Source organism: Mya arenaria, chromosome 4, assembly GCF_026914265.1.
Source record: "Mya arenaria isolate MELC-2E11 chromosome 4, ASM2691426v1".
NCBI classification, from domain to species: Eukaryota; Metazoa; Mollusca; class Bivalvia; order Myida; family Myidae; genus Mya; species Mya arenaria.
In genome coordinates, this window is record NC_069125.1 from 23,362,687 (window position 1) to 23,434,775 (window position 72,089).

General features: G+C 35.6%; 2 protein-coding genes across 2 annotated transcripts in view; both read left to right on the forward strand.

The window, feature by feature from the left end:
* LOC128232993 (ras-related and estrogen-regulated growth inhibitor-like) overlaps positions 1-2,732 on the forward strand; it is a 7,325-nt gene extending 4,593 nt beyond the window's left edge. The window contains exons 3-4 of the mRNA XM_052946837.1: positions 378-451; positions 1,769-2,732. Coding sequence (XP_052802797.1) covers positions 378-451; positions 1,769-2,191 — 497 coding nt within the window. The 3' untranslated portion in view covers positions 2,192-2,732. The remainder of the gene's footprint in view (positions 1-377; positions 452-1,768) is intronic.
* Positions 2,733-40,130: 37,398 nt separating this feature from the next.
* Positions 40,131-52,301, forward strand: LOC128232994 (ras-related and estrogen-regulated growth inhibitor-like). Its single transcript, XM_052946839.1, has 5 exons — positions 40,131-40,411; positions 41,329-42,341; positions 46,872-46,928; positions 49,539-49,612; positions 51,470-52,301. The coding sequence occupies exons 2-5, from the start codon at positions 42,245-42,247 to the stop codon at positions 51,890-51,892; spliced, it is 651 nt and encodes a 216-aa protein (XP_052802799.1). The 5' UTR covers positions 40,131-40,411; positions 41,329-42,244; the 3' UTR covers positions 51,893-52,301.
* The last annotated feature ends 19,788 nt before the right edge of the window (positions 52,302-72,089 follow it).

A 72,089-nucleotide genomic window follows, 5' to 3' on the forward strand; every position in this document is an offset into this window, starting at 1 on the left:
TATGTTAAGTCTATTTCTTATGTGTATGCCAAAACTTAAAACCGTGTACATTGTAATCCATGCCGATTAACACATATGTATCCTCAATGTAATTCCCATTGCAAGCAAGAAACAGTGGACGAGCGTTGTAATCTACTTTCCTTATATAAATATTCAATGATAAATTAAAACAATTAATTTAGACAAGAATATGCAAGTGGACGTCAAAACTGCTTCTTTCAGATATTATATACTGGGTTTTAATTATGGCCAAGGTTTAAGTTTTTTGCATGTTGAGAACGCCACGAGGGCTTTGACAATTCACCGACTTTGCTATTTGAGAACAGACGAGACTAAAACGGATATCATTTAACCATCTGTCTTTCTTTTTTTTTAAGAATCTACATACAAGCATAACACGACGATAGACGACGAATCTGTTGTCATGGAGATCCTTGATACTGCAGGACAGGTAAACACATCTTTATTTTTTTTGTGGTGATATATAATGGCATCAGTGTAGGCTTTAATGTTCAGGTTTTGAATATGATTATCTACTAAGCATGTCCCTGGAGTCAGAAATCACTCATTCTCGCCCAAAAATAAAATGGAAAAACTTGCTTTGAAGTTTAGTATTTCAATTAAAAAAATGAGGTGGTATTAAGCCAATTTAGTACTGATTGCGCAATGATCTTACCGAATCATTGACAAAGAAATTATTTGTAGATGATGTAAAAAGAGTTATTTTTAACACAAAAACATGTCATAATAATACAATATTTAGCTTAACAATTTACCTAAGATAAACTATTGTATTCATATTAATTAATCTCAGAACTTTCAACTTTATGATACACATCGATGATGGATATGGCAAATGGTACTTGGCATTCATTTTCGGGAACATGCACGAGCCATTGATAGATCAGGGATTTTAATTACAGAACGGGGTCTGCAAATCCAATCATAAAATACTCAGGAGTTAACAGGCTATGAATGAACACATTCGTGTTTCTTGTTAATCTGTATCCAGTGTTCTCGCCTTTGCCATCCGTTAACGATACACTCATGTGACATTGAAATTGAACATACGTATGAAAACCATCTGATTTTTTTTTAAATACTTTTGGGTCTCATCTTACAATATAACACCACAACATTCCACATGATCGGCACATTTAGAAATGTTAAATCTAGCGATTTAACCTTATTTTGCTAGTATGTGCAAGAAGTTTATTTTGCCGCGAATTGTCTGATTCTCATTGTTTTGTGAACTTCAGACTTGAGTCAAGCCTATAAAAGAGGTAGAAGGGTACTACGATTTGTAGAACTCGGCAAAAAGGAGAATTTGAAGCAAACTAATGTTTACTTCCTGTTGTGTTGCACTAAAATGCACAGAAAATAGAGCTTTGTACAGGCACTCTACAATAAATTTATGCTTGGTTCATTGCGAAATGGTATACTAGACAAATAGCTAAATATTTAGATGTTTTAGATATCAAATATTTGTTTGCATAGCATATGCTATTTTTTTGAGATTTCACCACTTGTTTTGTATTTCATTAACATAAAATATTGAATGATACATATTTACTCAGTTCGAGCTACACCAGAACTGATTTCTATCCAGAGAGTGATTATAAATGTTAGCATCTTATGGAGTAAAAACAAAACTCAAACCCATGCGTTCGTGAATAAGGGCATAAAACAGAAATTCTGAGATAACAGAACATAAAGCTGTTTGCTACATATGTTTTCACATTACAGAGGTGTTCATTTTCTATTTCAGGAATGGAGTATACACAGAGAGGGTCACGTCCGATGGGCGGATGGATTCGTTCTTGTATATGCAATCAACGACAGACACAGCTTTGAAGAAGTATCAAGTATCAAACAGTGTCTTGATGAAGTTAAAAAGACAAACGTACAGTGTGTACTTGTTGGGAATAAAATTGACTTACTTCACGAAGTAAACGTTCCAACAAGTGAGGGTGAAAGGTTAGCGTCGGACTGGGCATGCGCATTTTTCGAAACTTCCGCTTCCGATGGTGGGGAAGATATTTCCGAATTATTCCATGAACTTCATAGGGAAATTCGTCGCAGGAAAATGATAGAATGTAAACCCAGACGACGAAGTTCTGCGCATCAGATGCGACAGGTTTTCACGAAAATGTTTAAAACTCAAACAAGTAAGGTGACAAGTCCTAGCTGAAGAATTTAACTTAACTTCTCACTAAGCTTTATTGTGATAACGTCAGCTAGTGACAAAAATATGCTGGATTCCTATATACATAATTCAGATTACATCATCATATGCTTTGGATTGTGTATAGAATTAATTTGAGAATCAGTTTAAACAGTTGTCATTTGTTACTAGAAAATGTTTCAAGGCGTTTGTTCTCCTCTATGATCTTCATTACCAACGCAGACTCTTGACATCTGCAGGTGTTGTGCGTTTCCTTTAAATTAAACCAGAAATAAACGGATTTACTTTGAATAGCAATTTGAATATGCGCTTTATTACATGTTTACTTTTGTACTTTGTTACTGTTTAAGATACTTATGTTATCGTTGAACACAATAAAATATTTCTTAAACAATTTCTTTTATAGCCTGAAATAATTTATACCGAGAAAATATAAACGGTATTACAATCACTTTAATCACGCGTTTGGTGTTAGGGCTGTATAAGGTGCATCGCCCTTTTGTATTGTTACTATTTAAGTTAATCCTAGTATAAGCTTTGAACAATTCGTACTTTCATTTATTTTCACTCATCATAAATTCACGCGAAACCCTTTGAACTGAACGAGACCCTTTATGGTATGTTGGTATAAAACCGACAAATTACAAAAAATCGATTGGCGTATTCGCTTCATCGTGTCCAGCTTTATGTTAAAATCACTTACTTTAATACACCTAATAGAACGGAAGAAAATAAAATATCTAGCTGACACATATGGTAAACTCCCAGTTCACGGAAGAAAAGGGCAGCTTGATCTGAATGACCAAAGTGCTAGTCAATGTTAGCCCCTCGCTAACAAAGACGCCATCGCTCAAATATCTAACTTCATTTAGCCTTCAAAATACTGCAACAAGAATGGTGCAACAATATTGACAAGATTGTTTCAATTAAATATTCACGGGCAACGTGTCAAACGATTCCGAAACTGTCAGTTTTGTATGGCAGCTTCTCAGATCAAGAAATAGCATAACTGGTTTTGCCGATCATGATTTATTCCCTATGCTATTTCCATGGCTGTCAGATACATTAAACGTTCGCAATGCTTTTCCCTATTGCTTTTAGTTTTTTTTTATTATAGAGAAGAGTGTTTCTTCGCCGGGAGAACTGTTTAGGAACTCCACTTATCTATGTAATAAACTTTAACGCATTGATTAATATGAAGGGCTGCACTTATATCAGGCGGAAATTGAGTGAGAGGAGAAGCAAGTGAAGGAGATGAATATTCTTGCAACGACCTTAATCAAAACACTATACAAGGCATCGTTTTCTGTTTGTATTAATAGATATGGAAAAGAAACCTTTTCTGTTTGGATCGCAATTAAATGAAGGATTCATGAATCATGACAACTTGAAAACCGAATTTGCTGTTACCATTTACTGGCATGATAATCTGCATATTGAAAACGGAAATGTATCTGTGATTTGGCGTTTCCCCTCACATTATAATGGTACATATCATAACCAGGAACAGCGTCAAACAGATATGCGTTTTATATAGAAAATATGCCGTAAGCAAACATAGGTGACGCCATAATTTATTGCTCTTGGAAAAGAACGTTGGTTCCCAGTTTGTGATGGGTTGAATGAATGATCATCGGTTTTTATATGTGAATAAAATGACTTTTTCAGTAAAAAAATATTGACACGATGCCACCAACTAATCAATCATTCAAAAAATATCTGCTTGTTGCGGTTCAGTCTAATAGACCAGGTTACATATCACTTTTTCAATTTCCTTATACATTTAGATGAAAATAGGCAAACTTCATAACGGAAAATGCCATTTCTAGCGTTTTACGTATATGACAATGATACATTTCCTCAATATTCAGTTAAAATCCAATTGATTTAAGCAATTAAAAGGGCACGTCATGTTTGCTCACTCACTTAGAGGTTAAGCACCGTTGATTGTTCCTGTTATTCATTAATCTTTGAGATATTGATGTACTTTTCTATCTGATTGCTATCTGATTGATTATAATAACACATGACTGAGTTCAGAATATAACAACTATTTATGATATGCATTACTCAAACTTAAACAAAATATTAACCTTAAAACTTAATATTCTCAACATTATGTATATAGAGAGTACATCCGGGACAACACCCGGGCACTTGGCATTTAGTTATAACGTACCTGAAGACTTGTCCTGATTGTTGCGGTTCAGTCAGATTAATGCTTGATGCTGTTAGTATTGCTTATGTTGACGAAAGTTTAATAGCTATGCGTTTTTAAGTACCAGTCTCGGTAAAATACCTTCTCAGAACGTAACATAAATACATGAAATTAGTTAGATTTGTAAGATTAATTGTGAGATTTAAACCATTAATGTAACAAACATATCCATATGGTTATTATTAATACTTGATTATACTTCATAAACTCATGTGTATAATGTTGTGTAAATGTATGATAGGTCGTGGAACTTACAAATATATTATTCCGCATATTTGATCAATATTTGAATACTCGACATCCTATTAAATGCTAAAATGGTGTAAGCTATGACCCGGTGCGGTAAGCCTTCGACCGGCTTAAACCCTACTGTCCACCTTTGGCGTCTGTTCTAGCTGATGTATTGTTATAGAATAGGTGTCAACCGCCGCAACACCTCAATGGTAGAGGTGGCTTTGGGTGCGGAAACGCCACTTAACCAGAAACACAAATAAACAAACACCACAAACAGACAACACGCGCCCCCACATAGCTTTACCAAGCAATTATGAAGTCAAAAGTCGCAATTATACCTTTATAACAAATAAGAGAAACAAAACAAAACCAAATAAACAACAACTACAGCAACAGCATTGTAGCCATTCGTCATCGTCAACGGAGGGATGAAAAAATAGCGTTCGACAAGAACAAGGAACATTTCATGTTTACATATCAAACTTTGTGTACATTTTACTACGACAAAACACATACAAATGTTAATAAGGTCTCGCTACTCTATTGAGTAATATGACCTTGGACAAGAAAGAGAAATAGAGCGAGAAAATTTACGTACGAAGTTCTATATAAATAGGTTTATATAATTTAATATGTAACACAAGTTCGCTTCTGTAAAATGTAAAAATGGTGTAAACCGTTCAGAATGGTGCGATTAGTCATTCGTCGGTTTAGACAGTACCAGTATCCAACGTTATGCTTCTGTTGCCAAAGCACGTCTATTTTTCTACATCTACAATATTGCCAGCTATTGCAATAAATGGATTTGATTTACGTCGATACAAACCAGATTATTTTGTTCAATAATGATGAATTATACAAATTTTCCGTTTTTTAGACTTATCAAATTGTTTTGCCAACATGTCATAATACGTGCAACGTTCAAAGCACATTAGAACTGATTTGACACAAGCATAAAAACAAAACAGTATACGAAACAATGAATTTTTATCGTAAAAAGAAATACTGTTAACTTATTTTGATTACACAAATTAAAACAGAATTAAGCAATGAAATGGTATTAACAAGAGTGCATTGTTCTTGTCGGGTTATTGGCAAAGAAAATATTAATTACAGGTGTTTTGGAACTTGGAACGATCTGGGGGGGGGGGGGGGTTGGAAGCGGAAATGGTATAAAAACTTACTGTTTAGCACAACAATTTACCTAAGATGCTGCACATGTAATAATTAATATAAAAACATTGAACTTCCTGATACAGAACAACAATGGATATGGCGAAGGTATGCTTCATGGCATTCATTTTTTTAACATGCACAGCTATTGATGGATCAGATCTATATTTTAATAATAGAACGGGGTCTGCAAATCTAATCATAAAACACTCAGGAGTTAACAGGCTATGAATGAACACATTTATGTTTCTTGTCAATCCGTATCCAATATCCCTGCTTTAGTCATCCGCTAAGCCAAGATTTCAGTAAACCCAAAAAACATTTTTTTTCATCACATTTTAATAAAATTGTTGTAATCCATTAGATTTTGCTATACTAAACATAAACCCTGAAGGCAATTTCAGTGACAAGAGGACAAGCGCATCTACAGGTCTGGTGTATGTCTACTTTGGCTTGTTATAACTTTTTGTAGCTGATGCTCTGCTGGGACAGTTGCAATTGGTTTTGATAATGACAATAGCAGTATTGCAGTCAGTAATTCAGACGTTCGTAAACATAGACAAAGATATATATATATATATATATATATATATATATTATAATATTATATATATATATATACCAACGATCCCCAAAATAACCTTCATTCAGCTTTTTTCAAACTAACGTTGATACATAGGCGCCTTTTACATATATCACTGGAAGTTACTGTCGCATAGGCAAAAATCATAATGCTTCAGGCTAAATATTTACACCAGCGATGAAAGGGAACACATTGTGTACATATATAGGGTGATACAATTATGGTTTGAGACTGGAATTCACGTAAAAAGTATGGTTCAAATTAATTAGTTTTTTACTAGATATACAATATAAGCGTTTTCTTTTCTAATGGAAAACATAAAGTGTTGTTCGTAACGACTCGCGTGGTTCTTAACGTCCATAATAATGCCAACATACACAACGTTATGTCGTACTTTCGGCTCTCCCATTCTACACAACGCTAATAACACCCTCTGTCAGATTTATTCTTCGTTATTTGAATATTCTGCCATAAGTTCTGCCAAGCTAATCTTGGATATTTTGTTCGGGTTTTGCACAGTTCTACTGAATGAAGAAAATAGAACAAGAAAAAATTGACGCCATTCTAGTTTAAACAGTTGACTAAAACGTAAACTATTTGTCTCTCACAAGAGGTTCTCGGGAGTCGGTTTTTATTGCTTCTTAAAAATAAAACCATTACTGGTTTTACCTAAACCGACTCGAGAGTGATTTGTTAAAGCTATCGTAATTCTCGAGTATCAGTATAAACTTAACAAAAAATGTTAGAAAAGATCATTAGATTATTTCCTTCTTTTGTTAACACAACACAGACTTTTTGTGAAATCGAATCCATAAATGCATAATATTGAGTGGCGTATACACAAAGAGGGTCAGGTCAGATGGTGTACTGTTTCGTTTCTCACGTACATGCATCATAGTGGAACTCGTCGAATGTATGCCAAGACGTCGGAGTGACAGATGCGACAGGTTTTCACAAATAAGGTGGCCTCTCCTTGTTAAATGATTTTTACTTTGCTCTATCCTGGATGCCTATTAAAGATAATTATCCAGTGAGCTGCACAGCGGCAATCTTTTTGCACTTTTAATATCTTTAATGGCTGGAGAAACATAAAATACAGATGTCAGTTATTTAAAAAAAAAACACAACTGTATTAAAGCGTTAACTCTCCTCTATGATCTCCATTATCAACGCAGAATCTTGACATCTGCAGATGTTGTGAGTTTCCTTTGAGTGGAAGAAGAAATGTACGATTATACATTTGAAGTGCAATTGGTTTTGCTTTTGTATCAACTGTTTATTTCCTTCGTTAATTTCGGGATGTGTATGCTATCGTTGTACACAATATAATCTTTCTACACAATTGCTTTGTTACTTTGAAGTTAACAGCTTGCAAAACTGAATGTTAATTGTTTTACATCGACGCAAGGAACAATAAAATAAGGTTTCGGTGCTGTGTTAAATAATCTTTACAGCTTCAAATAACCCCAAAATGACATAGGCTAAATTGTGGTGATGTTAGGTTAACACAGATAAAAAAGCATCGAATTATTTTAACCTGTATCTAATTGTTATAGATGGCCTAGCGTAACACAACGTTTATTTAAAGCATCATTGATCAAGGGAGAATTACAACATAATTTCGAGAGTTTGAGAAGCCAATTATATTGTAACATTAAAGTGATATAAAAATACATTAACCATAAAGTATTAAATAGACTTTGGCCCAAAACAGAAAAACAACCACAACAAGAAAAACAAGAACAACAACAATAACAACAGTTAATTGACAAAAACCTGAACCTTATCAGATATGTAGCAAACTGTTAGCGTGCCAGTTTAGGTTTTAAGTACCAGTAACAACAATAATTGAATAATAAATTTCACTAATTATGCGTGTTCGTATTGATATGGAAATGTAGGCATTTGTTTAAACTCCTGTGTATGTATTGGCATGTAAATGTAAGCATTTGTTTAATTATGCGTTTCTTATCATATTAAGGATAAAAGCAGGGTAGGTGTTGCAAGGGCTGATTAAACAGAAGTTTTACAAGTTAGTTTTCGGTTAAACACATAAAAGAAAGATAATTTGAAAACATTTTAGTTATAAAAATGATAAGCTTGATTAAAGCCGTTAATAATAAATGCATCACTATTAACAATCCTCGAGACATCGTAAGCGGAATTCTATATAAGCCCGGAAGCAAGCCCGGTACATGCCATCTATGATATTGATATATTTATGCAGTTAGAGCAAAAAATGACATATTTCAGTCAATTTGGTAAACTTTTTATTACAAGTGATACAAATAGTAGAGTAGGTCATAAAAGGGATTACATTGAGTATGATCGTAGCCTTGACAGCGATGACGTAGACGAGATAGATTTTCCCACGCCTCGGCAATCGCGTGATTTTACCTCCAATCGTTTTGGAGATTGTATGCTTGATTTGTGTAAGGCTACAAATATACGTATTGTGAATGGTCGTCTGTTCAATGACCCCGGCAAGTTCACGTGCATGACACATAACGGTCAGAGCTTAGTGGATTATTTACTTACATAATTGGATAATTTTGATTCATTGTCGAGTTTTGAGGTTGGCGATTTTAATGTATTCTCAAATCATGCACTCGTGAAGTTCGCAGTGAATATTAATACTTTAATACACACAAAGTCGGAGTATAGAAATACCTATTATAAATGGGATCCAAATTTCCAGACTGTTTTTGTGATGATTTGTCAACTGATATACATTGCCTCGTGCGGGATATAAACGTAGAAATCAATGGGACCTGCAATATTGATACATTGACGTCTACTTTTACAAATTATATTTGCAGTAAGGGTGATAAATATTTTTCTAAGAGGTCAAAGAGGCCCGCCCGTACTTATTTCATTGATGGTGATAAGAATAAAAAAGATTGGTATGATGAGAATTGCAAACAAAAGTTATTAGTATATAAAGAATACTTGACAAATTTCAATAAGGCATCAGGTAATGAAGGGAGAGAGAGAGTTTTACAGGCCAAAAAAGATTATAAATACCAGTGTAGAAAGTCCAAATAATCATTTCACGCAGAGCGTAGTAAAAAAATGAATGACATGCGTAGAAAATCACCTAGGGAGTTTTGGAAGATTTTTAGAGTAAAGGCTACATGTCAAAAAAATTACGATATTCCAAATGAAGATTTTAAGGTATACTTCGAAGGGTTGATGTCTGGTGTTCAGGACCTTGATGATGATTTAAGCTCTGAGTTTTAGTAGATTTTGATAGGAACAATAATGGTAGTTCACCTACGTTTGATTGTCTTGATAGATTAATCAGTGAAGAAGAAATTTTAAAGGCGATTAGTAAACTTGGTAATAATAAGGCATGTTCCATAGATGATATAGAGTTACATATGCAACAAGGAACTTATGCCGGGATCTCTCTGGATGAAATAAATATCTTGCTGTTGCTGTTTGCAGACGATGCTGTGTTAATGTCAGAGTCGAAAGAAGGCCTTTAGACGTCATTAGATAACTTACAAACATACTGTGATCGCTGGAATCTCACAGTAAATGTTGAAAAAACTAAAATTGTTGTATTTAGAAAAGGCGGTAGATTGTCACAAAATGTTGAATGGAAATATAAAGGTGTTGTTGTAGAAATCGTTCATTCCTTCAATTATCTTGGTGTTGTTTTCTCATCTGGTGGCTCATTTGCTCAAGCAGCTAAAACTTTAGCTGGCAAAGCTATAAGGTCTATGAATAGTTTATTTGCGGTTATAAAAGATACACTCGCCCCTGTCCGTATTCTTTTTAATCTGTTTGATGCATATGTTATGTCTATACTTAATTATTGATCTGAGGTATGGGGATTCGGTAAGTATGAATGTTTGGAAAGAGTGCCAAAAAATGAGTGAAGTAGAACTAAATCCTGTTGTCATAAATTGGGCCTCGAATGTTCGAGATGTATTACAACGCTCAGGTTTTAATGATGTTTGGTTATTCCCCGAATCAGTGAATATGTCTGCATTTGTTCCTCTGCTTAGAAATAGATTACGAGATATTTATTTCAGAATGGAGAGTGGGTATGGATAGCTGTAGTTCATTAAATATATATAAAGAATTTAAATGCAATTACCAAGTTTCTAGTTATATTTCTTTATTAGACAATATCAAATACAGACAAGTGCTTGCACAATTACGGCTATCCCATAGGTTAAATATTGAAGTTGGCCGACATAATGGTATTGCAAGACATGATAGAAAATGTACCTATTGCAACCTTAACGATATAGAAGACGAGTACCATTTCGTTTTAAAATGTCCACTATATGCTGATATTCGTAGAAGGTATTTGCCAAATTATTGTGGAAAAAATTATTACTCTACTGCAAACAGATGATAAATCTCTTCTGGTTAAACTAGCTATGTATTGTTTAAAAGCTTTCAAAGAAAGAAATGATTATGTTTGAATACATATATGCTTTTTCGAGAAATATTTATATCCTTGTACTGGATGTTATTCCACGTGTTTTGTATATGTCTTAAGATTAGTTGTATTTGTACTGTTATCTTTGCACTTACAACTATTTAGCACCGTGATCAAACCACTGTATTCATTTAAAGTACCCTTGCCTAACATTTGCCTAAACGTTCCACTATGGAGAGTAGAGAGTGAACACTCTCACAGGTATCTATAGGCGAGATGAAAACTGTTGTTGTTGTTTTTTTGTGTTTTTTTCTCTATCACTATATATATAGAACTTGAATAATGATTCATGCATTTATTCATCTATTTATTGTTTATTTGTATGTGTATGCGTATTGTGTATGTTGTGTAATGTGACGGTGAGCTGTTTATATGCTTAAGTCAAAATAAATTTTCTGTTCTGTTCTATATTCACGAATCATTAAGTCCAATAAACCCAAGCGACTACATACGCGGTATTTTATTTAAAAAAATCACTAAGTCCAATGAACCCCAGCGACGACATAAGCGGAAATCTATTTACAAGAATCATAAACGTATTCGCGGTATTCTATTTTCAAACATCTTTTAGTCCAATGAAACTCAGCGACGACAACTGTGGTATTCTATTTTCTAACATCTTTTAGTCCAATGAAACTCAGCCACAACATTCGCGGTATTCTATTTTCAAACATCTTTAAGTCCAATGAAACTCAGCGACAACATTCGCGGTATTCTATTTTCAAACATCGTTTAGTCCAATGAAACTCAGTGACAACATTCGCGGTATTCTATTTTCAAACATCTTTTAGTCCAATGAAACTCAGCGACGACAAATGTGGTATTCTATTTTCTAACATCTTTTAGTCCAACGAAACTCAGCCACAACATTCGCGGTATTCTATTTTCAAACATCTTTAAGTCCAATGAAACTCAGCCACAACATTCGCGGTATTCTATTTTCAAACATCGTTTAGTCCAATGAAACTCAGTGACAACATTCGCGGTATTCTATTTTCAAACATCTTTTAGTCCAATGAAACTCAGCGACGACAAATGTGGTATTCTATTTTCTAACATCTTTTAGTCCAACGAAACTCAGCGACAACATTCGCGGTATTCTATTTTCAAACATCTTTTAGTCCAATGAAACTCAGCGACAACATTCGCGGTATTATATTTTCAAACATCTTTTAGTCCAATGAAACTCAGCGACAACATTCGCGGTATTCTATTTTCAAACATCGTTTAGTCCAATGAAACTCAGCGACAACATTCGCGGTAATCTATTTTCAAACATCCATCAGTCCTATGAAACTCAGCGACGACATTCGCGGTATTCTATTTTCAAACATCTTTTAGTCCAATGAAACTCAGCGACGACAAATGTGGTATTCTATTTTCTAACATCTTTTAGTCCAATGAAACTCAGCGACAACATTCGCGGTAATCTATTTTCAAACATCCATTAGTCCTATGAAACTCAGCGACGACATATGTAGTATTCGTTTTTTTTTAGAAACATTAAATCCAATGAAACTCAGCGACGGCATCTTTAAGTGATGTTCCATATTTTTTAGAATTATTAAGTCATATGACTCGAAAGGACCAGGACATAAAAATAACTTATGACGAACCTCAAATGCAAATTTATGATCGTGCTATTTGATCCCAAATGGCATCGACTAAATCAAATACCTCCATCCATCAACTGTTATGAATTTCAAGATGCATTTAGATTTTAACTGCTTGTTTTGTTTAAAAAATGAAAATGATGGTTTAAATACCTTACTTTGTGCATTTCTATTTCATAGAACAAAAGTGTAATGCAAACTAATGCCTTGTTTGAGGGATCCTTCATAAGGAATTGAGAAGTAACCATCAACCAAAAAGGGATCGGAACAGTCCTTGTTCACATGTGATAAAAACATAACATAAAAAGAAATAAAAATAACAAAACTTTTAAAACAGCCAATGGGTTTCTGGGTGTTGTCAATCTTACGTAACATAAAGAAAAGATGAACAATTATCTGTTTTATTTAAACTGAACTTGTTTTATCCCATGTTATAAGAGTGAAATGCAATCTGTTTTATGCATTTTTGCTATGTGAAAAAACACATATAGAATGATTTTAGTTTATGATTTGGAAGATACGTAAGAAGTTAAGCGGCCCTTAATAACAATTTTCTACAACAGTTATGAGACTTCGATCAGACCCTTAATCTAATCAAATGCCATCGTCGAACGTTTTGTATATGCCTGAACGGACATTACTGACCGTTCCAAGGCGGTACCTAACAATTCTTGATATATATATATATAGTATGTATGCACTGTGCTGTTTGTGGAGTTTTGTGCTGTTCTTCTATGTTTCTTGTTTGTGATTTAATGTTATATGTCTTTGGCGTTTACCCAGTGCCACTAAACCGGGTTTATGTTTAAACTTTTTGCTACTGAGCTTGTTTCTGTAGCTTTTTGCGTAAATATGGGATCTTTCATAACTAATCACACAAATCCAAATGAAATGTTAATCAAGTGGTGTTAAGTAATTAGCCAGCATCACGTGATGTTAAGCTATAAACCGTTGAAGTAAGCCAGCAACAATTGATGTAAAGAAATGAGCAGGTGAACTAAGCAAGCAACAATTGATGTAAAGAAATGAGCAGGTGAAGTAAGCCAGCAACAATTGATGTAAAGAAATGAGCAGGTGAAGTAAGCCAACATCAAGTGATGTTAAGCAGTAAGCCGGTAAAGTAAGTCAGCAACAAGTGATGTTAAGCAACAAACGGGTGAAGTAAGCCATCATCAAGTGATGTAGAGTTATACGTCGTGGACAACAAGCCAGCATTAGTTGATGTAGAGCAAAAAGCGGGTGAAGTAAGCCAGCAACAAATGATGTAAAGTAATGAACAGGTGAAGTAAGCCAGCCACACAAGTGATGTTAAGCAATAAGCCGATGAACTACGCATCAAGTTATGTAAGCCATTGAGCTGCGGAAGTAAGCCAGTAACAAATAATGTAAAGCAATTAGGCTGTGAAGTAAGCAAGCATCAATTGATTTAAAGCAATGAGCCGCTGAAGTAAACCAGCATCATGTGATGCAAAGAAGAAGGCTGTGAACTTAATCAGTATCAAGCGATACAAAACAATGATCAGGTGAAGTAAGCGGGCAAGAAGCGATGTTAAGCCATGAGCCGGTGAAGTAAGCCAGCAATAGATGATGTAAACCAATTATCCTGTGCAGTAAACCCGCAAGAAACGATGTAAGGGCAATGGCCCGGTGATGTAAACCCGCAAGAAATGATGTAAGGGCAATGGCCCGGTACAGTAAACCAGTAAGAAATGATGTAAGGGCAATGGCCCGGTACAGTAAACCCGCAAGAAATGATGTAAGGGCAATGGCCCGGTGCAGTAAACCAGCAAGAAATAATGTAAGGGCAATGGCCCGGTGCAGTAAACCCGCAAGAAATGATGTAAGGGCAATTATCCGGTGCAGTAAACCAGCAAGAAATGATGTAAGGGCAATGGCCCGGTGCAGTAAACCAGTAAGAAATGATGTAAGGGCAATGGCCCGGTGAAGTAAACCCGCAAGAAATGATGTAAGGGCAATTATCCTGTGCAGTAAACCCGCAAGAAATGATGTAAGGGCAATGGCCCGGTGCAGTAAACCAGCAAGAAATGATGTAAGGGCAATTATCCTGTGCAGTAAACCCGCAAGAAATGAGGTAAGGGCAATGGCCCGGTGCAGTAAACCCGCAAGAAATGATGTAAGGGCAATGGCCCGGTGCAGTAAACCAGCAAGAAATGAGGTAAGGGCAATGGCCCGGTGCAGTAAACCCGCAAGAAATGATGTAAGGGCAATGGCCCGGTGCAGTAAACCCGCAGGAAATGATGTAAGGGCAATGGCCCGGTGCAGTAAAACAGCAAGAAATGATGTAAGGGCAATTATCCTGTGCAGTAAACCCGCAAGAAATGATGTAAGGGCAATGGCCCGGTGCAGTAAACCCGCAAGAAATGATGTAAGCGCAATGGCCCGGTGCAGTAAACCAGCAAGAAATGATATAAGGGCAATGGCCCGGTGCAGTAAACCAGCAAGAAATGATGTAAGGGCAATGGCCCGGTGCAGTAAACCAGCAATAAATGATGTAAGGGCAATGGCCCGGTGCAGTAAACCAGCAAGAAATGATGTAAGGGCAATGGCCCGGTGCAATAAACCCGCAAGAAATGATGTAAGGGCAATGGCCCGGTGCAGTAAACCAGCAAGAAATGATGTAAGGGCAATGGCCCGGTGCAGTAAACCCGCAAGAAATGATGCAAGGGCAATGGCCCGGTGCAGTAAACCAGCAAGAAATGATACAAGGGCAATTATCCTGTGCAGTAAACCAGCAAGAAATGATGTAAGGGCAATGGCCCGGTGCAGTAAACCCGCAAGAAATGATGTAAGGGCAATGACCCGGTGCAGTAAACCCGCAAGAAATGATGTAAGGGCAATGGCCCGGTGCAGTAAAACAGCAAGAAATGATGTAAGGGCAATGGCCCGATGCAGTAAACCCGCAAGAAATGATGTAAGGGCAATGGCCCGGTGCAGTAAACCAGCAAGAAATGATGTAAGGGCAATGGCCTGGTGCAGTAAACCAGCAAGAAATGATGTAAGGGCAATGGCCCGGTGCAGTAAACCCGCAAGAAATGATGTAAGGGCAATGGCCCGGTGCAGTAAACCCGCAAGAAATGGTGTAAGGGCAATAGCCCGGTGCAGTAAACCCGCAAGAAATGATGTAAGGGCAATGGCCCGGTGCAGTAAACCAGCAAGAAATGGTGTAAGGGCAATGGCCCGGTGCAGTAGGCAAGCAACAGGTGAGGTAAGGCCATGCGTCAATGTAGTAAGCCCGTAAAAAATTATGTATGACAATGAGTCGGTTGAGTAAGCCACCATCATGTGATGTAAAGCAATGAGTTGGTTAGGTAAGCGAGCATCAAGTGAAGTTAAGCAATGAGCCGGTTGGGTAAGCCATCATCAAGTGATGTAAAGCAATGAGCCGGTTGAGTAGGCCAGCATCAAGTGAAGTAAAGCAATGAGTCGGTTGAGTAAGCCATCATCAAGTGAAGTAAAGCAATGAGCCGGTTGAGTTAGCCAGCATCAAGTGAAGTAGAGCAATGAGCCGGTTGAGTAAGCCAGCATCAAGTGAAGTAGAGCAATGAGCCGGTTGAGTAAGCCAGCATCAAGAGAAGAAAAGCAATGAGCCAGCATCAAGTGAAGTAAAGCAATGAGCAGGTTGAGTAAGCCAGCTTCAAGTGAAGTAAAGCAATGAGTCGGTTGAGTAAGCCAGCATCAAGTGAAGTAGAGCAATGAGCCGGTTGAGTAAGCCAGCATCAAGTGAAGTAGAGCAATGAGTCGGTTGAGTAAGCCAGCATCAAGTGAAGTAAAGCAATGAGTCGGTTGAGTAAGCCAGCATCAAGTGAAGTAGAGCAATGAGCCGGTTGAGTAAGCCAGCATCAAGTGAAGTAGAGCAATGAGTCGGTTGAGTAAGCCAGCATCAAGTGAAGTAGAGCAATGAGCCGGTTGAGTAAGCCAGCATCAAGTGAAGTAGAGCAATGAGCCGGCGGAGTAAGCCAGCATCAAGTTATGTACGGCAATGACCAGGTGAAGTAAGCCAGCATCAAGTTATTTACGGCAATGACCAGGTGAAGTAAGCCAGCATCAAGTTATTTACGGCTATGACCATGTGAAGTAAGCCAACATCAAGTTATTTACGGCTATGACCAGGTGAAGAAAGCCAGCATCAAGTTATTTACGGCAATGACCAGGTGAAGTAAGTCAGAATCAAGTCATTCACGGCAATGACCGGGTGAAGTAAGCCAGCATCAAGTTATTTACGGCAATGACCAGGTGAAGTAAGCCAGCATCAAGTCATTCACGGCAATGACCAGGTGAAGTAAGCCAGCATCAAGTCATTCACGGCAATGACCAGGTGAAGTAAGCCAGCATCAAGTCATTCACGGCAATGACCAGGTGAAGTAAGCCAGCATCAAGTTATTTACGGCAATGACCAGGTGAATTAACCCAGCATCAAGTTATTTACGGCAATGACCAGGTGAAGTAAGTCAGTAACAAGTGATGTAAGGCAATGACCAGGTGAAGTAAGCCAGCATCAAGTCATTCACGGCAATGACCAGGTGAAGTAAGCCAGCATCAAGTTATTTACGGCAATGACCAGGTGAAGTAAGCCAGCATCAAGTTATTTACGGCAATGACCAGGTGAAGTAACCCAGCATCAAGTTATTTACGGCAATGACCAGGTGAAGTAAGGCAGTAACAAGTGATGTAAGGCAAAGACCAGGTGAAGTAAGCCAGCATCAAGTTATTTACGGCAATGACCGGGTGAAGTAAGCCAGCATCAAGTTATTTACGGCAATGACCAGGTGAAGTAAGCCAGCATCAAGTTATTAACGGCAACGACCAGGTGAAGTAAGTCAGCATCAAGTTATTTACGGCAATGAGCCGGTTAAGTAAGTCAGTAACAAGTGATGTAAGGCAATGAGCAGGTGAAGTAAGCCAGCATCAAGTTATTTACGGCAATGACTAGGTGAAGTAAACTGACAGCAAATGGTCTAAAGCAATGAAGCTATGAAGTAGGCCCGCCATTTACCTTGGTGTCGTTATTTTTTGTACGACAACTCATATGTTTCAACGGACGTGCACGATGAATTATTCCATAATATTACATAAAAATATTATGCAAAATTATTAACATTTTAGTCGATCCTCTTTGTCAAAAACAAAATAAAATAATCAGGTGATATTTCGTGAAATTACTCATAATTGCAATTTTTAACCAGATAATTTTAGCACGTGAAAATGGTATAAAATTTTATAATTACCTCAATAAACTATTGCACATAAATAACTGAGCTATCAGAAAAAGGTTATGCAAATCCCATCAGTTAACATGCTCTGAATGAACACATGCTTGGTATCCAGTCCACTTGCTTCAGTCATACGTATAAACCGTCTTGAATGATTGCCTCTATATCAATACCTATACATTGTTACAAAAGACTGCACGAATGTTTTACGGATTATTTTTATCTTTAAATATATATATTCAATTAACTTGCTCTTGAGTTTTATAAGGGACACTAATTATAGTTCACACATGCTCCAATATTTTTGTAAATAGATAAACAAAAACCACAGGTCAGGTACATATGTTATAGTTAGACGATAATCTCAAACAGTTAACTAGCATTAGGCGAACTAGTATATTTATAGGTCTAGTGGGTGCTTAAATCTAAAACTAGACCAATGCAACAATAACTAAAACGCCAAAAATTATGTTACCTACTTTTTGTAAAAAATAAGACACAGTTGAGACTTAAGACCTTTGAGAACATAGGTTCAGACGCCTGACAATGATACTCGTTTTTACCATCATTAGCCAAAGAATTACCAAAGTTTTGTATCATATATTTTCAATAAAGATTCTGTATGACATACACAAATTCACTTTGAAATTCACTTTGAATTAAAAATGCATGTAATATTAGCATTGACGCTTTATAGGCAGTAAAGTTTGGGACATGGTCAAAGGCGACGGACCATACGAAGGCGGTTATCTGGTATATGTTGACTTGTAGCACTGCTTGATTTGGGCTTATGTTGGCATTGATTCGTGTGCCATTTAGCATGATAATGGTGAAATTAAAAACTTCTGGGCTGTCCCACCATAGTTTCTATTGCTCTTATGGCAGAAAGCTACCCTCACGCTCCATCAAATGAGTCTCATTCTAAATGTGCAATCTACATATATTTACAACAAAAGAGACTAAAAATAAAGATACGATATGCTTCAGACTAAATATTTACACCAGCGATGAAAGGAAACACATTGTTTGCATAACGTGAGTGATAAGAAATGGTTTGAGGATGAAATTCACATAAGATAATCATGCAAATGTAACAATATATATTAAACGAATAAACACGTCTTTCTCACAGAAAACATACGAGTAAGTTACTGGTTTTAAAACAAGTTTTAAAAAGGTAAAACTAGAAGGATTAAATTGTAAACATATTACATCATATCCGGCTCTCATGAAAAAAGCTTATAACAATAGTCGACAAAGGTCAAACTTACACCAAGTTTTTCATATAAATACCAATACGACTCAACGTTTGTATTTGTTAAAATATATGCATTTTTGCTTATTCCTTGTTTCAGGTATATCATTAAAAGCTATTTATGAAATTTATGATGGAACAGACACTTAACATTGGGAATTATATATATATATATATATATATATATATATATATATATATATATATATATATATAGAGAGAGAGAGAGAGAGAGAGAGAGAGAGAGAGAGAGAGAGAGAGAGAGAGAGAGATTTTTTGTTGAGCAGCAATGCCAAAATACAAATTCATTGCCCATTGTGTAAAGCATTTAATAAAGTATGATATTTTGTCAAAACAGTTAGAAATATGTTTAAAAAGATAGAAGGCGTTGATGGAATAAAGTTGCCGTAATCGTAAGAGCAGAATATTTATGCGAAAATCAGAAGTTCACTGATTGACAAAAATACATTTATGTGTAAAGTACATGTGTGACACAGAGTTTTACTGTTTGATGTAGTATTGCCTAAAGACATCCATTTTTTTATATATTGAAAACTAATGTCTTGCGCAAAGATCTTGGTTCCGATGTATCGATACTTCAAGGCAGTCTCCGGCAAGCTTCGGTCCATGACAAGAATCCCCCTATTTCGAAACTATGGATTCGTTTAAGTTATTTTTCTGTCGAAATTTCCCAGATATTGAACTTTGCTGTATAAATGGCAAATAACATAATATGATAATGATATTTTTTATATTATTGAAGTAAAAGTAAATGCATGTAAAACTCGAAATGTTCATGAATATCGACCCAGCAGTGTCGACACCTCCTGGTCACACGCTTAAAAATAAATAATTAAGGTCATTAATCTCAAAGGACAAGACAAAAATAACAACAATCTGGATTTTGTATCCATTAAAACTGTCATAAAACTTAATAGTTAATAAAAATACACAATCAAAGATTGTTAAGATAAGGAGTGAGAGTATATGTTCATGTAAAATGTTTCTATAAACAAATCGATTAATTAATATATCAATTATGATATCTGTAGGTTATTGACCTACATACGACAGATCTAACCGTCAAAAAGAGATATAAAACAACCAATGATGAACGTCAGTTTTGGTGTTCAAACCTTGTAGTCAGAATTCTGATTCCACGAAAGCAGGTTGCGAAAAGGCATAAATCTGCAGTAAAACCAGCATTCACGGGAATTACAGTTCATAGACTACGGAATATTTTGTATTTTCATTACTTTGCACGCTGTTAACTTTCACCCAAGATTTCACCGTATATTTTTCTTCTTAATATTCAGTATAGAGTACTTTGAGGAGAATACAATTTCAACACCGGATTGATAAAAAACCAACAGGTTGCATCAATTAATACAAATTACACGAATCAAAACTTTGTTGAATTGCTGCTTATGCGAAAATTGAAGCCATATTTCTTTTCTTTTGATTTGCAAAAATCTTAGTACTGATTTGTTCTTGTTTAAAAAGGTAGAAAACTATAAAATTCAGCTCGACACCGTGGGGGTCAGAGTTAATGTTACAATGAGGTTCGTATATAATATGTATGCTTATTTATGCCAAGGGTATTGGTTTGAACTTTGCTAAGGTATCAAATTATACATATATACACATAGATAAAAGAAGGAAGTAAGCAGAGCAAGGACATTCAATTAACTACGTTGCAAAAGAAAAGCAAAAGTTATTATCTCACCGTTACCTTTCTTTCATTTCTTCTTTGTTGTTTATTTATCTGGAACAATTTAAAAAATAGTTAAATTCTTCATGACAACTATATACGTATCTTAGCCTTATGCCGGTTTAAAAAGGGTTAAACAACTGTTACTTTAATTTTGTATCCTATAGTTATTTTTATTTCATTGTTAAATCAATATTGGCGTCCTCCATTGTTTGTATCTTATCTTATTCCTAGTTTACATTGCCAGCAATGAAGTGCACAGCTCATTAACATTCTCTCACACTGTTGCTAATGAGACAAATACTTTCGTTCGCATGTGTTTTATGACCGATAAATGAGGAATAAATTGCAAGGTGGATAGTTTTCATTGTCTTGTTCGTTATTGATAAATCTATGCAACGTTCAAATGAACTGTTTCACTTGGTAAATAAATTTCTACGTTTAAGTAAAACGAATAAGAAGAAAATTATTTACCCTTCTTTACCATGTAATAATCTCCAGGTGGCGTTTATAAGTACACATGAATCGCGTGCATATGCATGGGATTCAGCTTTGGGGAACTGGTACGTTCACATTAATTCAATTGATTGTTAAATTTTACAAGAAATATTTTAGGTTAAACTTTGCTGTATTATGTACGTTTATTATATGCATTATCAAATGTATTTTCACTTGTCTACGAAGAGCATACACTAATATACACTTGTACAACTCGGTATCGCACGTATACATTAATCATTTACATTTATATGTTTTCTATACATCATTGTAACGGATCTTACAGGAGATGAGGCCCGTCATCTAGAGGTGAGACATTTCATCGTGATGAAAAACTGGCGGAGGTTTCGGAGTTTTATCCAAACAGAGGGTTGTATCTCAGTTTTTTCTAGCCCAGTTGATCACGTCTGTAAGCTCAAAAAAATTCGTTCAAGCATGTTGTTACCTATATAAAATTTACTCATGTTTCAAATTCATGTTGTTTATGTTTATCGGTTTACCAAGTGCTTTAATAACATTGAAATGGTATTGATTGTGTTGTTTTCTATAGGTGGTTATAAAATGGTATTCAGTGAACTTCTTATTCATACGGTACATTTCAGGAGACAAATATATAACAACGTAGTGTTTAATTGATTTTATTCTTTTATTCAATTCAAAAACAGTTTTAAAACATTGGGAGGTATAATGTACTCGCAATTGATGGATTATTGTGTTCGTGCGTGAACATTCATTCCAACAGTCTCCTACTCACGACATGATATCGCTAGAACAAGTTTCAATATCTTCTGGTAGTTATCCAAAACCCTTTAAGAGGTGTGCTATATTTATTTTAACCAAATATTTGAAATGCATCTATACCTATATGGAGGCTATTAGTTGCCAAAAGTCAAGACGTGTAATTCCCACAATGTGCTTCTTAATCGTACTAAATATCTCTTACATTTGTCAATGTAGACGTGCTATTTGTTGTTTCTATTCGTCAGTTTTTCCGTATTGATTTCTCATTTGTCATTATAGTAGTCAAAATGTATATTTGTCAGATCAACCCTGTATTATATTAACTCACTAAAACATAGATCGTATAACTTGCCTTTAACAATATGATGATGTAATTTAGAAAGCCGAATCATGCATATGTAAAACTGCAATCCTACAGTCGACACTCGCATTCGTAAAATGAACATTTGCAGTCCAACAAGTCCAGGTTTACAAAAGTCAATTGACAAGTTCAGAATTACAAGGATAGACGATTTTGCCTATACCTTATATGGTAAATGTCACCGAAAGAAACGAAGGTGAATGGGCGGAGCTAACGAATCAGATTTTCTTTCGTTTATTTCCGTCGAATCAAGCAAGGGTGATAACATCTTCGCCTACCTCCTGTAAATTCCCGGTTGTAAGGCCGAGTACTCTCCCTTTATTTCACAATAAAAACTAAAATTAACTTCATCTTTTATTTTATTTTGACGATCAATGTTCCTAAATGGGTTATAAATCACCATATTATTTAGTCAATTGCAGTTGGGTGTATCTGAGCTGGGCTCACAGACCCAGATTTATACTGCCATTGTCAGTTGTTTTTTACTTATATACCCAAGCAAGCAAAAATTGTTCATTTATTTTATTTACAAGTGGACCATGGGCGACTCGTTCAGTGGGGGAGGGGGGGCTGTAGGGCCTGTGTCCCCCCCCCCCAGTTGGCCCGCAAGTAAAGTTAAAGGTTAATTTTTTTGTCAATATTTCTCAGAAAAAAAATACTTAATTACGCCATAATGCACCAATTCAGACTAAAACTATTTAAAATATTCTAGGGGGAGTACCCCTAAACCCCATTTCCCACATTTTAAACATATTTATGTCATGCCCACTCGAGGGATCATGTCCAAAAGGTTGTGCCCCTAAGTCACGCCCCTCTAACGCAAGTCCCTGTTCAAAACCTGCTCCAGCAAACCCACGAAACTTTTGATGGATATCATAATGATATCCACCTAGTTTTGTCTAATGTTATACATTTACTATCTTAATAAGCATGTATGGTGTAAACGTGTAATTTCAATACATCATTGAAACAAAATATCCATGTGGATGGAAGAACTTGTGTCCCCCAGTAATGAATTACGGGATCTGCAACTGTGAACCATAACAATCAAGTGGGGGATTTCAAGAACATGAAAAAATAGATATCGTGAGTCTTAGATTAGAAAAACAAACGCGCGATTCCCCCCCCCCCCAAAAAAAAGGGCTAGGTCCGCTTCACCTAAATGTGAAAAAAGCCCTGACTGTTGAGTGTGGGTGGGGTATAAAAGGTAGCAGCAAGTAATAATTGTTTATTAGCAATAAATTGACTGCATCATTAAAATACTTTATTAATTACCTATAAAATAATATTCGTTACAGTATAATGCACGAGTTATATGAAGTTGTAATCTAAGTGTATTTTATCCATACAGTTCCAGCTACCAGGTAAGAAACCTCTTGGGCATCTTAGTGAATAATTTCAACTTAATGAAAATTTAGATTTTTTTCTTCGTAAATTTTAAATTATCTAATATTACTTGCAATCTTAAACATTGCAAAAAGACAAGAAAGTGTCCTCTAATGGTAGAATTTAAAATAGTGTTTATAGTAATTTAAAGCTGCACTCTCACAGATTGACAGTTTTGAAAACCTTTTTTTGTCCCAGACTCGGCTGATTTTGGCAGCAATGCTTTCTATACAAATAATAAGATTACTCACACTAAAACAGATCTAAATTGTTTGGAAAACTGCCGACAATTTTCATTTTTCTTAAAACGTTACTGTAGTATCACTTTTAGCCATAAAACATCAATTTGCGAACGTAAAACTGAAAAACTGTATCTGATCTTTTGTCAGCAGTCTTATACCACTGGTATCCAGACATTTACGCAGAAATTGGCTAATTCCAAAACAAAAAATAGAAATAGTTGTCAACTGTGAGAGTGCAGCATTAAAAGAAAAATAAGACAAAGGGACTTTTCATTCTTGAAGTATAATTTAATGCTAATGACTTACATTTTGTTGTGTTCGAGTCAAGTATCATTTTGCATACATCTCATTTCATGTCATATGTGCGTATTAATTACTATTATATAGACAAAAAATATGTTGTAATATCATATATTATTTTATTCGACATGAAATAATTTATAATCCATCCTGTTTCCAAATCATAGTCCATAATGTCATAATATAGATGATTCGTAATGTCCATAATAACGTTCGCAATGTCCATGGTCCAAAGTATCCATAATTGGTTTAAATAGAGCCGAGTGATAGCGGAAATTTCCAAAAGACGTAAGGAGGAGTTAAGACATGGTTAAGGCGGAGTTAAGACATGGTTAAGGCGGAGCTATCTATAAATAAAATTAAATTCATCTCGTAAACATGTTCAACTGCGAATGAAAAGTCACCACCATACAATGAACTTTGTAGAACTACGAACTGAAATCTGTCTTCTACACACCGCAATGTAAAACCCGGCATGTGACTTTCACAGAATGATGTGTGTTTAACATACACAACTTTATAAACACGACTGAATCGTCTGTTGAATAGATGCAACGAGAATAAAACTCAAATTGGTACAATGTAAAATGAAAATGTGCAGTGTAAAATGTAAACATACAACCGATGAGTTGGCGGTAAAGAAATAGAAGCAGATAATTTTATTAAGTTATTACACTTAGGTGACGATATATAAATACGCAGACAATTGAAATGTGTTGACTAAAAAACATTGCCTTAATTTACGTACTTAAATAGTCAAAACGTTCAAACGCCCTCAATACCGGTTTTAACCCACAGTTTTTTCTTACTTCTAGATAGATGGATTTATTCCGGCAATGAGTGCATAACATGGACAATCAAAACAACATATACAGTAAATACCATAAATATTACATAGATGCAAATATGACTGGTCCATGCCCTGTACACCAGCACCAAGGATAACTCAAGAAAAGGTCACAGAGAAGCCTTATTTCCATTAAGGTCCTTATTAATGTCGGTGGGATGACATAGACTTAGTTTTCGCATGCCAAGGCATTTATCTCAACCAATAAAATTATTTTCATATACGTTTAATGTATTTTGTTTGCAGCTTTTTGACATTTAACTTGGTTAAATTTAAAACAACTGAGCTTGTAATCTTTATTATAAATGGCCTTAACGACACATACCATGAGATGAGCCCTTTTAATAAATAAACTATCCTTACAAACTAGTTTTCTAACTGTCAATCACTACGAAGCATGATCATCTTTTCAATTACAAGTACATACAAATTAAGGCGTTACAATCAAATAAAACCCACCACTGTATGATAAATTCCAAAGGGAATAAAAGGTATTCTTTGAGAAACATTAAGGTAATTAGTTCCTTCTCATCTTTTGATATTGTTGATTATTGTTGTTTTTTTAACATTTTTACAATACAAATTCAGTAAAGAAATTTGTCTGTAAAAATGATACCTTATTAATTATTTTGTCTTTTCTGTGCATGTCGATCGAACACGATCTTGAAGTTTTCTACATCTTGGGCCTGAGCAACATCCTGTGTCAGCTGATTCCAAACGGATGCCACGGATGAAGGGTGAATGTGTCTTTACAACTTGGCTACTCAAGCTTGTAGGAAGGACGTCTAAGTGATGACTCTGACAATTGTTTATGACTGCACACGTCAAATTTTCTACAAATGTTGAATATTTGTTTAAACATATAGCTTGTAATCTTCTATAACCAAGACTGTGTAATTTCAGTTTAACCTATCTTACATTGTAGGGAAGCTATTTAATCGTTGATACATGGAACTAGTTTGGTTGCTCGCTTTTGTAGTATTTCAATAGTTTTTCCATTTTCAGGAAGGAAAACCAAACGACATTATCAATTTCCATATGTGGTGACGTTCAAACTCAGTATATTATATCACAAAAAATGCTTGTCTATTAAACTGAAATAATTCCTGATTAATGACAGAATACTGTTTACTTAGTTATCTTTTTAAAGATATTTGGTGTTTCTTAAATTTCATGTCTCTCTCAAATACAAGTTAAGGGCGGATCCAAGAATTGATGTTAGAGGGGGCGTAACTTAGGGGCGCTACATTTTGACTTGCCACTCTCCATCAGAACCGAATTTATATGATTAAACTGTTGATAGGGGTTTTGGGGAGTACTCCCTTAAAATATGGTTTAATAATTCAAGTCCGAAATGGTGCATTTTGATCGTATATTGTTATTTTCGTTCTCCAATTTACTTTACATTAAAAGTAAACTTTTAAATGTTGTTTAAGATGCGACCTTAGGGTTGAACTTGCGAATCCAGGCCACTTTTTTTACAACATTTATAAGTTCTCTTCCTTGCATGGAGAATGGATTTTCTGAATAACTGTGTCCGTTACTTTGCACTTGTTGAGTTTGAACGATGAAGTTCCTTTCATCAGCCCACTTGGATACACTATCTAGATGTTCTTTAAGAACAGCGGAAATTGATGGCTGCATGCAACTTTATATCATCAGCGAAAATCTTCACCGTTCTGCTGACAATGTCTGGAATATCATTCACTAAGACGATAAATAGTATAGGTCCGAGTACACTACCGGTTAGAAAGTCTTTTAACCAAGCTATCACATAACCATCAATGACGATCACCAGTCGACAATTTACAGATTGTTGAATGCTTTGGCTAGATCTAAATAGATTGTATCCCAGCTCTCTCCATCACTCACACAAGTCATTCAGTACTCACAACAGATGTAGTTGACATGATCTACCACTCTGAAAACCATACTGCTAATCTGATAATATTTGTTTTTGTTCAATATGCATTTGTAAAATTTTCTTACAATTTTCTCCATCATTTCACACACAACAGATGTCCGACTGATAGGCCGATAGTTACTTGGCCCTTTTCTAATACCTGTTTTAAAGATGAGAAGTAATTCTCGTTCTTTCCTTGGCTAGCTCTTGGTAAAGTTTTGCCAGCCTTTTCAACAGATCAGTGTGTATATATTCCAGAGCTTTAAGAACGTCATCTTCACTAACTTGTTCTCTTTCTACATCCGGAGTATTTTTGTAAATACTATTTTGCGAACACAGTGGTGAAAAACCCATTTAATACTCCCGCTTTATATTTATTGGGAGACACATATTTACTTTCAGAATTTTCAGACTGACTACTCTAGACATTCTAGAGTGTTCCCTAAAATGCCACCTACTATTATCGTCATGTTATTTAACCTCAAACCTACCCAAGCAACATCCTCATACACGTTATACAAAACGTCAATTCTTTAATATCCAATGAGGCACTGGCATAAATAGTTACAACCCTACCACCACTACTTGCGAGTGTTTCATAGCCTTGTAAATCATTAAATATAGGGGAGCATGGACATTAGATTAATATTACTTTGGGTAAAACAGTGATATCCAGAAATTCTTCATGTTCAAGCTATACTTGCAATGGCAATTTGTCTAGTTTATTCCTTAACTAATTGGCATTTTATAAAAAAAAATACTGCTACAAAGAATTTGTCCAGTATATGTTTAGTTTAAGTGCCAGAAACACTTGTAAGTAATTGTGGAACTGTTACGAGTTCTTTTAACAATTTCCTTTTTCAAATGATTATCTGTAGACAGTGAACCATTCCTAAATACATATTTTACATCAAACTAGAAACATTTGATTTTTAACAAACTATCATAAGAACAACAGGATGAATCATCATCCTCAGCGAGATCAATAATTTCAACGAGATTGGCAGTTTGATTAACATTAACCGTGTTAACAGGAACAGTATTTGCATGGTAATAAAAGTCTTCAGAACTTCTTTCGAAAATTCTGGCTGGTTGATGATGCCCTGGCTTACCCCACGGAAAATGATCAACTTGCGATTACTCTCAGTGTTATCTTGTTCACTCTAGATTTCATTTTTTACCCTTTCTCCATAAGTTTTGTCTGAGTTACAAAGATGCCATTCCACCTACTCCTATACGCATTTCCAACATTTGTCATGATATGTTTTATGATCGAGAAACATATTGTAAATGTTTACATATATGTGTAAGATGTCATTTATTCGTCATAAGCTTTGACCTTGCCGAAACTTATTTTATTTTTGGATGATCGCCTTACTCGATATTGTATTTTTTTATGAGTTTGGGTCGATTTTCATACGTTATTGATTTATTTCTCTCAATATTTGGGTTAAAGATGAAGTAGGTATAGTTAGTGAGATTTAATGCTACCAGAAGCAAAAATAAGAGCAAAAACGAACTAAATATCAATAATGCCATTGAAACTACAGGGCAAACCCTGAAGTTCCAAATTCAGGGATGAGGTGACGATCAATGAGAGACGCAAAGGAAACAGACATATTACACCACTTAAGTTAAGGCAAGCGCCTTAGAGCGGTCAGTGGAAACAGGAATTTGCTGTGGCGATAGGGTGTTACGCTGGTTTACAAGATCTTTACCTCCAAACTGTTTTTCAATATATACTTCATTTTAACCTCCATCGAAGTCAATGTCAGCTTATGGTCTTTTCATCTGTTGTTGGTAAAGAGGTTACTGGGCGTTTAAATATAGCGAAATGACCACAAGACTAATGGTTAATATATGAACCTCTTAATATTTGCAGCACATTCAAATACGTTTTAATTGTTTGAAATAAAAAGACTTGCTAAGCAAAAGAACTCTTGCCTATCTTTTAACTTTGATGAGCATCATATGCTTTAATCTTTGAGTCAGATATAAAACGCAGGTAAACGATATGGCTGAAAGGCATTAATCATCAGTAAAACAACATGTTCAAACTATACGAACTAGTTTTGCTACACTCGCACGCTGATAACATTCATTTGAATTTTCACCTTATTAATTAGAATCAGTGGGTACTCAATTATTAAATCGTATAGCGGCAGGATCTATTCAGGAATGTGCACCAAAAGAAGCGACATAAACAGAGATAAGGTTAATGGGGTTTGGGTGAGATATGCTGGCTTCTTTGTACTTGTGACGTGCCTACTAGTACGGACAATCGTCTGTTCTGGGATGGGTTAGCAAGTACTAAAATTCTCCATGTTCACAAAAACTGCCATCACCAAAACTGGGATGCGGTCTAACTTGGAAACGGGCGCTGTACCGTTGGGCTATAACATTAAAAATGCAATGCTATAGTAGTGTTGAAATTGTTCGTGTGAGTTATGGCAATCCTGATCAAACGAAACGGTTAACCCTTTTTGGATGTATAGACAGGTCAAAAACATTTGTAAAGTATTTAAATGTAAAAATGTGTGTCTTTAACGAACACTAAGGAAGTTATGATAAGTCATGCAACAGAAACAATATAGAATTACATACGTGTACTACGAAACTACATATTGGTCGATTTTCGTTTTGTTTCACTCTTGTCAAAATTGATTTATACCAAATAGCGATTGCGAAACGAAGCTGACTAAATATCAGTGTAATATGAATGTTTTCAGTCATAACCCTCTGTCGAAGATTTCTGTTTACTTCCTGTTAAAAGACGCCTTTTCTTAAGAGCTGGATCAATTCAAATGCACTTTAGTTTATTTCCATTTACCTTTACGAAATAGGCCCATTTTGTTTTCTTTTTTTTCTTAAAGAGATAATCTATATTAAGCGTGCTCGGATACTTGTGTTCACAGATGCTCAGTGTTCTCATGTTGTTATGTAAACTTGTGCTTTGATCAATCAACATTCATAAAGAGTCCATTTTTAGAATCAGTGCATGATAGTGACGTTGCTATTGTGCCGTAAGTTTTTATTGTGATTAAAAGTTGCATTAATAACCAAGTAGGAACAGATAAGTACGTTCATGTATAACGATTATTTCTAACGCCTGTGGATGCGTGTGTTCTGACATCATTGACAGCAATGAAAGCTTTACTCGAAACTGTCTTATCTAGTCCTGACACTCTAATAATGTTTACCTTGGTGAACGTAAGTAAGGAGACCGTACACTTGATTCATGGCATACTTTTGAAGAGACATATAATGCATTTTATCTGAAAGTTGGTCTGGGCCGCTTCTCTTCAGCCAGTACACTATCAATACATTTTGAATAAGTCTTGCTAATGTTATTGTTACTATCACCAGGCTATCATCCTATTGAACATTTGAACCACTTTTGAAAATTGTTCTTTAAAGTTTCAATCGTTGAAGAGTACTTGCAAAAACATCGTTATAATACGATACGAAGTGGCATCATAAACTTTAACAAACAATCAATATGTTTGTGTTGCGTGAACGTGGTGTGCCTTTCGCTCGGTGTCTCTTGGGCCAAAGCCTTGTGTCTCAAAACAGGGTTCTTGCTTTAATGTTTTGACTACTTTGCTTGTCTCCAGTTTCCATTGAAATATTGAAATTAATGGATGTTTTGTCTATACAGGCAAATAGCTTAAAAATAAAAGTAACGAATTGCACAGGAGCTTGAAATGTTATCAATTGAACAAGGTCTAAATCCATTAAAAAGATAACCACCAACCTCCCGAGAGAATTAAAACTAGTTATATGAAACATATATTTACGTTAATTTGCTAACATACTCATATGTGTCAAAAGTGGTTGTCAGTAGTGTCCTATATGCTAAATGAAATTAGTGCGAATTTCATAAGGTTTATATTTACAAAATATGTTCCAGGTTGCATATTAAAACCCGGTTTTAACTTAAGAAGCATCCCCTTTAACATTGGCGCTTCGTCAATGTTATTATTTCTTTTTGTTATAACAAAGTCAAACATATTGATTTCGGTTGCTGTAGTAACAGAACAATTTTACTAAGGCGCGCGTCCTTTTTGCTCTCCTGGCAAAATCTTGCTCTCCATTCAAACAAATTGAGTACGATTTTTTCGCCTCATTAGTGCTGGCTCTGTTTGTTCTATAATCGGTTGGCAAAGCTGTCCCTGTGAGGTCGTTTTTTCTTTGTCCAGAAACAAGGATTCGATAACAACATGTTTTGAACACAATTTATGATGTTTTGTGAAGAAAAAAAACAACAAACGACATTTTTTAAAATTTTGTTTCGGCATCCACTTTTCGATGCATCATTACAAAACCTGGAGTTATATATTTGCCATTCGCAAGACGTGCTCCTTGATTAATAAGGACAGTTGAAAATATCTGTGCAGGACATTAACATTATATTATGTTTCGAGCACATTTCAACAGCGTTTTCCTAATGACGGCGAAGACGACGACGATGACATTGACGATGACGATGATGATGATGATGATGATGATGATGATAATAATGATGATGAAGTGATGATGATGATGATGATGATGATGATGATGATGATGATGATGATGATGATGATGATGATGATGGTGATGATGATGATGATGATGATGATGATGATGATGATGATGATGATGATGATGATGATGATGATGATGCAACATCAACAAATAAGGCGTTATGCAAGAATGCATTTAATGTGCAAAACTAAGCTTATCACTTTGAACTACCTCAACATTTGACATTGTGAAAAAATTGAATCTCTGTTTCCTGTTTGTATCGGTTACCATGTGAGGCTGCATTACCATGTTTGTCATTTATTTAAAATAATTTCTTTTGCTTAATGAACTAAAAAGTGAAAAAAAAATCTCGAATATTCCATGTAAAATACTTTTTTTAAATTATAAAAATATGGTTCCTTCCGCAAGATCGGTAAAGTACTAAGGTTGTTATGTTCTGTCTGCAATATCAGTGCCATACTAAGCTTGTTATGTTCTTTCTGCAATATCAGCGTCATACTATGGTTGTTATGTTCTTTCTGCAATATCAGCGTCATACTATGGTTGTTATGTTCTGTCTGCAATATCAGCGTCATACTATGGTTGTTATGTTCTTTCTGCAATATCAGTGTCATACTATGGTTGTTATGTTCTTTCTGCAATATCAGTGTCATACTATGGTTGTTATGTTCTTTCTGCAATATCAGTGTCATACTATGGTTGTTATGTTCTTTCTGCAATATCAGTGTCATACTATGGTTGTTATGTTCTGTCTGCAATATCAGTGTCATACTATGGTTGTTATGTTCTTTCTGCAATATCAGTGTCATACTATGGTTGTTATGTTCTTTCTGCATATCAGTGTCATACTATGGTTGTTATGTTCTTTCTGCAATATCAGTGTCATACTATGGTTGTTATGTTCTTTCTGCAATATCAGTGTCATACTATGGTTGTTATGTTCTTTCTGCAATATCAGTGTCATACTATGGTTGTTATGTTCTTTCTGCAATATCAGTGTCATACTATGGTTGTTATGTTCTTTCTGCAATATCAGTGTCATACTATGGCTGTTATGTTCTTTCTGCAATATCAGTGTCATACTATGGTTGTTATGTTCTGTCTGCAATATCAGTGTCATACTATGGTTGTTATGTTCTGTCTGCAATATCAGTGTCATACTATGGTTGTTATGTTCTGTCTGCAATATCAGTGTTAAACTAAGATTGTTATGTTCCTTCTACAAGATCAATGTGATACTAAAGTAGCTGTTTTCCTTCTGCAATACCAGTGTAATACTAAAAAAATAAGGTTGTTACGTTCTTTAAGAAAGATCCGAGTAATACTAAGGTTGTTATCGTCTTTATAGATCAGTGTAATACTAAGGTAGTTCTGTTCATTCTGAAAGATCAATGTAATACTAAGGTAGTTCTGTTCATTCTGAAAGATCAATGTAATACTAAGGTAGTTCTGTTCATTCTGAAAGATCAATGTAATACTAAGGTATTTATGTTTGTTTTGCAAAATCAGTGTGGTAATAAGGCGGTTAATGTTGATACATGTTTTCAGCTCCCATCCAAGAGGTTATGGGCTGGATTCCCAGCAGGGATACTTTCTAAACGCCTCTTAAAATGGACCCCAGTGCTGGTTCTACTGCAGGAATCCTTATTGTCACTATCGAACTCAAATAAATTTGTTTAAACTAACTCTGCTTCATTTTTAGTTGAACGGAGTGACGTATGAAAGAGCAGTTCATAAAGGTCGACGGACTATTTGACATTTTATACATAATTTAAATCTTGGTACATTGTACATTAATAAAATATTATCTGCGTTGTCTTATATAAATGCATTATTTCATACATTTACCCTGAGAAGTTAATCTCACTCATCTTCAATTACATTTCATTAACGACTTACAAAATAGACGCATGCTTTTATTTAATGATTGACTGGTCTATAATTACCTAAACCAGTAAAGAGTACTTCTGTTCGAGCATGCAAATGTCAAGTGTCAGCTTCATAAATTCTCATTATCTTGCGTAATGTGTTTAAGAGTATAACAATTGTGAAACAGGTGCTTGCTCTGTAATGGTGTAATAATAGGTAATTGCTTGTTTATTTTCAATTTCGCAGAAAACAACCTCAACAACTTTTATTAATTGGCATTGACAGTAATGAAGACAGTAGCCAGAACTGCCAGTTAATGAGTGACGCCACAGTACTTTTACCAGTTGAACAGCTTATCAAATCGCCAAAAAGTAAAACGGGGCAACATAAATTGTTTCATAACTTCAGAGACGTTTTGAGTTGAATGATGAATAAAGCAATTGCACTAAGTGTTTGACTCGTTTTCATTACGAAAAAGTGTTTATTTCCTTTACCTTTACAAAAGTCCGACAAGCCGTTTTGAATATCTAAAACCGTGCAGTGATTATATGTAATATGATGTTCTTGAATTTGATGGATTGTTTTGTACTCGCGGGAACATCATTCTAATGAGAAATACACAGACTCATGATGTGAAGTATGACATGTTATCAATTGGACACGTTTCCAAGCCGTTCTTGCAGATAACTACAAACCATCTGAGAGGTGTGGTGAAACAATTCTAAATAATTATAGAATATGTTAAGTCATTGCTGATGATTTGAGATATGCTTACTGCCTCGTATTTAATAAAGTATTAATACAAATAAATTGTCCAGATGCATTACTAAACCATTTACCAAATATATATATATATATATATATATATATATATATATATATATATATATATATATATATATATATATATATATATATATATATATATATATATATATATACATGAACATTCGCTTTTAAATCAGAGAGTTCATACTGACAATTACAAAGAGATATGATTATGTTTTCATTTCCACATCCCATTTTTCTGTGCTTCTATCTCAACATCTGATACTGGGTTAAATTTTCTTTTTTGTTCCATTTGTACTTTCCTCCAATTAAGAAAGTACCTCGTGTCTGTGGAATTTGTACTTTCCTCCAATTAAGAAAGTACCTCGTGTCTGTGGAATTTGTACTTTCCTCCAATTAAGAAAGTACCTCGTGTCTGTGGAATTTGTACTTTCCTCCAATTAAGAAATTACCTCGTGTCTGTGGAATTTGTACTTTCCTCCAATTAAGAAAGTACCTCGTGTCTGTGGAATTTGTACTTTCCTCCAATTAAGAAAGTACCTCGTGTCTGTGGAATTTGTACTTTCCTCCAATTAAGAAAGTACCTCGTGTCTGTGGAATTTGTACTTTCCTCCAATTAAGAAATTACCTCGTGTCTGTGGAATTTGTACTTTCCGCCAATTAAGAAAGTACCTCGTGTCTGTGGAATTTGTACTTTCCTCCAATTAAGAAATTACCTCGTGTCTGTGGAATTTGTACTTTCCTCCAATTAAGAAAGTACCTCGTGTCTGTGGAATTTGTACTTTCCTCCAATTAAGAAAGTACCTCGTGTCTGTGGAATGCCTTTTCCGAACATATTAAACGTTAACTTTGATTTAGTGTATATTCGTCTTATCCGATAAGCGTTGTAAGTATGAATAAGTGATAAGTATCATTCATGATATTGAAATTATTAATGTTTACAATAACGAATTTAAGTCCAGGTGATGTAAATTATACGGCTGCAATCAACTTGCTACCAACTCGTGGAAACTTCTTTAGAACTAAAGTTGATCACATTAATCAATATATAATACTTCTTTGATATATTGCTGTTTGGTTTACATACGATGTCACTTCTCTGCCTCACACTTAAATGTTATAACCACAAGTTAATTAAAGACGAAGCATGGACGGCGAAGGACTATTCTGTCTTGGCATAAACCGGTCTCAACTGAAAATTCAGGGTATTAAAACGGTTTTCCAGGACTCAAACTAACGCTAATTTAAATACATTGTGAACCTAAGAAACACGATCAACTTAAATAAAGGAATAATAAGAAAATATTAAAGTAAAACTAAACAACAGCAACAGCAGCAACAGCAACAAAAACAACACCAACAACACCAACAACACCAACAGCAATGAAAACAACAACAATAACAACAACAATAATAACACAAACAATAACAACAACAACAACAACAATGAATACAACAGCAACATCAACTTGAACGTTGCCCACCGACATACAAAACATGGGAAATGCCTACAGCAATTTTTTCGCAGACGTCTCGTGGCATATATATACATATTAATGTGACTAATAATATATCCAAAGGCTAAAATGTTACACATAAGAATTTGTTTTCATATGATTAAAATTAACACAAAGCAGAAATACTATAACTAAGTGCTTTCGAGTAGTTTTCGAAATCAGTTTACATTTTTTTTTGCAATCCTGAAGGTAATACTGTTGAAAATGAGATTCGGGGAAAATTCAAGTTTTCAAAAGTCAAGATATAAATCAAGACATAAATCAGTGTAAAATGTATCTCAAGAAGTATTATCACTAAGTATTAACTAAATGGTCTTCGAGACAAATGTTTGAATGTGTCATATTGCCTGAGCAGGTGAGTCTACCATTTACCATGAAACAGACAAACCGTTGTTTAACTGAAATGATTGATTGATCTATGTTTACCTAAACAATTAAGCATACTTCTATTCAATACTCGTACACACAAATGTCAGGTATAACGTACATCGATATTCATCATCCACTGCTGTGATGCAATGTTTTTGCCGGCTATCTATTAGTTTTAGTTTAAACTTTATTTATTTTACAACGATTGTGAAGTAAGTTTCATTAATTTATGCAAAGTCTCTCTGGTAGCCTAAGAGTGTGGTCTTGTGTTGTGTCGGAAACCGGAGAAACCGGAGTAAACCCAATTGTCCGACTTGGTGACTGGGTTATCAATTATTTCATTTATTAATTAATTGAATTTTTTTTTTGCTTAATATAGATAAATAGTTGCATATTAGGCACTAAGTACTTGAATATACTGATGAACGTCCATTACCTATTGATTTTGAATCATAAAAAAACCCTGTTATTATTTGAATTAAAATCAATGAGTTCTATACTCTGAGCCCCCGTGAATGACACAACCGTAGTGTTGCCACCGTGCGCAATACAATACAATACGTAGGTCGAATTGATAAACAAGTGTTACAATGCCTTAAAATGCACCTTTATGGTTTATTTGTTTTGGCCGTGTTTCGATTAATCAATACAATTTGAATAAATATTGCTACTCGCTGTTATAAGTAATGGTGTTTTACATTTCAGAAAATTACTTGTACAACTGTTCCATTTTGATACAGGGATCGAAAAGGTAATTAGATCTTGACTTTTTTAAACGTCCAATCAGTTTTATTTACGATGAAAGCCCTTGCAAAATCCTCGATATGATATTAGATGATACTTATTATGCACTTCAACGAGAAATGCACACATGCATAGGAGTTTGAACTATGATCATTTCGACATGGTCCCATGCCATTATAGCAGAAAACCACAAACCATCTGAGAGGTGTGGTGTAGCTATTATAACTAATTATTTGAAATATGTTAACTCAATATATGATTCTGACTAATCTCCTCATATTACTGATTTGTTCAAACGGTGGTTAAGGGTGGTTTCTTGTATGCTTACTTCTTTGTCTTTGATATAGACGTTATTTAAATTAGATATTTCTGCTCCTAATCCAATTATCAACTAGCACGGCAGTTTAAAAAAGTTTTCTCCTTCCAAAATGAAATGTATTGACAAAACTTTTCAATGGCAATACTGATAATTGCACAAAGTTAACATTCTTTTGCTGCGATATAGTGTGTGTTTGTTAAAGCGCAACAGTTCATGTCAAAACATATGCATTTGGTCAAGCACTTCACGAATTGTTCGCTCATAAGTATTGTCCTTGATTGTCTAAGAATAGTTTGGAAGAGATGCCCCTGTGGGTTTGTTCGTTTCTCAGTGAGTGTTCCAGGATCTAAATATGGAAAGGGTCGAAAATGGGAGTGTATTTAAGCAACACTCCCAAAAAATGTGAACTATCATAGTTTATCGTACGAGCACGACCCGAAATCTCCGAATCATTGTGTACGAACTTAAGATAACGTAGGAAGATATCTGCGACATTTGTACACGCTTACGTTTAAACACTTCGTAGTAAGATACTCTTTTAAAGGAATATTTAAAGGATGAAATATGTATCAAGTAAGTTAAGGTGTGTATAATAAAAAAAATATCAATCAACTTTGATAAAAAAGGTTTATAAATAGAGTGTTCAGTAACCTAAGTCGACCATGGTTTCTACGAAACCGATTGACCTATTTCAATAGCTGTTTCCGGTGTCACATTGGAATCAATGCTGACACATTTTGATAATAGTAATATGTAAATTTGGTGATGGGTTGCTTGACTACTATGACCCTAAAATGGATCATTCGGATGTATCTTTTGCCATTTTTTTTAAATTTACATACAAAAATTACTTGGATAATCTAACCGGGTGCGTTCCCTGTATCCACTAGCGTCTCTTGTCTGAAATTTTACTTTGAAATAAAGATGTTATATCACACATTAATGGTATGTTTCTTTGCGAAGTAAATATACGATTTAATTTTCTTGAACTAGTTCAATTCTTGAACTTGAAGTTTTAGTTGACGTTCAATCCATCTTGCACTGACTGATTCGTGTGTGAGTTGACCCTCTACTCCCTAATCGAACAAATTGACCTGTGAATTTAATTTAATACATACTTTAAAAAAGCATAATGATTAGGTTTGTGCTTAAGCTAAACTCTTCTTCTTCTTCTCATGAGTATTCAAATATAATAGGGTCGAATTGGAAGCAAAGAAAGATTTATGATAAGTCGTTAATCTATCACTATTAGACATTACTATATCCAGAATTGCAAAAGAAATAATTAATTAAGGCGTTCCAAACTAAACACAAACACAATCGAAAAAAAATCAAAGGGAATAAGGCGCACCTGCCCTGTCTTTCAATGATGCAAACATGCAGTTCAATGTGCAACACAAGGCTAATTACTTCTGTCTTAACATTGGATATTGGCGAGCCTTTTTTCCATGTCGACTTGAATTGTTCAGCATGTGATGATACTGCTGCTTGCCTTCTGATCCGTTTAAAATAGTTAGTATAGTTATACAGCTACGAATTTGCCTAATGCACAAAGGCCAAGAGACACTCAACAAGACACACAATGCAACACATGCCGATGTATAGAGAGAGCGTTTTTGTTTGTTTGTTTGTTAAAAGATTGTTCGAAGTTTTAAATTTGTGAGAGTTTCTTTTTCGATTCGTTCAAGTTGAAAAGGAATGATTTCCACTCATCAAAATCAATGCAGAGGTTCTTTTAAAGTGTTTAATGGTAATTGAATATATACTTAGAAGTACATTTATTGTACGGTATGATCGAATGAAATATTAATGCATTAAGATAAGACGATTTATACAAAATATCGCTTTTATTTTTAATAATGTTTTCTTTATTTGTTCCCAGTTTTAGTACAATGATGCTTTTTATTATGAAACTCTATGATCACACAGTTTTAAATCTTTTATCTTATAAGGCAGACTGTGTGCGATGCTCATAGTCTCTAACAATGACTGCATCGTATCTTTGAATTTATTTTGCATTACGTGCTCTAAATTGTATTCCTTCGTCTGCAGATAGAGTTGGGATCTCAAATCATTGAGTACTTTACCCATAAGTTTACTATTATTTGTTTTATTATTAAGATTCCTCAAGTTAATGCATAATTTGATAAGATTTACCTTTTACGTTTTTTCTTCATTTAGGATTGTTGGGATAAAAGTGAGGTTTGTGCACGTAAACTGGTTTACCCCCCCCCCCCCTTCCCCAGTAAATTTACATTTTACTGACCGTTCCAAGGCGTTACCTAACAATCTTTGATAAACATACCTAGTTATATTTATATATTTTGTGCTGTTCTTCCATGTTTCTTGTTTGTGATTTTTTGTTTTTGTGTCCATGTCTTTGGCGTTTACCAAGTGCCATTAAACCGGGTTTATGTTTAAACTTTTTGCTACTGAGCTTGTTTCTGTAGTTTTTCACATAAGTATTAATTATTTAATAGCAAAATATCGTGTTGGTGGGTCCGAGTAACTTTAAAAAAATACACACTCGCTTTACAAGAATTGTGTATTAAACATAGTAGAACTACTGAACAAAGAGTAGAAAAGGGAGTTTAAATTGTCAGAAATAAGGATATAACCTTTGTTAGTTTTGTTTTTCTTCTTATTTGCAGTTTAAACCGGTTTAATATGTGTCAACCTCACTCATAATTTCCAATGAAATTTATATGTCATAATATTTCAACATAGTCTTATGCAGAACAAATAATAATTGCGTTTCATTTTCACATTCTCACAATATAAAAATTGCGAAAAATCAAACAGATTAATTGGTCTGGTCGACATTCCCTTGAAACTAATATCTGATTGAACGAATTCTCTGGCGAATGCGCAAGACTTTGACAACTCCTAAGTTGCATTCCGGCTTTTGCAAATAAATTTTATTGGTTTAGAATGTAAAAATTGCTACGTCTGGCAAGTCATTCACTTCAACTGCGCACACAAACGATGTATTTTGCACGGTTGTAAAACTGTTTGGCTGTTATGAGCTCATTCCTATTGTTTAAACACACCAAAAAGTATCTAGCGACGTGTGTTTAATGTTCAGCCTTGTTGTTTCCGACTACATTCCTAAATATCTGGATTAGAGATTTAAAATGTTTTGTTAATATATTGAATTTAAGACATCGATGGCCATACCGTTGTCCTTGAAATGCGTACAGATAACGCTCGGTAGTAAATGCCACCACCAACGGAGGACATTTTTGTATCAGCATGGATATTTCAGATTAAGGAAGTGTTAGTGTGTTTTAGGAAAGAGATATCAGTGATTAATCGTCTAAAGTCAATACATGCTTACCTTGTAAGTGGTCTGCGTTCATTCTTTGTTTTAAATTTGATTTGATAAAGTTTAATAAGGGCAGACAAAAAAATTAGAAGCAGATGTGCTAATTCAAATTTCGTTGTCGCTTTTCTTTAAATATCAATATTAACAAAACGTGCCCTCTGCTCAATGTAAGTTACATGACAGAAATTGTATCACAATAAAACCATTTGCCAAATGATAATGGTTTTATCCGTACTATATTTTCGATTTAAAATGTACGTTTTTCTTCCGTAAAACACAAGCCAACTTTATGTTACCTCGAATACAACCACTTGTGGTGAGGACACAACATATTCAGAAGCTGCTAACAATTAATTTTATGGGAATTTCAACGGTGCAGGCGGTTCATAATCAACCTGTAAAGAGCGGTTTTATCTGCAATATATGCTTTACTGATTTCAATTTGCCGCTTCCCTTGATGCTATGCTACCATAAAAGTGCCCCCAACTTCAATATTCAAATGTATATAGATATAGATGGCATATTGAAAGCGAAGTGAATTAATTGACCTCCTTTTACATGGTATAGTGTTTTGCAAAGTTTGTAATTTCTTAACGCAAATTATAAGCTGTCAAACCATGTAAGAAATTTGAGGAAATTTATTTTAAGTTGAACATTTGAAACTTGAGAAATGTTTGAGTGGATAAAAGTTTTCATCAAAACCTAAGATGTTTATACTTTTAAAGCTCTTAAATTAAACCCTTATATCGTTCTTTACATATATTAATGCAAAGTGCAAACACTCTTAACCAATTTTCATTTTCTAAATGCTAATGGCAAATGAAGTGAAGTTAATATCAATAAAGTAAAGCAGATACTTCCATCTGTCCAAAGTCCCCCCCCCCTCCCCGGATAAATCTTAGTGAGGTTCAGTTTGGTATTTTTTTATGCAGGTACGTTCAAATAAATGGCTCAAGCAAGTAATAATAGGGACGAGGAGAGAAACCACACACTGATAAAGAACGAATACAATGAGACCAATGGACAAATAGCGATGCTTCAACAATGATGAATAGGATGAGTTGTTACTACAATGATTATGAAGAAAGCAGTGGTGGCAAAGCGCATAATATACGTGGATTTAATATAACTGATAGCGATTTTTGAACAGCTATAGAGAAGAGAACACCTGGGATGAAAGCAAGCGGGTTCAAAAGAGGATCTTTATTCATCAATGCACTGGATCGCTGACGGAAGTTTATGTATGAGTTGATCGAAGTTGAATCACCGCGTATAAATCTTGTGAAAACCCTATCTGTTGATTTAACACACAAAGAAATAGTTATAACATCTGAGGTGATTGTCTCCTGTTTAGTTGTTTGTTTCTGCAATTTGTTTGGGATTACATATGTCTTAGCCGATACTTCATATAAATTGACTTGGACGTAGACAGCGCCGCATTTCTTCATGGATTTAATGGTCGCTGTATTGAACTTTAAATTAATATAACATTATGCGCACATGAGATAAACCATACGAATATTAAGAGTTGCGTTGATTAGTGAAAGCAGATACAAACTAATGGAAGGAATGCGGATCTGATTCATATTGTGAATGTTTATTTTTTTATTCAATTAAAGTGAAAAAAAACAACACATCTGACGAACAGTTGTATGACAGTTCATTTTTATTTGTCGGATATGTTCCTGTTATACCATTATTTTGTTATAAGCATCTGTGAAATTGTATACGAAAGGCAATACTACTAATCTTGTCAAATCATAATTTGCAAATGCTACTGTTAAAACAGAGCTGTTAATATATTAAATTTACTAAACATAACAAAAGACACCTTTTGAGGAGTTCTAAATGAAAGAACAAACTGTTGCTATGACATCAAATGGCAAGAACAAGTCGGTGGAATCCAAAATTTGCATACTCGGGGCACCAGGCGTCGGGAAATCAGGTATTGAATTATTGTTTTTGATTGATCAACCTTTATACAAATGAACGGAGACCTTAAGTAGCAGGAACATTGCATAACAAAATTTAAAACATGTTTTTCTTGAAAACAAATACTGAAATCCCATTTCTGTAAATAAAAAGCTTAACGTTATTGAGTTATTGGGTTATTGAATTGGTAAGGCTTTTATCCGGGTATTAACATAATACCTCGTAAACACTCTACGTAATAATCACATAACAGCATTAGATAGGTTTTAAAAAGAACCTTAGTACAAAACAAACCAGGTAGAGCTGTAATTACATATCTCCTCCTTTTTCAAAAGCAATGTAAATATCATATCCCTCATTAAAGTAAAAAAAATATATATTCAATAGTACAATGCTTTCATTATTTTTTTTGTGCATTCATGTTTTTGTATGAAATGTCTTACTCAGATAACAACTGGTGATTAATGTGTATCCTGTGAGCAGTCTTGTTCGTGTTTAATGCAAGTATACTGTCATGTTTTTGTTTAATGCAAGTACGCTGTACTGTATCATGTGAGCGGTCTTGTTTGTGTTTAATGCAAGTACGCTGTATTGTATCCTGTGAGTGGTCATGTTTGTGTTTAATGCAAGTACGCTGTACTGTATCCTGTGAGCGGCCATGTTTGTGTTTAATGCAAGTACGCGTTACTGTATCCTGTGAGCGGCCATGTTTGTGTTTAATGCAAGTACGATGTATTGTATCCTGTGAGCGGTCATGTTTGTGTTTAATGCAAGTACGCTGTACTGTATCCTGTGAGCGGTCTTGTTTGTGAGTAATGCAAGTACGTTGTACTGTATCCTGTGAGCGGCCTTGTTTGTGTTTAATGCAAGTACGCTGTACTGTATCCTGTGAGCGGCCATGTTTGTGTTTAATGCAAGTACGCTGTACTGTATCCTGTGAGCGGTCATGTTTGTGTTTAATGCAAGTACGTTGTACTGTATCCTGTGAGCGGCCATGTTTGTGTTTAATGCAAGTACGCTGTATTGTATCCTGTGAGCGGTCTTGTTTGTGTTTAATGCAAGTACGCTGTACTGTATCCTGTGAGCAGTCTTGTTTGTGTTTAATGCAAGTACGCCGTACTGTATCCTGTGAGCAGTCCTGTTTGTGTTTAATGCAAGTACGCTGTACTGTATCCTGTGAGCGGCCATGTTTGTGTTTAATGCAAGTACGCTGTACTGTATCCTGTGAGCGGCCATGTTTGTGTTTAATGCAAGTACGCTGTACTGTATCCTGTGAGCGGCCATGTTTGTGTTTAATGCAAGTACGCTGTACTGTATTATGTGAGCGGTCTTGTTTGTGTTTAATGCAAGTACGCTGTACTGTATCCTGTGAGCAGTCCTGTTTGTGTTTAATGCAAGTACGCTGTACTGTATCCTGTGAGCGGCCATGTTTGTGTTTAATGCAAGTACGCTGTATTGTATCCTGTGAGCGGTCTTGTTTGTGTTTAATGCAAGTACGCTGTATTGTATCCTGTGAGCGGTCTTGTTTGCGTTTAATGCAAGTACGCCGTACTGTATCCTGTGAGCAGTCTTGTTTGTGTTTAATGCAAGTACGCTGTACTGTATCCTGTGAGCGGCCATGTTTGTGTCTAATGCCAGTACGCTGTACTGTATCCTGTGAGCGGTCTTGTTTGTGTCTAATGCAAGTACGCTGTACTGTATCCTGTTAGCGGTCATGTTTGTGCTTAATGCAAGTACGCTGTACTGTATCCTGTGAGCAGTCCTGTTTGTGTTTAATGCAAGTACGCTGTACTGTATCCTGTGAGCGCCATGTTTGTGTTTAATGAAAGTACGCTGTATTGTATCCTGCGAGCGGTCTTGTTTGTGTTTAATGCAAGTACGCTGTACTGTATCCTGTGAGCGGTCTTGTTTGTGTTTTATGCAAGTACGCTGTACTGTATCCTGTGAGCAGTCTTGTTTGTGTTTAATGCAAGTACGCTGTACTGTATCCTGTGAGCGGCCATGTTTGTGTCTAATGCCAGTACGCTGTACTGTATCCTGTGAGCGGTCTTGTTTGTGTCAAATGCAAGTACGCTGTACTGTATCCTGTTAGCGGTCATGTTTGTGCTTAATGCAAGTACGCTGTACTGTATCCTGTGAGCGGTCATGTTTGTGTTTAATGCCAGTACGCTGTATTGTATCCTGTGAGCGGCCATGTTTGTGTTTCATGCAAGTACGATTGTTTTTTGTTTAATGCCAGTACGCCGTACTGTATCCTGTGAGCAGTCTTGTTTGTGTTTAATGCAAGTACGCTGTACTGTATCCTGTGAGCGGTCCTGTTTGTGTTTAATGCAAGTACGCGGTACTGTATCCTGTGAGCGGTCATGTTTGTTTTTAATGCAAGTACGCTGTACTGTATCCTGTGAGCGGTCTTGTTTGTGTTTAATGCAAGTACGCTGTACTGTATCCTGTGAGCAGTCTTGTTTGTGTTTAATGCAAGTACGCTGTACTGTATCCTGTGAGCGGCCATGTTTGTGTTTAATGCAAGTACGCTGTACTGTATCCTGTGAGCGGCCATGTTTGTGTTTAATGCAAGTACGCTGTACTGTATCCTGTGAGCAGTCATATTTGTGTTTAATGCCAGTACGCTGTATTGTATCCTGTGAGCGGCCATGTTTGTGTTTAATGCAAGTACGCTTGTTTATGTTTAATGCCAGTACGCCGTACTGTATCCTGTGAGCGGCCATGTTTGTGTTTAATGCAAGTACGCCGTACTGTATCCTGTGAGCGGTCCTGTTTGTGTTTAATGCAAGTACGCTGTACTGTATCCTGTGAGCGGTCATGTTTGTGTTTAATGCAAGTACGCTGTACTGTATTCCTGTGAGCGGCCATGTTTGTGTTTAATGCAAGTACGCTGTATTGTATCCTGTGAGCAGTCCTGTTTGTGTTTAATGCAAGTACGCTGTACTGTATCCTGTGAGCAGTCTTGTTTGTGTTTACTGCAAGTACGCTGTACTGTATCCTGTGAGCGGCCATGTGTGTGTCTAATGCCAGTACGCTGTACTGTATCCTGTGAGCAGTCTTGTTTGTGTTTAATGCAAGTACGCTGTACTGTATCCTGTTAGCGGTCATGTTTGTGCTTAATGCAAGTACGCTGTACTGTATCCTGTGAGCGGTCATGTTTGTTTTTAATGCAAGTACGCTGTACTGTATCCTGTGAGCAGTCTTTTTTGTGTTTAATGCAAGGACGCTGTACTGTATCCTGTGAGCAGTCTTGTTTGTGTTTAATGCAAGTACGCCGTACTGTATCCTGTGAGCGGCCATGTTTGTGTTTAATGCAAGTACGCTGTATTGTATCCTGTGAGCGGTCATGTTTGTGTTAAATGCAAGTACGCTGTACTGTATCCTGTGAGCGGCCATGTTTGTGTTTAATGCAAGTACGCTGTATTGTATCCTGTGAGCGGTCATGTTTGTGTTTAATGCAAGTACGCTGTACTGTATCCTGTGAGCAGTCTTGTTTGTGTTTAATGCAAGGACGCTGTACTGCATCCTGTGAGCAGTCTTGTTTGTGTTTAATGCAAGTACGCTGAACTGTATCCTGTGAGCGGCCATGTTTGTGTTTAATGCAAGTACGCTGTATTGTATCCTGTGAGCGGTCATGTTTGTGTTTAATGCAAGAACGCTGTAATGTATCCTGTGAGCAGTCTTGTTTGTGTTTAATGCAAGTACGCTGTACTGTATCCTGTGAGCGGTCTTGTCTGTGTTTAATGCAAGTACGCTGCACTGTATCATGTGAGCAGTCTTGTTTGTTGGTAATGCAAATTTGCTGTACTGTATCCCGTGAGCGGTCATGTTTGTGTTTAATGCAAGTACGCTGTACTATATCCTGTGAGCGGTCTTGTTTGTGTTTAATGCAAGTACGCTGTATTGTATCCTGTGAGCGGTCTTGTTTGTGTTTAATGCAAGTACGCTGTACTGTATCCTGTGAGCAGTCTTGTTTGTGTTTAATGCAAGAACGCTGTACTGTATCCTGTGAGCGGTCTTGTTTGTGTTTAATGCAAATTTGCTGTACTGTATCCTGTGAGCAGTCTTGTTTGTGTTTAATGCAAATTTGCTCTACTGTATCCTATGAGCAGTCTTGTTTGTAATTAATGTGAATGAATAAGAACTAATAAACTTTTTAGAAAAAACAACAACAGAGGGATACAGAATTAAGTCTGCTATACATAACACCAAAAGCTATGGAGAGGTTATTACTGTTGACTTAATTTTGAAATATCAGATAAACTCCTATTTCATTTAATTGTATTAAAACAATATGGACAATAATTTCCCTAACATGGAATGGAAGCTTCCAAGGAACACTGCATATTTTAAAATTGATATCGGAAAAATCCATTTTGTTGAAACAAATACAACGTGTAGTTTTTAAATTCATGGAAAAGTTTTGAAATTATATTGTTAAGCTCGAGCTTATACCATAACTCGCTCATGGTAATTATACATTCTAACATATTTTCATATGTACGCACTAAAATAACATAAATACATATTTTCTCTTCAGCTCTGGTTGTTCGGTTCCTGACCAGACGTTTTATTTGGGAGTATGATCCAACACTAGGTAAGAGCTTGGGTAATCAGCCTTCATGCGCCGGTGTTTGGACCGAGTGCACTTGTTTTTGGACTGGGTGCTCGGGTAATTAGCCTTGGTGGCTCTTGGATTCGTGACCCGAACATCTCCCCACGTCTCCTCATGATTGCTTTTGATCATCCTGATTCCATTATGTTACCTGTAAGGAAATCATGAGACCGCAATTATGTAATCAAGAATGAAAACAAGCCGCTGTTAACAGGTAACAGCCATTAGTCGTTTGTTAATTGAATTATATAGTAGAGCCCGCCCCCTCTCCCCCCAAAAAAAACAACAACAAAAAAACAACAACAACAAAACAACAAAAACAAACAAACAAAAACAACAACAACAACAACAACAGTTGCATGATATGTAAACATACAACTACGCTTGTATTCCCATTTTGCGTAGAAGATAAGTGACTTCATTTTCTTCAAATATTTTACATTTTCAAATCATTTGGAAGGAAAGATTAGCTAATATATGTCGCTTTTATTTTTAATAATGTTTTCTTTATTTGTACCCAGTTTTAGTACAATGATGCTTTTTATTATGAAACTCTATGATCACACAGTTTTAAACCTTGTTTTTATAAGGCAGACTGTGCGTGATGTTCATAGTTTCAAACAATGACTGCATCGTATCTTTGAATAGATTTTGCATTAGGTGCTCTGAATTGTATTCCTCCGTCTGCGGATGGAGTTGGAATCTCTAATCATAGAAGTACTTGGGGTTTACCTATAGGTTTATTATTATTTGTTTTATTATTAAGTTTCCTCAAGTTAATGCATACTTTGATAAGATTTACCTTTTACGTTTTTTCTTTATTTAGGATTGTTAAGTGAGGTTTGTGCACTTAAACTGGTTTAAACCCCCAGTAAATTTACATTTTACTGACCGTTCCAAGGCGGTACCTAACAATCCTTGATAAACATACCTAGTTTTTTTATATATAGTACGTATGCACTGTGCTGTTTGTGGAGTTTTGTGCTGTTCTTCCTTGTTTCTTGTTTGTGATGTTATGTTCTATGTCTTTGGCGTTGATCCAGTGCCATTAAATCGGGTTTATGTTTAAACTTTTTGCTACTGAGCTTGTGTAGCTTTTCGTATAAATATTGTTGTTTTTTTCAGCGTAGAATATCAAATATCTAACGGGGTTAAATACACTCCAATCTTACACTGAAAGAAACAAATTTTCATTTTATTTGATGATGGTATTTCATTTAACAAGATTCTTTATTAAAATGAAATAGTGCGGCATATCTAAGCTTCACGATATCATGCCGTAAATGGCGTCATTGTTTTTTCACTGCGTTCGTTTACGATAAATTACTCAAAGTTAAACTGGCTTTTATGTCAATATTTGATAAACTCACTCTTTCGATGAGTAAATTTATCATGTTAGAGTCCACCATTATCGTTCAATACACCACTGAAAAGCATTAAATAATTTTTCATTCATTTTAGACTTCTTAAATAAACCATCCAAAGCAATATCTTGGGTTGTTGCCCAGACTATGATAATTGATGTAATGGAATATTTTGTACGTTTGCTGATATAGATAAAAAGTTCAAGAGTTAACTACCTGTTAAGCCAGATATTCGCGTATGCACTCAAAACTATAATCATATACAGTAACTGAGTAAAAATGGGAAAACACCCTGATAGAACGTTGATCTTCACGGCAAAGATTGCGTCGCCAACGAAACGATATCTTGATTGGAAATTAACTCATCTTTAAACAGCCATCAAATTTTCCTGATATGTGCTTTTCCCCTCTCATAGCAGTATTCAAAACTTGCAATGAGAGTTATATTTTTCTGACTGACTGATGCGATTTTCGCTGTCTGGAAATTCATTTAAAGATGCTCTTATTATTAATTATCTTGAAGATATGTTAATAGTTTTTGCGTTTTGATGTACCAGCGATGGTATAATGTGTTATAAGAAATTTGTACATTCATGAAAAATGAGATTTATTATTTTTATTAAAGGGATAAAATATATTATACAAAGAGATGTATTATCAATATTTTCTATAATTTGTTTTTCGATCTATCAGACCCTTAAATTATATTTTCTCTTTCATGCATTCGGTATGTCCTACCGGACATAAAATCTTCTACAATAAGTAATCATATTGAATCATTTACTTTGTTACTCTGGACATATAATAAAATGTAAAATCGATGTAATAAATTGTGATTAAGTCGTAAACTAGGCATCTATCGCTTTAACACTCGGGAGTGAGCGTCTGGTACTAGGCTTATTGCGAAGTTAAACTGTTTGTTATTTCTAGTTCGTTAATATTTTTTTCTCCGAAGAAAGTATGTACCTGTCTGGTCCTAACCTCGGCTTCGTTGTCGTCTATATCATAGTCTTAAATCTATGTCAAAACGAAATTCCTGGGACATAACCCGAAAAGCAATCAAATTACTTACATTTGTATAATGAGACATTTTCACTTTTTATTAATGTCGATAAACATATAGTTTTAGTTATGGCCGGGGTTAAACTTTCTTTGGGGAGTTGCAAACGTAATCAAATGTGTGGCCATTAATCGATTTTATTTAAATTCAGCCTTCTCTCTTTTTCAGAATGTACATACAAACATAACACGACGATAGACGAAGAACCTGTTGTCATGGAGATCCTTGATACTGCAGGACAGGTAAACACATCTTTAAACAATGTTCAATGGTGATTTCTTATGCATCTTTTTAAATTTAAGTTCACTCGTATTGTTCATATTATACAAAGCAGTTTATGACTATTATACATCCAATAGAGAGTTTTGAACTCTCTAAAATATCTCTACAGTGCTTATTACATTGGCTTTGTTATAGACTGAGGACAGTCATATAGCTCGAGGCTGTCGGTCAAGTGCATATTAGGATAACCAGAGCATAGTCTGTTGATTAACCTAAACGATTTACGCTGTGTTTGTTGTCTGGAGATATTGCATGTCATTCTTTGAGTGTCTGAAGGCTTTCATTATTGTGCCGTAAACAAGATAGTCTGTTTACGAAGCATGCACTGAAGTCAGAAATCACGCTTTCTCATCCAAGGAAGAAAGAAGAAAAAACAACCCCTGCCGTGAATGGAAATATTGCCGTAGGCTATTTGTATTTAAAGAAAAGCTGCAAATGGAAGCATTTTCATTGCAGTCAATTAATTACATATAAAATGAAACAACCGAGGTATTGACAAAGAAAATATGTAGAGAGGATGTTGAATAAAGAAAATAATATGTTTTTATCACGTGAAATTTTATTATAATTTAAAATTTACCTAAACGATTTACTTAAGATCAAATATTGCATTCATATGAATTAATCTTACAACATTTAACTTCATGATACACATCGATGATGGGTATGGCAAAGATATGCTACTTGGCATTCATTTTCGCGAACATGCACGAGCCATTGATAGATCAGGGATTTTAATTACAGAAGGGGGTCTGCAAATTCAATTATAAAATACTCAAGGGTAAACTGGCTATGAATGAACACATTCGTGTTTCTTGTTCATCCGTTTACAGTGTCCCGGCCTTAACCATCGGTTAACGAACACTCAAGTGACGTTGAAATTGAACATAACAGATTATTTATTTCAAATAATTTTAGGTCTTATCTTTCAAAATTACACCAAGATATTCTACATGGTCGGCACAATTTGTTGGCATGTTAAATCTTATGAAATTTAACCTTTTTTGGTTGTTATGTTAAATGTATGTTCTTACCGCGTAAGAAAGTGAGTACTTCATACTTTACAGAGATGATTTGTAATAATCGGCAAAATAATTCAATATTCAGACTCAAATCCCGACACTCTACAATGATTCTGAGATTGATTTATTGCAAAATAGTACAGATAAAATGGCCTTGTTTAATGGAACTGAGAATGAAATATTTGTTCGCCTATTTTTTTGACATTTTAACACTTTTGTTATCTTTATATGCTTATAAATATTTATTTAATCTGTTTATTATCTTCATACGATAATTTCTAGCATTGATACATTTATAACATTAGCGATGTCCCTTTAAAGCTGCATTTTCACATATATACCATTTTTTACAACTTTTTTATTTTTTGTCTTGGAAAGAACAACTTTTTGCGTAAATATCTGCAAACCAATGATAACAGATTGCTGACAAAAGATCAAATTGCATATTTTCATATTACGTTTTCACAAAAATTGGCTCGTTCCAAGACAAAAATTAAAAATAGATGTCAAAACGTTCGATCTGTGGGAGTGCAGCTTTAAGCAAAGTATTTTATGAAACATATTTACTCAGTTACAAGTAACATCAGAACTGTTTTCTTGCTAGGAAGTGATTCTATTAGTTATCAGCGTTCATTAATGTCGACTTCAGTATAAAGTAAACTCAAACTCAATGTGTTTGTGTTAATAAGGGCCTAGAACTGAAATTCAAAGAAAACAGAACAAAAAAAAAATGTGCAACAATTTTTTTACATATCAGAGGAATTCTTTTCCAAAATAAAGTGCTTAATATTTCAGGAGTGGAGTATACACAGAGAGGGTCACGTCAGATGGGCGGATGGATTCGTTCTCGTATATGCCATCAACGACAGACACAGCTTTGAAGAAGTATCAAGTATCAAACAGTGTCTTGATGAAGTAAAAAAGACAAACGTACAGTGTGTACTTGTTGGTAACAAAATTGACTTACTTCACGAAGTACACGTTCCAACAAGTGAGGGTGAAAGGTTAGCGTCGGACTGGGCAAGCGCATTTTTCGAAACTTCCGCTTCCGATGGTGGGGAAGATATTCCCGAATTATTCCATGAACTTCATAGGGAAATTCGTCGCAGGAAAATGATAGAATGTAAACCCAGACGACGAAGTTCTGCGCATCAGATGCGACAGGTTTTCACGAAAATGTTTAAAACTCAAACAAATAAGGTGACAAGTCCTAGCTGAAAGATTTAACTTAGTTTCTCATCAAGCTATATTGTGATGACGTCAGTTAACGACAAATATGCTGGATGCCTATTAAAGATAAGGTATCAGCATGCAGGTCACAGCGTCAGATTGCTTGCATTTCTATAATGTTAACTGGAGAAACAGATAAGGCAGTTGTCATTTGTTACTAGAAAATGTTTCAAGGCATTTGTTCTCCTCTATGATCTTCATTACCAACGCAGACTCTTGACATCTGCTTGTGTTGTGCGTTTCCTTTAAATTAAACCAGAAATAAACGGATTTACTTTGAATAGCGCTTTATTACATGTTTACTTTTCGTTGTTACTGTTTAAATACTTATGTTATCATTGAACACATTGAATTTATCTAGATAATATTGCTTTCGACGCTTATAGCCTGGAAATGTTTTTTATCAAGAAGACATTAGCGACATTTAATACCCTTTACACCTGTTCCCAATGCTATTGTTTCCGTGCCGTGTAAGTTGCGTCTTAGAACTTTCGTGTTGTAATCTTAGGTTATCTCTAGTAAAAGCTTTGGCCTATTCATACATTTATAAATCTCTCTTGATCATAATTTAACAATCAACCCTTTTAATTGCAAAAGAAAGATACATTTGTTCATGTATTGTATGTTGGTAACAAACCGACAAAGGACGAACATTCGATTGGCGTTTTCCTTCCATCATGTCATAACTTATTTTAATATAATGTTATAATGTACATATCGGAAGAAAATATTCTCTAGCTGACACTGATGGTAAATTCACTGTACACAAAGTAAAAGGGTAGTCTAATCAGAACGATCAACGTATAAGTCGATATTCGCCCCTCAGTATCAAAGGCGCGATTGATATAATTTCATTTGATGTGGTTAACATCCGCGACTGTCAGGAGTTAAATTCTGCAACGAAAAATGCGTTACACTTCGGAAGTGAATGGCTAGATGTGCAATATTTGGACTTGGTTATTGAGTTGTAATGGAATATACCTGTTAATCTTTAAAATGAAAAGAAAGGCACTTCATATTATAATGCAATGTTGAAGAGCATTAAGATGTAAAAAGGCGACAAATCGCCTATAAATGATGTGTACATTGACATGGGTTTATCATCAATGTCGTCAGTGTCGTCAGTGCACAGAAAGAGCCTAGAGATTCGGGAAATGAGATAGTGGGTATCTAGACTGATTTAAATGACGCAAAGCAAAGGGGGTGATTGCGAGATGAAGTATCAAGAGTTCAAGGCTTCAAATACACGGAGAATGAGGCGAAAACAACAAACTGAAGTTGATGAACATTCTTGCTAAGTACACATTCAACGCATTGAACAAGAAAACATATAAAACATCATTTCTGTTTTTACCGAATATACTCAGAATTATTGTAATTTCCTTTGGAATTGGAAGCTAGATATTAACAGAAACAGATAATCAGTTTAATATCAGAAACTCCTTTTACTTTCACGTCTCGTTTTATCAAAAAAGGCAAAGTATTACCATAACCTTGTTGTATCGACGTGACCTTATGATACCACTTTGCACGTGACCTTTATTTCATAACGACGAGCATGCTGTCCATGTCTCGGGAAGATTGAGATGAAAACGTGGTCTGCACATTATTTTCAAGATTTTTCTGGCATAATATAGATATATACTAAACACCTGACCTCGATATTATAAACAAAACAAATCGTTCCATTATGATGAAAACTTAAAAAAAAATGAATGGTACCGATTGTATGGCTCCAGAGATGTTGAACGTGCTATTTCTCTCGTTCAGTGTTGTGTGGGCCCAAGCTGTACACCTTTAAACAGGGTTTAAACCTAACAAGTGTTACAGCTGGGCTTGTCCCGGTAGTTTTCATTGTATTAAGAATATAACGCAGTTGTTGATTATTGAGATTGTTTGTTAACAACTATTTTAAATACCTCCTGTCTCTCCTATTTTGATAAGGTGTAATGGACATCCTATAAAATGCAAAAATTGTGTGAAGCAATGACCCGGTGCAGAAAGTCACACGCCGGTTGACACCCTACTGATGACCTTTTGCTTCTGCTTCCGGAAGCCAGCGCCTGATTCTAAGCTTGCAGCGACTTTTATATGTTTAACTACAAATCTTGTGTGCATCTCACTTTAATAAAGAAATACAGCTGTGTTAGTGATATAAAATTGGTGTCAACTGCCTCGATAGCTCAATGGTAGAGAATCTTCTTTAGGTGCGGAAGCTTCCGAGTTAAATATCCGACTGCGTTATACCGAACTACTCTAAAATGGTGTGAGTAGTTCCCTTATCTTGCGTTCGGTTATACAATGAGCACGTCAAAGACGAACATATATATTCGAAAAGAGTATCACACCCGGAACTCCTTGTTTCTCACTTTGATTTTATTTCAACTCTAGATATCTAGAAGTGACTAGAAATCGCGGTCACCTCTAACTCACTCATCTATGACTTGTTAATATTCTTTAAATCGGCATATGGGACACGGTGGGGTCAATAATAAATAAAGACTCCAGTGATAAATATAAACCCCATGTTTAGATGCACATGGCAAGGTCCCAGACGACACTGAACGAGAGACACAAACGTACAAACACTACACGCATCAAAATAGCTTCATAAGGCAATGGTGCAGCGAATGGACACACGCATACATATTCAACGTTATAAAACAAAAAAAATACACAAGAACAACATTAAAAGCAGCAGCAACAATATTTATGTCGCCATCGTCATCGCAGAAATGAACTAATTACATTAGTCACATGGGCATGAACTAGGAAACCATAATATGTATTTTTACATTATACTTGTGCACATTTTTACAACAACAATACCCATATACAAGTTTATAAGGTCTCTCCGATGTAATTATGACCTTGGGCAAGTAAGGTAGATAGTGCTTTTAGAATATATATACAGTGTTCATATAATATAGTTCGCCGACACTAAGGCTGTGGCAATAAATCGATTTGTTTTTCTTCAATACAAAACTGACTAGCTTGTTTCGTTAAAAAATTGATGAATTATGCAACTTCGTTTCGTTTGACTAATCTTATTGCTAAATTGTTTTACCAATGTGTCATAATACGTGCACCGTTCAAAACACATAAGAACTGATTTGAAATCATGATTTAAATGCCCGTTTTAGGTATTTTACAAAATTTTGCCCAAACATAAAAACAAACTTTAACAACAACAACAAAAACAACAAAACAACAACACAACTTTCTTGCACCAAAGAACTATTTTTCCATTAAGTCCATTATACAAATTAAAACAGAATATAGCAATGAAGTGGTTATCTCGAGCATACACGAGCCGATGAATAATCAGGGATTTTAATTATAGAACTCATTATTGCAATGCTCTTATCGGATCATTGGCAATGGAACTATAAATCGTATGTGTTAATTATGGAACTTAGATCAATCTGGTTTCTTTGAAACCGGAAAATGATATAAAAACTTAATGTTTTTCGCAATGATTTTTCCAAGACTCTGCACACATAATTATTAATATTATAACTTCTTGATATACAACGATGATGGAGTGATGGATATAGCAAAGGCTTGCTACTTGGCATTCATTTTTCGCGAGCTTGCATGAGCCATAATTGATATATCATAGATCAAAGACCGGGGTCTGCAAATCCAATCATAAGATACTCAGGGGTTAACTTGCTATGAATGAACACATTTGTATTGCTTGTTAATCTTCAGTCCTCCTGATTTGCCAACCGTTAAGCCAAGTTTGAAAATGCAAATGTACTCCATTGCAAGTTAATATGCACTGATATCCTAGATATAGACAAACAACGCTTTAAGCTAACGTATGACTTTTTTTCCTGGTTTAAATTATTTTGTATCTGTTTTGGCAAGGGCTTCAGTGAATGTAAATCATTGCATCAATGCCATTAAAATTGCGCGTTATATTCAAGTGTGCTTGTAATGTGTTTCAGAAGAGCAAATACAAATCCAAACTGCAAAGTTTTGCAACACATTTTAATTATATTTCTTTAAATAGTTAGATTTTGTTATACCAATCATGTACTCTTGATGTCTTTACTTTATGTTCTAGATAAAGACATAACATACTATGTTAATGTAGGTTTCCTTATGTTCTTCACTGTATTTACTATTTTTTTTCTTCTTTTGGCACGAGGTTCAGTAATTGTAAAGCATTGCATCAATGTCAATAAACGTGCACTTTATATTCAAGTGTGTTTGTAATGTGTTTCAGAAGAGCACATACAAACAATAAACGAAAACGTCTTATAATACTGTTAACAAATGTTAGTTTATACCAACCACTCTCAAAGCAATTTAGTTCCAAGAGGACCAGAAACTCCGGCAGGTCTAGTGTACGTCTAGTATGACTATTTTTAACTTTTGGCAGGTGCTTTGCTGGGACAAGTGCAGAAGGATTACGTTTTAAAGATTAGCTTTGTAATAAGAATTGAGAAAATCGTAAACAGGGACAAAGAGAGATCTGGCAAAGATACCCATTGTAACCATCATCCAGCCAATTACAGTCAATATCGGAACTAAGGTAAACGTAGATCCATTGGCGGCTTGTTACATTTAAGTTACTTTCGCATAGGAAATATTCAATTACTATTTATTAATAGATGAACTTTAATGTTTCACATTAAATATTTACAACAGCAACGAAGTTAACACATGCTGGGTGAAAAGACATGGTTTGCGGGCGGATCAGTCCGCATTTATTTACTATTTAACACAAAATAAGCAATAGATACACAAAGGAAACACTTCTAGCTTTATTTGTAACAACTCGTTTGGTTCTTAACAACCATAATAGTGGCTTTCCTATTAAGCACAACGCTAATACCACCCTCAGTCAGATAAAGATTTATTTTACGTACGTTAAAATATTCCGCCAACAATACTGTCAAGCTACTATTGAACGATGTTTTATTTACCATATAACGGGTTCTGCATAGTGAATGAACTGAAACAAGAAAAACGTGTTGTCATACTTGTGATCCCATTCTAGTTTCAAATCTGAGTCTAAAAAGCAAACAATTTTCCTCACCTATAAGGTTGTCTGTTCAATTCCTACCAGGAATACTTTCGCAAGTGATTTTATAAGCTACCAGCAATCGCCACAATCGAGCTAAAAATCAGAATAATTTAAACCAAAACTCGAGACGTTAATTTGTGACAAGCAGCCCGAACTTCCGAACTTCAATTCAAAGAAAACAGAACTTAAATTTACTTCGTGCTTGTGTTATTAAAGCAGGGGTGTTTATTTAAAAACAAAAACAAAAATTGAAAACGAAAATCAGGATTTGGGTATATATAGAGGGTGACGTCAGATGGGCGGATTGTTCCGTTCTCGTATATGCATTCAACGGTAGACAGAGCTTTGAAGACGTTTTAATCGTTTACAAGTAATATCTGAAGGATTTTAACTTATCTTCACACCAAGCTATATTGTGATAACGTCAGTAAACGACTGGAATATGTTGGATGCCAATTAAAAATAAATATCCAGAATGATATGCACAGTGGCAGATTTCTTTCTTTTCGTTAAGAACTGGAGAAATAGATTATGCAGTTGTCATTTTTCATTAAAAATGTTTTAAAGCGTTAATTATTTCCTCTGATCTCCAATATCAATGCAGAATCAAGATATTTCCTTTGAATTGAAGCAGAAATAAACAGATTTTGCGTTCGAAGTACATTTATTTTTGCTTGTGTATCAACTGTTTATTTTTCTTCGTTATTTCTAAGATAGTGCTATCGTTATACACAAACATTCTTTATACACGTTAACCTTGTTACGTTGACGTTAATAGTTTGCAAACAATCGAATGTAATTGTTTTACATTACATATGTCTAGATGACTTGAGCTAGATTCTTAATTCTCCAAACTATGAAATTAAGTGTCGGTGCTGTGTTATGTCGTCTTGACTGCTTCAAATTACCGTAAAATGACCAAAAGGGTTAAAATGCAATGCTGTTAGGTAAAGACCTTTGAGTTAATTTTACTTGTATTTCTTAATCTACGTATTTGATATTTTGGCGTGAGTAACACAATGGATGGAATAGTAGCCAACATGTATGTATAGTATCGTTGATCAATGGAGAAATACTAAATTTGGGGAGTCAATTATAATGTAAATTAAAATCGATTGAAAAATATATTGAACATCACGTTTAAACATACAGCTATGGCTACAAAAATAAAATTAAAATACGTTAAATGAAAATTACGACAACTTTAACCTTTACTCCGTCTTTACAGCACAACGGTAGTATGTCCGTAAAACTTTAATGTACCAGTCACAAGTATAATTAAATCATAAATCCAATTTCATTAATGGTCAGCACGCACATTTTGAATTGTTTGTTTGTTTTATTGTGTTTGTTTTTATTGAAACCGGTCGCATATAAAGGGTTAAGGTAGGGCAAAAAGGCTGATTGAACAGAAGTAATACAATTATTGTTTCAGTCAATCACACAAAAGACAGATCATTCGGAAACAGAAATACATGAAAGTTATGAAAACAGCGGTATCAGTTTGATTGTATCTCTTAATGACAAGTGCAGCTTGTTTAACACCTTAAGGGCCTGTCACACAATACCGATATACACTGCCGGAACGTAGCCGGAGCACACAATTAACAACGGCGAGAAATCGGCAGACCTCCGTCGAGAAATCACAACTGGCCGTAGTATTCACGATTAAGCACCGGCGTTAGAGACGATGTGCTACCAAATCACAACTGGCCGTAGTATTCACGATGAAGCACCGGCGTTAGAGACGATATGCTACCAAATCACAACTGGCCGTAGTATTCACGATGAAGCACCGGCGTTAGAGACGATGTGTTACCAAATCACAACTGGCCGTAGTATTAACGATGAAGCACCGGCGTTAGAGACGATGTGCTACCAAATCACAACTGGCCGTAGTATTCACGATGAAGCACCGGCGTTAGAGACGATGTGCTACCAAATCACAACTGACCGTAGTATTCACGATGAAGCACCGGCGTTAGAGACGATATGCTACCAAATCACAACTGGCCGTAGTATTAACGATGAAGCACCGGCGTTAGAGACGATGTGCTACCAAATCACAACTGACCGTAGTATTCACGATGAAGCACCGGCGTTAGAGACGATGTGCTACCATATCACAACTGGCCGTAGTATTCACGATGAAGCACCGGCGTTAGAGACAAGTTGCTACCAAATTACAAATTTTTTTCTGTCACCGATGTTATACCGAAGTGCCAACGCTGGCCGGATATTTAAATATAAAGAACAATCATTTATAGAGACGAACATTTGAGTAAGTTTCAATAGATGGCAAAATGTTGGCTGCAGATGAAGACACTATTAGTAAGGTCCTAGCAACACCTCCTCATTTGAAATTCTCGACAAGGTTTATACAAGGTTCGTTTGAACCAATCGTTCATATGAACATGCATCATATTGACGATTTCCACTGGTTACCAGTTACCCATTGGCCGAAGTTTTAAGATGTATTTATTTTAGTTTCGGTATTCCTATTGGTATTACAAGGTACTTCAAATATCTTACTCGTATATTGTATTCAAAATATGTCATCTCAAACTGAACTTGATTTTATTATATTTTATACGATAATCCAAAGTCGAGTTTTCTGTGGTTTACACTTATGAATCTAATGCAAATGCAATGTTTCAGTCTGCCTAGTGCAGTTTTCGCTATGTGAAAATGCACTTAAAGAATGATTCTATTATTTACCATCGTAAAGATCTGAAAGATATGTAAGAAGTAACCCGTTTAAAGTACCAGCGGCAATATCATATCTTCATAGACATATAAATAAATAAATAAAGGAGATAATTTAGAATAAGAAGCATTTTATCAGTTTTTGTTGAACAAAATAAATTGTTTTTAACACAATTGCTATTGAAGTTTACATTTTAAACATAGCCTTAACCAGACATAACATAGATATATACTAGACACTTGAACTAGATTTTATAAATAAACGATTTGTCGTAGTATGAGGAAACTCCGTAACAGTGACCTTAACCGATTTAATGGCTTAAACGATGTTTGTACATGTTGTTTTTCTCGTTCAGTGTGAGCCTCGTACCTCTAAACCGGGTTAATACCTAACAAGTTTGACTTCAAGGGCGTATTCAGTGTGAGCCTCGTACCACTTAACAAGGTTAATACCTACCAGTTTGACTACAAGGGCCGTATTCAGTGTTAGCCTCGTACCACTAAACAGGGTTAATATCTAACAAGTTTGACTACAAGGGTCGTATTCAGTGTTAGCCTCGTACCACTTAACAGGGTTAATACCTAACAAGTTTGACTACAATGGCCGTATTCAGTGTGAGCCTCGTACCACTAAACAGGGTTAATACCTAACAAGTTTGACTACAAGGGCCGTATTCAGTGTGAACCTCGTACCTCTAAACAGGGTTAATACCTAACAAGTTTGACTACAATGGCCGTATTCAGTGTGAACCTCGTACCTCTAAACAGGGTTAATACCTAACAAGTTTGACTACAAGGGCCGTATTCAGTGTTAGCCTCGTACCACTAAATAGGGTTAATACCTAACAAGTTTGACTACAAGGGCCGTATCAAGTGTTAGCCTCGTACCACTTTACAGGGTTAATGCCTAACAAGTTTGACTACAAGGGCCGTATTCGGTGTGAGCCTCGTACCACTAAACAGGGTTAATACCTAACCAGTTTGGTTACAAGGGCCGTATTCAGTGTTAGCCTCGTACCACTAAACAGGGTTAATACCTAACAAGTTTGACTACAAGGGCCGTATTCAGTGTTAGCCTCGTACCACTTAACAAGGTTAATACCTAACAAGTTTGTCTACAATGTCCGTATTCAGTGTGAGCCTCGTACCTCTAAACAAGGTTAATACCTAACAAGTTTGTCTACAAGGGCCGTATTCAGTGTGAGCCTCGTACCACTAAACAGGGTTAATACCTTACAAGTTTGTCTACAATGGCCGTATTCAGTGTGAGCCTCGTACCACTTAACAGGGTTAATACCTAACAAGTTTGTCTACAATGGCCGTATTCAGTGTGAGCCTCGTACCTCTAAACAAGGTTAATACCTAACAAGTTTGACTACTAGGGCCGTATTCAGTGTGAGCCTCGTACCTCTAAACCGGGTTAATACCTAACAAGTTTGACTACAAGGGCCGTATTCAGTGTGAGCCTCGTACCTCTAAACAGGGTTAATACCTTACAAGTTTGTCTACAAGGGCCGTATTCAGTGTGAGCCTCGTACCACTTAACAGGGTTAATACCTAACAAGTTTGTCTACAAGGGCCGTATTCAGTGTGAGCCTCGTACCACTTAACAGGGTTAATACCTAACAAGTTTGTCTACAAGGGCCGTATTCAGTGTGAGCCTCGTACCACTTAACAGGGTTAATACCTAACAAGTTTGTCTACAATGGCCGTATTCAGTGTGAGCCTCGTACCTCTAAACAGGGTTAATACCTTACAAGTTTGTCTACAAGGGCCGTATTCAGTGTGAGCCTCGTACCACTTAACAGGGTTAATACCTAACAAGTTTGACTACAAGGGCCGTATTCAGTGTGAGCCTCGTACCACTTTACAGGGTTAATACCTAACAAGTTTGTCTACAAGGGCCGTATTCAGTGTGAGCCTCGTACCTCTAAACAAGGTTAATACCTTACAAGTTTGTCTACAATGGCCGTATTCAGTGTGAGCCTCGTACCACTAAACAAGGTTAATACCTAACAAGTTTGTCTACAAGGGCCGTATTCAGTGTGAGCCTCGTACCACTTAACAGGGTTAATACCTAACAAGTTTGTCTACAATGGCCGTATTCAGTGTGAGCCTCGTACCTCTAAACAGGGTTAATACCTTACAAGTTTGTCTACAAGGGCCGTATTCAGTGTGAGCCTCGTACCTCTAAACAGGGTTAATACCTTACAAGTTTGTCTACAAGGGCCGTATTCAGTGTGAGCCTCGTACCACTTAACAGGGTTAATACCTTACAAGTTTGTCTACAAGGGCGGTATTCAGTGTGAGCCTCGTACCACTTAACAGGGTTAATACCTAACAAGTTTGTCTACAAGGGCCGTATTCAGTGTGAGCCTCGTACCTCTAAACCGGGTTAATACCTTACAAGTTTGACTTCAAGGGCGTATTCAGTGTGAGCCTCGTACCACTAAACAGGGTTAATACCTAACAAGTTTGAATACAAGGGCCGTATTCAGTGTGAGCCTCGTACCTCTAAACAGGGTTAATACCTAACAAGTTTGACTACAAGGGCCGTATTCAGTGTGAGCCTCGTACCTCTAAACCGGGTTAATACCTAACAAGTTTGACTACAATGGCCGTATTCAGTGTGAGCCTCGTACCTCTAAACCGGGTTAATACCTTACAAGTTTGACTTCAAGGGCGTATTCAGTGTGAGCCTCGTACCACTAAACAGGGTTAATACCTAGCAAGTTTGACTACAAGGGCCGTATTCAGTGTTAGCCTCGTACCACTAAACAGGGTTAATACCTAACAAGTTTGACTACAAGGGCCGTATTCAGTGTTAGCCTCGTACCACTAAATAGGGTTAATACCTAACAAGTTTGACTACAAGGGCCGTATCAAGTGTTAGCCTCGTACCACTTAACAAGGTTAATACCTAACAAGTTTGACTACAAGGGCCGTATTCAGTGTTAGCCTCGTACCTCTAAACAAGGTTAATATCTAACAAGTTTGACTACAAGGGCCGTATTCAGTGTGAGCCTCGTACCACTTAACAGGGTTTAAACCTAACAAGTTTGACTACAATGGCCGTATTCAGTGTTAACCTCATACCACTTAACAAGGTTAATACCTAACAAGCTTGACTACAAGGGCCGTATTCGGTGTGAGCCTCGTACAACTAAACAGGGTTAATATCCAACAAGTTTGACTACAAGGGCCGTATTCGGTGTTAGCCTCGTACCACTTAACAGGGTTAATATCTAACAAGTTTGACTACAAGGGCCGTATTCAGTGTGAGCCTCGTACAACTAAACAGGGTTAATACCTAACAAGTTTGACTACAAGGGCCGAATTCGGTGTTAGCCTCGTACCACTTAACAGGGTTAATATCTAACAAGTTTGACTACAAGGGCCGAATTCAGTGTGAGCCTCGTACAACTAAACAGGGTTAATACCTAACAAGTTTGACTACAAGGGTCGTATTCAGTGTGAGCCTCGTACCTCTAAACCGGGTTAATACCTAACAAGTTTGACTACAAGGGCCGTATTCAGTGTGAGCCTCGTACCTCTAAACCGGGTTAATACCTAACAAGTTTGAATACAAGGGCCGTATTCGGTGTGAGCCTCGTGCCACTAAACAGGGTTAATACCTAACAAGTTTGATTACAAGGGCCGTATTCAGTGTTAGCCTCGTAGAACTAAACAGGGCTAGTACCTAACAAGTTTGACTACAAGGGCCGTATTCAGTGTTAGCCTCGTACCACTTAACAAGGTTAATACCAAACAAGTCTGACTACAAGGGCCGTATTCAGTGTGAGCCTCGTACCACTTAACAAGATTAATACCTAACAAGTTTGACTACAAGGGCCGTATTCAGTGTGAGCCTCGTACCACTTAACAGGGTTTAAACCTAACAAGTTTGACTACAAGGGCCGTATTCAGTGTGAGCCTCGAACCACTAAACAGGGTTAATACCTAACAAGTTTGACTACAAGGGCCGTATTCAGTGTTAGCCTCGAACCAATAAACAGGGTTAATACCTAACAAGTTTGACTACAATGGCCGTATTCAGTGTTAGCCTCGTACCACTAAACAGGGTTAATACCTAACCAGTTTGATTACAATGGCCGTATTCAGTGTGAGCCTCGTACCTCTAAACAGGGTTAATACCTAACCAGTTTGATTACAAGGGCCGTATTCAGTGTGAACCTCGTACCACTAAACAGGGTTAATACCTAACAAGTTTGACTACAAGGGCCGTATTCAGTGTTAGCCTCGTACCACTAAACATGGTTAATACCCAACAAGTTTGACTACAAGGGCCGTATTCGGTGTTAGCCTCGTACCACTTAACTGGGTTAATATCTAACAAGTTTGACTACAATGGCCGTATTCAGTGTGAACCTCTTACCTCTAAACCGGGTTAATACCTAACAAGTTTGACTACAATGGCCGTATTCAGTGTGAACCTCGTACCACTAAACAGGGTTAATACCTAACAAGTTTGACTACAATGGCCGTATTCAGTGTTAACCTCGTACCTCTAAACCGGGTTAATACCTAACAAGTTTAACTAAAATGTATTATTGTCATTGAGAGGAAAAGTCCCGCACAGATACATGTACGTTTTCAAGTTTTCAGATTATTATGCAAGTGAAGTTTATGGTAATACCAAATTCGGTTATGAAGTTGTCGTCAATTATATCTAAATTATATTGCGATCAAATGTTATAATTCGACTTTGACCCCTGACCCTTGTGATGGTCCTATGATATATGGCATATAAAAGGTAAGACTAAGTCGTAGAAACTAAATTCATCAATATGGATAATTTTTTGGACAATTTTCATACTTAAGTTAATATATTTGGTGAACAAAAATTGTAACTTTTCTTTAAATTCGTCTTTAAATTCTCCACTTTGTTGAAACTTTTTGCTAAGATTATTTATGAATACGGCCCTTGTAGCTCAATCATAGCGACACACAAATATGATTATCATAGTAAATATTCCAAGATTCAGTTACCAGTTTATGATGGGTTGAATGGTCATTAATATTTTTAAAGTTAATTAAAAGTGTTTTGAGTAAAATATAATTGCTAAGGTGCCAGCAACTGATCATTCAAAAATGTTCTGCTTGTTGCGGTTCAGTCCTAACAGTCTGATAAAGGTTACAAATTATTTATTAATTTACTTCAACATTTTAATGTAAATAGGCAAACTTGGACTCAATGTTAACATATTTGAAGTCGGTAATATATCAAAATGTATTAATACTGACTTTCCAGTATTTCAAGATAGAAAGCGTAAGAAAAGGTGACATGGTAAAAGATTACTTGAAACATAAAAAGTAAACAACGTCGAACAGTTTTTATGAAGCAGTGTAATAATATTCTGTTACTAAATGGCAAACATCGACATCTGTCAACTTTATGCTCCCTTTCAGTTACTTCTTTACACATACTCGATAGGTAAGCAGAAGTATAATTTTGAGAACAAATCAAAATAAAAGTATGAATGCGCTTGTACTGTTAATGGGTATACACAACATTACATTCATCCTATTATTGAGAATGTTGATACACGCAAAAGAGTTCGTATTAAGCTTTCTTTTAGCAACACGGTTATAGATCTTCTTAATTTAAATGGTTTATTCAAGAACAAAAATGTAGAAAATGTATTCCACAATACTTTAAGAATAAAGAAGTGCCAATAATATGTTATAAATATAAAATGCCTATTCGAAATTTCATATTTAACTATAATAAGGTAATAGCAGAAGATGACATTTCTGCAAATACACCTTCTTTGTGGGATTGTATTGACCCAGTGTACCGCTACGACCCTGTTTGACAAATTGCTACAGGAGATATTAAGTTTATTAAAACAATCTTCTAAGAGAACTGCTTAATAATTAATATCAATACATGTAAATTAGAAATGACGGAAACTATATATAAACATTGTTAAAGCTGCAGTAAAAAAAGGGTTGAACTTATTGTTTAACGCCGTGGATGAATAAAATATCTTCCCCAATAGATAAGAAAATATAGTTTTTTAACAATAATCCCTTGGCTCTCCCCCCTAAGTTTATTTCAATAACTCACAAAACTGATTATGTATATCAAATCCCTCCATAACAAAAAATGGCATTCCTTCCAACTGACAAAGCAGCTAATAATGTATTTATAGTTTCACGTTTATATTGTTTAAATACTATCAGTGAAGAGTTACACTCTTCTAGAACTTACGTTCCTTGCCAACTTGATGAACAAAATCATATTGAGTATGAACTTGTGTTGAATGATTATCATAAAAACATTCCGACAATACATTGGTTACCTAAAGTGCATAAAAAACGTATACATCACGATTTATAGATAATTCCATTTCTTGTTCTACTAAACAGGTTTCGATTTACTTACATCCTGCTTAACTGCGATTAAGATGCATGTGAAAAACTTTAGTAACAAAGTTTACGAGAACTCTTGAATTGAAGTAATTAACTTTTGTACTAAATAATTCTTTTCTAAAATTCGGTCATGGTTTATATAAGCAAACAACAGGCATTCCAATGGGTGCTGATTATGCACATTTACTTGCAGACCTATATTTATACTGCTATGAAAGTTAATATATGTTGAAAATATCTAAGTCTGGAGATCTTGCCCTTGTTGATAAATTCAATAACACTTTTAGATATAGTGACGATAATCTAAGTTTGGATGATCCGGTATTTACAGATAATATTAACTCGAAATACCCTTCACAATTGCAACTTAATAAATCTATACATCCAATCTAAAAGCTTCGTTTTTATATCTGCAAGTACGGGAAGATAAATTACATATCAGTCTTGATGATAAACGTGATGATTTTAATTTCAAAATGATTAATTACCCTTTTTTTAGATGGAGATGTTCCTAGTTCACCATCATATGGTGTTTTAATTGCACAGTTGATAAGAATCGCTAGAATATGTAAAGCTGTCAAAAATTTCAGCTCTCGCAGTAAAAGTATGACGGAAAATAACTTCTGAAACAGGGTTTCAGATATCATATAAGGAACACTTTCTGAAAATTTCTTAATGGTCATTATAATATTATATTAATGTACAACAGTAGTCTTAAATCACTGATAGCTAATAGTATTGCACATCCAATTTTTTATGGTGATGTTTTAAAGGAATTTCTCAAAAAATGTTTTCAGCAGCTATTTGGGCAGATAGACTCAACGAATTGCTTGGATCATATTTAAACCGTAGATATAACGGCATTACTTTAAAGAGTGCTTGCCTTCATTTCTAGATGCTGAACTCCTCATAGAAATGTATCTATAAGGTTAACCTATTATTTTATTATTATTTGTGTTATTATTAAGTTTCCTCAAGTTAATGCATTCTTTATTAGATTTAGTTTTCACTTTATTCAAGATTGTTGGGATAAGAGTGAGGTTGTGCACACAAACTGGTTTAAATCCCAAGTTAATTTACATTTTACTGACCGTTCCAAGGCGGTACCTAACAATCCTTGATAAACACACCTATATCTTATGTAGTATATATGTACTGTGTTGTTTGTGTATTTTTGTGCTATTGTTCCATGTTTCTGGTTTATGATTGTTTGTTTTTGTGTTCTATGTCTTCGGCGTTTACCCTGTGCCGTTAAACGGGGTTAATGTTTAAATTTTCGGCTACTGAGCTTGTTTCTGTAGTTGTTCATATAAATATCCAGATTAAAACAATATCATACCTAGCGTTTCACGTACATGACAATCATACATTTCCCCCAAATTTAATTTAATCGATTTAAGCAATAAAAAAACTTTTTCTAGCAATAATGCAGCCAAAAGGCGCGAAAATACCTTTAAAATATAAGAAAGAATAAATAAAAAAGAAAACAATATAATTATAAAAACATAAATAAAATAAGACAATAAGCAACAGAAACAGCATTAGTGTCGCTATCGTCAACGGCGCGATAAAATGAATAACAATGGTCACTTTGGCAAGGACTATGAACATTTTAAAAACGACTAAACACATACACATGTCAATAAGGTATCGCTAATCTATTGAGTTATATGACCTTGGACAAGAAAGAGAAACAGAGCGTGAGAATTTACGTACGGTGTCCTCTACATAAATATGTTTATATAATTAAATTAGTAACACATGTTCGCTTCCTATAAAAATGTAAAAAAGATGTACAACATTGAAGCCGGTGCGGTAAGTCAGACATCAGCCGGTTAAGACCGTATACTGTTCATTTTTGGCTTCTGTTGCCAACACTCGTCCATTTTTCTACGGCGATTGTTCGGCATATTTTGGTTTCTAGCAATGGTTTAACTTCAACGCCGACGCTAAGGCTTTGACAACAAATGGATAAGTTTTCTTTCAATGTAAAACAGACCAGTTTGTTTCGTTAAATAATGATAAATTATACAAACTACCTATTGTTAGACTTTTCAATTGCTAATCCCTTAAAGCAAGATGTTACAATATGTGCATCGTTCAAAGAAAATTATTAAAACTGATTTTATATAATGATTTAAAAAACGTTTTAAGTAATCTACAAAATGTTTCAAAACATTAAACGAAAACACACAAAAAACAAGTTCTTGCACCACACGAAATACTGTTAACTTATGTTGATTACACAAATTAAAACAGAATAAAGCGATGAAGTGGTATTAACAAGAGTGCAATGTTCTTGTCGGATTATTGGCAAAGAAAATATTAATTATGGTTGTTAAATTTGGAATTTGGAACAATCTGGTTTCTTTGTAATCGGAAAATGGTATAAAAATATAATGTTTAGCACAACGATTTACCTAAGACAATGCACATGTAATAATTGATATAATAACATTGAACTTCCTGATACAGAACAACGATGGATATAGCGAAGGTATGATACTTGGCATTCATTTTCTCGAGCATGCACAGCCATTGATAGATCAGAGATTTTAATAACAGAACCTAGTATGCAAATCCAATCATAACATTCAGAGTTAACAGATTATGAATGAACATATTCGTGTTTTTTGTTAGTCTGCATACAGTGCTCCTGCTTAAGTCATCTGTTAAGCGAATTTGAAATGATAAATGTGTACCCAGTTGCTAGAGAGTCTTTATTTTATATCTTATATATAGGCAAAACATAATGTATTGCATGTGAGTTTACTTATGTTTTTCCTGTTTTATTTTCTCCTTACTGTTGGCAAGAGCTTCAGTATTTGTCAAGCATTGTGTCATTGACTATTAAAGTGCGCGTTCTATTCAAGTGGTATATGTTTCAAGAGCAAATACGAATGGATGAACAAAAACCAGCGTTAAATGTTTGGTAACAAATTTTGATTATACTGTTAAAAAATCAGTTGTTATACGAAATATATACTCCCAATGCAATTTCAGTGTCAAGAGGACAAGCGCATCGATAGGTCTGGTGTATGTCTACTTTGGCTATTTATAACATTTTGCGCTGGTACTCTGCTGGAACAATTGCAATAACTTTTGAAAATGCCACTGACGATTGCAGTATTGCAGTCGAGAATTCAGACGCTCGTTAACATGGGCAAAGATATCTGCAAACGATCGCCAATCTTACCATCATTCAGCTTATTAGTGCAAACAGGGTAGATACATAGGCGGCTTGTTACATAATGCCACTGTAAGTTACAGTCGCACAAACACCTTTCCTATATATGCATAAATGAACCATAAAGCTATTGACTTAATATTTACACCAGCGATTAAAGGAAACACATTGTTTTAATATATTGGGTGATAAGAACATGGTTCGGATCTGGAAATCACCTAGAAGAGTAAAGTTCACATTTATTTACTATTCCATACAACATAAGCGATAACTTCAGTACGGAACACATTTAATGTTATTTGACTCTCGTGGCTATGAACGTCCATAATAATGATAGCATTCACAACGTATCATCGTATTTTCGGCTCTCCTATTTTACTCAATGTTAATAACATCCACTGTCAGATCAAGATTTATTCTGAAATGTTCTTTCAATAATATTTCCAAACTAATTTTGAATACTGTTTTCCTGTTCACCAGAGCCCGGGTACTGCACAGTATTACTGCATAAAGTGAAACAAAAACAACAACCTTATGTTATTTTCTTGACCCCATTCCAGTTTGAAACACGAGACAATAACTCAAACAATTTGCCCAAGGAATTCTCGATTTAATCCCTATCAGGGGTTGGTTTTCATGGCCTCTTAAGTCTTAAGTCTTAACACCTTTACTGGTTTTTTTCTTAACAACGTTCTCGAGAGTGATTTTATAACAAAAAACAGAGGCGTTCTTAAAAAAACACAACTACATAAATGTGTCCTATTTTAGGAATGGAGTAGACACAGAGAGAGTCAAGTCAGATGGGTGGATGGATTCGTTCTCGTATATACCAACGATAGACACAGAGAGAGTCAAGTCAGATGGGTGGATGGATTCGTTCTCGTATATACCAACGACAGACACAGAGAGAGTCAAGTCAGATGGGTGGATGGATTCGTTCTCGTATATACCAACGACAGACACAGAGAGAGTCAAGTCAGATGGGTGGATGGATTCGTTCTCGTATATACCAACGACAGACACAGAGAGAGTCAAGTCAGATGGGTGGATGGATTCGTTCTCGAATATACCAACGACAGACACAGAGAGAGTCAAGTCAGATGGGTGGATGTATTCGTTCTCGTATATACCAACGATAGACACAGCTTTTAAAAAGTAGCAAGTATCAAACGGTATTTCGTTAAAGTTAAAAAAGGTATATTGTGTTTTTTGGCAACAATATTGACCTTCTTCATGCATAATGTCATGGCGGGATGAAGAAAATCCGATATGTTCCATGAACTTCATAATGAAACTCCTCTCTGGAATATGAAAGGATGCAAACAAAGACGACAGATGGACAGATGCGAGAGGTGTTCACAAAGACGTTTGTGGTGACAATTCCTAGCTGAAGGATTTTAACTAAGCTTCACATCAAGCTTTAGATGATAACTTCAGTAAACGACCAAAATATGCTTGATGCCCATTACAGATACATATCCAGGATGCTGTGCACAGCGGCAAACCTTTTGCATATCTATAACGTAAATAACTGAAGATATTATTAAGTTGTCAGTTATTATAAAAAATGTGTTAGCTCTCCTCTCTGATCTTCATTATCAACGCAGAATCTTGACATCTGCAGATGTTTTGAGTTTCCTTTAAATGGAAGCAGATATAAACTGATTGGACATATGCCATGCACTTATTTTTGCTTTTATATCATATGTTTATATTTGTTCATTATTTTCAATATCAAAATGCCATCATTGTACACAATAAATGCTTTCAGCACAATAACCAAATTACGTTGACGTTGCAATCTTAAATAATTTGCAAGAAATCGAATGTAAGTTGTTTAACATCAACGATTTTAAGAGATGCCGTCCAGAAATTCCGTTTCATGTCCACCCGACATGACCTACACACATGTATTCCAACCGACATAACAGACATGATCTACAAATTCCACCCGATTCGACCGTTTCATGTCCACCCGACATGACCTACATATTCCAACCGACATGGCAGACATAACCTACATATTTCTCTCAACATGACCGACATGACCTACATATTCCACCCGATTCGACCGACATGACATACATATTCCAACCGACATGACAGACATGGCCTACATATTCCAGCCGACATGACCGACATAACCTACATATTTCATCCGACATGACAGATATGACCTACATATTCCACCAGACTCGACCGACATGACCTACATATTCCACTCGACATAACAGACATGACTTAGATATTCCATCCGACTCGAGCGACATGTTCTACATATTCCGTCCGCCTCGGCCGACATACCCTACATATTCCTCCGACATGACAGACATGACCTACATATTCCACCAGACATGACAGATATGACCTACATATTCCACGCGACTCGACAGACATGACCTACATATTCCACTCGACAGAACAGACATGACTTACATATTCCATCCGACTCGAGCGACATGTTCTACATATTCCGTCCGACTCGGATGACATACCCTACATATCCAACCCGACATGACAGACATGACCTACATATACCACCCGCCATGATAGACATGACCTACATATTCCGTCCGACTCGGCCGACATGACTCATTTATTCTGTCCGACATGACAGACATGACCTACATATTCCGTCCGACTCGGCCGACATGACCTACATATTCCGTCCGACTCGGCCGACATGACTCATTTATTCTGTCCGACATGACAGACATGACCTACATATTCCGTCCGACTCGGCCGACATGACCTACATATTCCGTCCGACTCGGCCGACATGACTCATTTATTCTGTCCGACATGACAGACATGACCTACATATTCCGTCCGACTCGGCCGACATGACCTACATATTC

Bases quoted from the DNA above. Each gene is read 5' to 3' on its own strand.
- LOC128232994 (XM_052946839.1), top strand. From the start codon at position 42,245: ATGAAAGAACAAACTGTTGCTATGACATCAAATGGCAAGAACAAGTCG. The intron at 42,342-46,871 runs GTATTGAATTAT...TTTTCTCTTCAG, and splicing joins ACCAGGCGTCGGGAAATCAG to CTCTGGTTGTTCGGTTCCTG. The intron at 49,613-51,469 runs GTAAACACATCT...TTAATATTTCAG, and splicing joins TCCTTGATACTGCAGGACAG to GAGTGGAGTATACACAGAGA.